The sequence below is a fragment of the Mesocricetus auratus genome, unplaced genomic scaffold (genome assembly GCF_017639785.1).
Source record: "Mesocricetus auratus isolate SY011 unplaced genomic scaffold, BCM_Maur_2.0 Super-Scaffold_100008, whole genome shotgun sequence".
Lineage (NCBI taxonomy): Eukaryota > Metazoa > Chordata > Mammalia > Rodentia > Cricetidae > Mesocricetus > Mesocricetus auratus.
This window is the reverse complement of record NW_024429192.1, coordinates 43589831-43661919: the sequence shown is the minus strand read 5'-3', so window position 1 is coordinate 43661919 and position 72089 is coordinate 43589831. Positions and strand designations below refer to the sequence as shown.

At 39.7% G+C, this 72089-nt stretch overlaps 1 protein-coding gene and 1 pseudogene across 1 annotated transcript; both read right to left on the bottom strand.

Annotated features, from left to right (window-relative positions):
* Positions 1–17835: 17835 nt before the first annotated feature.
* LOC101834639 lies at positions 17836–19029 on the bottom strand (annotated as a pseudogene).
* Positions 19030–39385: 20356 nt separating this feature from the next.
* LOC101822392 (resistin-like beta) lies at positions 39386–41360 on the bottom strand. Its single transcript, XM_021229875.2, has 4 exons — positions 41253–41360; positions 40911–41075; positions 40213–40275; positions 39386–39661 (listed from the first exon to the last, which is right to left on the bottom strand). The coding sequence occupies exons 2-4, from the start codon at positions 41047–41049 to the stop codon at positions 39534–39536; spliced, it is 330 nt and encodes a 109-aa protein (XP_021085534.1). The 5' UTR covers positions 41050–41075; positions 41253–41360; the 3' UTR covers positions 39386–39533.
* Positions 41361–72089: the final 30729 nt, after the last annotated feature.

Genomic DNA, 72089 nt, shown 5'->3' with positions numbered 1-72089 from the left:
GGATGGGAGTCCTAAGTCCATTTGTATACTCGGGATGAATACTGATCTACTGCCCAAGGCTCAGTAGATTATCTAGGCCTCCTCATTGGTCTACATTTCTACTTTTGCACCAGTACCATACTGGTTTTGTTACTATTGTTTTGGCATATAATTTGAGATCAAGAATTGTGAGTTTCAGCATTTCTCTTTCTACTTAGCATTTCTGTCACTATTCGTTTTTTTCATGGTTCCATATAAATTATGGGATTGTTTCTTCTAGCTCTGTGAAGAATTTCATTAGAATTTTGGTAAGATTTTATTGAGATAAATTAAAAAGAGGAATATTCAAATATAGATAAAAGGTAACTTCAGTTAACATAATGATTGTAATTTAAGGAAAGCTGCATATGAGAGAAAGATGCCATGTGACAGGATTCAAGCAGAAGGGTTTTTTTTATTAGGAGAAGGATCATAAAAAGGGGAAAGGGAAGGGGAGAGACCAGCCTCTGGAGACAGGAGCAGCAGAAGAGAGGAGAAAAGAAAGGGGGAGAGAGATGGAGAGGGAGAGAGAGAGGAACAGATAGAGAGGGAGAGAAAGAGAGAGAGAAGAATGGGAGGTGGACAGGGGCCTTTTAAAAGGGAACATAGTTAATGTGCACAGGTGGTGCTCTTTATTTTTAGGAGTCATAATGTTTTATTGGGTATTACCACATTCCTTACACCTTTAAGCCACTATCTGATATAAATAGCCACAATAGCCCTGTAAAGGCTATTATAATTGTCATGTATTACAAATATATCAAGAAAGTAAAAATAGCTGCTTGTCCAAGCTCTCAAACATGATAAGGGTGGGAGCCCTTGTGTGATATGTGCAGAGTTCCTGACATTTCTTTCTTCTTTCATTCATTCATTCTTTCTTTCTTTCTTCCTTTCTCCCTTCCTTCCTATCTTTCTTCCTTTCTTTCCACCCTCCCTCCCTTCCTTCCTTTTTTAATTTAAATTATAAACAAGCTTGTTTTACGTGTCAATCCCTCCCCTCCTTCCCTGCCATCCTCTACCAGCCCCTATCCCATCCTCTTTCTGTTCCTCAGGGAGGGTGAGCTTTCCATGGAGTATCTTCAAAGTCTATCATATTATTTTGAGCAGGGACTAAGCCCTCCCTCATGTGTCTAGGCTGAGAGAGTATACCTCTATGTGGAATGGGCTCCCAAAGTCCATTCATATACTAGGGATAAATACTGATCCACTACCAGATTACCCAAGCCTCCTAACTGACTCCTATTTTCAGGGTGTCTGGATCAGTCCTCTGTTGGTTTCTCAGCTATCAGCAGGTGGTGCCGCAACGCAGCTGAGGGCATATCCTGTCAGAACGCCAAGGACAGGACAGGATGCCTGAATACTAATAATAACTACTTTCATGACATTAATTCTGCTCATCCATGAGCATGGGATATCATTCCATCCTCTGGCGTCTTCTTTGGTTTCATTATTCAGAGTCTTACAGTAGTCATTTAAAAATTTTTCTCCTCTTTGTTTAGTTCTAGGTATTTCATTTATTTTCTTATTTTATTTTATTGTGTTTCATTTGGAAGCTATTGTAACTAAAGATTGTTGCCTCTGTTTTGTTTTTCACTTTTTAAAATCCATTTAGCCAGTCTGCATCTCTTTATCGTGAATTGAAGCTGTTTGCATTTAAAGTTAATATTGACAGATATTTGTAATTCTTACAATTTACTTGGTTTTTTGATAGCTGGTTAATTGTGTGCTCTTTGCTTTCTCCCCTATAATGTCATGTGTTTCCTGCTTTACTATGATTCCTTCCTGACTCCTTTGTTCAGCCATTATCATAAAGCTCACTCTTTCCTGTGCTCTCGGGATTGGGGCCATCAACCTTCCTCCTCTGTGTATTCCTTTGAGTATTTTCAGTAGTACTAGCTTGTTGATAATCAACTGCCTTAGTTTGTGCTTCTGAAGAATGTCTTATGAGGTTAAAATTTATTTAGGGTAAGTATGGAAATAGTAAATTGTTGTGCCCAAATTCTGAACCCCAAAATCACCAAGAGGCCCATTTCAATGTAAAAGCAAAGAGACTTTTATTGTAGATGTTTAACGAGCTAACCCTATTAGCTTGGGCCCTTCACCCCACCACCATGGTGAATGGCTGGAGAAAAACCCTGAGCAACCTCAAGGTAGGGATCTTAAAGGGCAGTGTAAGGGAAGTGTCTAGGGGTATGAAATAGTCTCAGGATTGGTGTGCTTCTTAGTTTGGATGACCTGTCCTGTGTTGATTGGTCAACTGGTTGTTATGGCCCATAGACCCTCCCAGGAAATTCCCACATTGTTTATAAATCTTTGTTTTCATTTGAATGGGGTTGCTTATAATTGGTTAATGATCACAACCAATCTCCTTTTAATAGTAAAAAATGGGATTATGGTATGGAAATGAATACTTTGTATTGGTATGGTTTTTCATTTATTGATACAAATTCAAGGTCAATTTTGTGATGTATACATTTCTCCTCTTGATTAAGTATTATGCTTATACTGATCTTTTAAAATGTAATGCATAATTAAATACAGATTATAGATAGTTACTTATAATAGTCAGAACTTATAGCTAGGTTAATTAGGTTTTCTAGATACAAAGATATATTTGAGATAGACCGTCTTCAAGCCTTTCAAAGACCTTCAGAAAACAACATTTAAAATGGTTTAGGGTTTTCCTTGAAAATGAGAAATGTCTGCTCCTGGCACATCAGTCACATCTGAGAGGAAGATGGGCATCGAAGAAACTCGTTACGGAGTTTGCTTTCAACATGGCAAGATTAGCCACTTGGGCAAAAAACTGCTCTTGCCTGGACTGCTTGACTGTTGCTGTATAAACTAGACATGTAGGACCCACAGGAAAGTGACTGATAAACTGAAATAGTCCTTCTGGGTTCCTGCTTCATGGAAGAGTCTACGAGACTTTCTGCAGGACACAGAGAAATGAATGCCAGACTGCCAATGCAGACGGACAGTTTGAAATTTCTTGCTTTGCTGAGAAGTCTTCTGGACACATTGTGGCCTATGGGCTGAAGATGGATGCCCCAACATTACGGAGAAATGTATGAAGCAAAGGGGGAAAATAAACTAAAACCTATACAAATAAGTACTGTCCCAAACTAGAAAAATGCATAAATTTTTTATGAATTTATAAAAAAGAATAACAAATAAAACATACTTTTAAAAGTATAACCCAGTAAAGACTTGCTAATTGTCTATAAGAAAGTGATTATCACAGTGGTTATGTCTACAAGAAAGTGATTATCATAGTAGTTAAAGAGCTTTCTGAGTCCAAGAATTGGAATCAGCTGCTTGGATGCATGGAGGGAGGAGGGACAGTTGAATTTACAGACTCCTTGCTTCCTGTAGTTCGTGTTGTTTCTGCATCTCTTTGGAACAGTGCCTGATGTCTTCACAGGATCTATTTTTCTCCTTTGTCTGATCTTTGCTAGTCACATAGCTTTGTACTCTGTGATCTATCCATACTTTTTCAACCTCTAAAGATTCCCCACATTGTGCTCCACGAGTTGGTTAATACTTTAGCAGAGGGGTGTCTCTCAGGTCTGTTAGGACTATGGGAACAAACTACCACAATGGTAATCCAAGAGGACCTGTTTACATACTTTCAAGATAACCAAATGTGAACCACCCCACCAGAGTGATGCCTCTGTATCATGTACATACTGGGGATATCAGAGGTCTTAGGTTCCATAGTCATCAATGAATGAGATTGGTGGCCCCAGACTTGTGTCTGTTCACTGGCCTTGGGTTCAGAACTATCAAAGTCCAGAGTAACTCTTTCTTGATGAGGCATGCGCCCAGCAACTGAGGCCAGGGCTATCTCTTTTGTGTACATCCTAGCCTGAGCCAGTCTCCTGCCCCTGCCTACATGGCTACTTAGTGTCTAATCTTCATACTCTTCACAATTGTCTCTCTGAGACTTTCCTCACATAAGCACAAACTGAGGCAGGGCAAAGGGAGATGATTTTACTTGTTGACGTTCCCTGATCTCAGGCCTGTAGATTCTTCTCTCAAGTTGCCCCACCTGCTGGAGGAATCACAATCTCACTTGGGCTTGTCCTAAAGCCAGTTTCATCTGGACTACCCTTGGTGGTGGATTTGGTTTCCCCTTCCCTGCTAGGGAACTGCTGAGACTGTGTTCTGATTTCTTCCCTACCTTGTCCATCTGGCCTTTTCTGAGACCCTTTCACTCCCTTCATGAATCTCTGAAGCCCTTCCTCTTTTTGAGACACATTCTTCATCCTTCTCCTTGTTCTTTGTCTTACTCTGATCTACAACTTGACAGGCTTATATATAGACAGCCATTAGTCCACCGTCTTATCCAGCACTCCCATTTTGAGGATCGTCTTTCTTATGTGCCTCATATTTAACTGCAATAACTGTTTTTGGCAGGGTCTCACTATGCAGCTCTGGCATTCTTAGAACTTCCTTGTAGACCCCACTGGCCTCAAACCTACAGAGATATGCCTGTCTCTGAATCCCAACTAACATTAACGGTGTGTGACATCTAGCTAATAATTCTTTATTTAAACTAATGTAAAATTCCAAACCAATTTCAGAACTAAAATAAAAGAGGAATATGCTTTGAGTACATTTTACTTCCTAGTCTATCTTCATAGCAGTTGGGTTTTCTATAAGAGAAGAAATGGATATGTGCATGCACAAGTCTAAGAGGTTCAATGAAGATAAGGACTCAGCATCTGTGGAAGGCAAAGAAGGACAAGCTAGGAAGAGGGAGAAGCCAAGCTACAGTGTTATCTTAGCAGAAGCTCCCGCTGCCCACCAGGACAGTTGAGGCATGACTCCTCAGCACTATGCTGTCATATTTTGTATGTCAGTGAGGAAGGTTGTAAAAGGAAGAGAATGGTGAGAGTGGACATGATGGTGAAGAAAAAAGAGATATCAGGCCTTTACAATTCCAAGCTGGCATAGATGGCCTTAGGGAATGGTCCACAAGACCATTTTCCACAGAGAACTGGAAATTCAAAGCCTGACTTCAATCAACCTTGAATTGGGAATGTTATTTCCAGATTCCCCGAAGCCTCCCTCTGTCCTCCCACCCTGCATAATAGTTGAATGTGACCCATATAGTCTGATTCCATATAAAAAGGTCCAAGACAATATTTGCTATAAGGATTCTGGGAAACACTGTGCTTTTCTTACTATAAGGAACAGATAAAGATGACAGCCTCCTTACCTTTTCTGACTTTTCTATTCCTTCCTCATAAACAGGTGTGGTACTTACAGCTACAGCAGACTTTGAGCAACTAAGGGAAAAATGTCAACAGAAATTCTGATTCTTTTTTCTAATATTGTTGGGCAATTGTGTAAAGCCACAAATCTACCTTTTTGTTTCTTGCTTATAAAAGAAATAAGCCCCAATTGTTTAAGTAGCTAAACTTGGACATTCTGTTGCTTACAACCAAACATAATCCACATGGATCTCAGAGTTACCCAGTGGGATAATGACTCTACTGGAGATCATGTTGTAATGAGCATATGCTGTGTGCTGTACACATACGTGTATGTTTGTCAAATTGTCATAGTTTTCAATTAGTTTGAAAATACCCAAACTCTACTCTCTTGGGATTTCATATTGTATCTTGGCACCACTGGTGTTACTAGTTAGCCTTGGGATGTTCTGCCATAAATAAACCTAGTTAATCAAAATCCCTGCTTCAGAAAAGCAACTTCTTATTAAATAATTTTACCAGAAACTTTGCGCACTAACGAGGGATGTCCTGTGAAGCACTACTAAACTTGTGTCCTACTCTGTAGTTCACTAACTCACTTCCTATTGCTGTGATTGCTTTTGGAAGCAGTGTTCTAGGAACATCCACTTTCAGGTGAATCAAATAAAAAGAGCAATGGTTTCTGTTTTCTCATGCCAAAGAGAGATTACTCCAGCAAGGAAGTGAGCTCTGGAAAAATTGACACGGTGTTATGTGTTTTAGGATGTGGTCAAAGCCCAGCTAGAGAAACTTGCATTGCATGTGTTTGCAGCATTGTCTGCTGGTCACAATTGGCATCCTGTCTCTCTCCGATAGCTATTTTTATCTGCATGAAACCTCTCCCCCTGTACTGTCATGATCACTTGCAAGTACACATACACAGATATACTGTCAGAGACACATGACACAGACATACTGTTTCCTACACTGAAGAGGGAGAAAGTGATGTGCATGGTTAATTTAAGAAGTCCCCAGTGGCCTGTGAGATGTGGCATCTGTAGAACACAATCTTTTAAGAGCATCCCCTCCAAGTTTATTCATCATGAATTAATCACGTCTTACTTCAATATTTCTTCTGCTTCTTTTTAAATGTGTCCCACTTTTACTTGTGCTTATTTTATCAGGTATTATCACAGGACATCTTACGGACTTGAAAAAATAAAATCTCTCAGAAAGTGAACTTTTGGTTACTTCTCTATCTTCCATGTCTTGATAACTGTGCTATTACCTGTTGCTCAAATGCAATCTAAAACCCATCTTGCTTCTTTGGCAAATCTCTCAAATCCATGTCTTAACATAGAAGATCTGAGTTACCAGTGCCCTACTATCACATCTCTGCTGCCCACTCCAGACCAAGAATCATTGTTTATTCACCAGCTTACTTAAAATAGCCTCTCTACTTCTAACACTGGTAGGATGGGCCTTACGATCCTTTCCCCACACAGTCTCCAACATCATGCTTTCTCAACAAAATTATACTGTCACATATCTTCTTAGTAGATATTTCACATTAGATGTACATGGTTAAGTTATAAATAAAAGACCAAATTCTCACTTACATTAAGGATCCATATGATTGAATTGTATACAAATTTTCAATCTTAATACTGCTCCCTTTCCTTTTATTCTTTACCCCAGAACAAGAGTTACCAAACCAGAGCCCATAGACCAAATCCACCTCATCATTTGTTTTTGCAAGTCAGCTTTATTGAAACATAGTTGCACTTACCAATTTACATATAATTTTTGGCAGGCTTCATGCCTGGGATATGACTGAAGAGTATTCAGTCATTTAGTTTCTTTTACAGTATAAAATTTCCCCAGAAAATACAATGTTCTCTCTTTAAAACAGTCCACAGTACATAAAAAGGAACAAGTCTATGTCTGTAACTCTGCTCCAGAGGAAGTCACATTGCTATTGGTTTTCATTTATTCATGTATTCATGTCTTCATCCACATAGGGACTTCACCCTCTAGAAAACATGGACTAGGCCATGATTTGATAGGACCAACCATTTGTCAGAAGTGTGACAGATACTATCACCATATGACTATGAGATCTCAGAATTAAAAGGCTATCTCTCATCCTGAGATTTCCTCTAGCTCACCACTATAGTCTCCCAGAACCACACCTCAGTGAAGCACCAAGGCTTTTGCTTATAATCTTATGTATAAAACTCTCAACACTATCTTCTCAGCTCCAACAGACACTATAGATCAGCACTGCATGCTTAGATAGACTTAACTGAGGTATTCTAAAGGAGAGATAAAGTAGAAAATGCCTGATTAGTGACTGTGAGCGGGCCATCCATGAGAGGAGAGGTTGGCAATGGAGGGCCTTTTTGGAGAGTGGTGATACTGGGCTGAAATGCAATTATGTGATGGAAAAATTGAACAAGGCAATCACTGAGATGTTATGGAATAAAAATAAAGAGCAACTGGGTGCTAAAAGATAAGGACTCATTACAAAGTCATGAAAAGCTGTACATGTAATCGGAACTGGCGGGGTCATTTCAGGCCAGCCTGGGACACATAGCAAGAACTTGTCTCAAATAAACAAATAACTAAAGTAGAGAAAGTGCAAACACATAATGGTTCCTACCTTGCGTATAGACAATTCTATCCACCATGCTAACCTATTTAATCAGTTCTCTTAGCTCTAGTGCTTTATCTTGCTGGGCCCTAACTTATTTGCCTCCATTGCATAACTGTCTAACTCATAAATAAGGCTTTCATGTGGTATTTTCTGAAATATTGTTGAAATGAACCGAAAGAATAATTTGCAGGATAGAATTCCCGTGGTTATTTCATCTTCAGCGAATGTAGCAAAAGTTCTTCAGTGGTTTTGGCCCAAATCAGGTGATTGTGCTATTAAACGCATTGAGCCCATTTGTCTAGAAACATTTTTTCCTTGCATACACATTGGTTGAGTTGCAAGGTAGAACTATTCTTGGTACTATGGCGATGAAACTGCTTGGTAATTACCACCTTGTTTGGAAATGAACTGGGGAGGGGGGTTCAGGATGTTAAGCAAACTGTCACCTCATTAAGTTGTTCTTGAAGTCAGTTTAACTACATGATGGATTTCCTGTGGGAAACCACCATGTACCTCAAAAACTTACCCTCTTCCCACCACTGAGTGCTAACTGCTACTGTTTCCAAGGATGCTCTGCAGTTTGCAGGTTTTTTTAAGTGAAAAATTGTAAGCACCCACATTTAGCAGGGGGAGAGTGGGGAGGAGAGGAACAGATGGGCACCTGCTGCTGCTGCTTAGTTCTTACTGAATGACTGTGCACACTGGATCAAACCCTTTCAGCTTGAGTGTACTGCACAAAAAATCTTACCTAGTTTGCTTTTTATACTAGAGAATCTTCCTTGCTAACCTGACCTAACAAGCATTGATATGACTTGCTCTTACTTGCCTCTATCAGTCAAGTTTGTGTTTGTTTCCATCAGTGAAATAGCAAAACCAATCATTAGCTCTCTGTGCACAGAGAGCTCAGTTACTAGAAAAAAGGGAACCACGCAGACAAAATCACAGCAAAGAGACTTTCCTTGAGAATCCAGGTACTGTCTGACACACACACAAAACCTGCCAGACTGAAGCATTGAAAACTGTCCAGGCACGATAAAAGGTCAAAAAATCATCATGAGATCTGTGACAAGGATAAAAATTAGTGTTTTACAGCTTATTTAGGAACTGCTGTGTGTTGAAATACATAATTTGCTTAATTATAACCAAAGGAAACATGAGCAGGTAAAAAATGTAGATATGTTTTATAAGTCTTTTAAAATATCTTTCGTTCGTTCGTTTGTTCGTTCGTTCCTTCCTTCCTTCCTTCCTTTCTTTTGAGTTGCCTGGTTCCCACAGGAGCCAGAAAAGGGAATCCATCAAATCCCTAAGAATGGCATTACCAACAGCTGTGAGCCAACATAAAGGTGCTGAGAACTGAATGTAGGTCCTCTGGTAGAGCAGCCGGTGTTCTTTACCACTGAGCCATCTCTTTAACCTCAATTCTGTAAATCGTAAAAACAAAATCATTAGCCCAATGCCTAGTGATCAATTACACAGTGGATAAGAAGCCAAGGCTCTTAATAAATAAATTACAAAAATTTGCTACTCGATGAAACCCCAGGTGGCAAAAGTCTAACTGATTCATGCTATTGAGATTTTAAAACATCTGAATTTACAGGAAAGGATAAAATCATAGAAATTTCATGGAAAGGTTTTGGAACCAAATTATAAGAGCAAAAACTACAGCTTATGATTTTGACACTTTTCAATAATACAGAGAAAATTCTTCTGCAATCAGCAGGATGCAGAATTTGTTGAATTCTAAACCACAGATTTTTAAAGCACAAGAATAAATGAATTTATTTCTCAATGGCAAAAATGTGTTGATTGTAATGGTTCCCATTTTGATTAATAAAGATATACTTGAGCCTAGTTAAAAAGTTCATGATTTAAATTCATGGTCTTCATGGTGTGAAAGTGCAATTTTTCCCACCAACCTAATATTTTTCCATAAAGGAAGGTGGTGTTCAGGGTGGCTTGACTTCCAAATTAAAACTAGCTAGCTTGTTTCCTGGAACCATGGTTGCCTTGACCATGGAACTCTCAACCAAGCGCTGTTTGGATTGCTCTTGCCTCAGCACAGCTGTTTTGGTCACTTCAAAACTGCTTGAGGAAGCTACATGGCAACCACAGCTACTTATCTCAGGAGCACAGCTCCAGCTCCAGAAGGAACAGTCATGGCTACAAAGTTTAAAGCAGCTGGCACCAGGTTGGCTTGCTACCTCCAGCATCTATGAACTTTAACCCCGTATCATATTCACCCAGCTAGACTGGTAAGCAGTTCCTCACATGGCCCAACAAAAGGTCTAGACCAGTGATTCTTAATCTGTGGGTCATGACCCGTGGGGGGGTCAAAAGACCCTTTCACAGGGGTCACAGATCAGAAATCCCAAATATCAGATATTTACATTATGATTCAAAACAGTAACACAATTACAGTTCTGAAGAGGCAATGAAAATAATTTTATGGTTGGGGGTCACCACCTAAGGGACTGTATTAAGGGTCACAGCATTGGAAGGTTGAGAGTCTCTGGTCTATATGGTACTTAGTGGAAGGGCAGCCTTGGATTTGCAGGAAGAACTGATTGATTGGTGTATAGACCCTTGTCACACCCCCTTCTGGCTATAGAAGCAAGCTATTCAGATCATTTTCTGAGTCAGCTGCCTCCTGGCATTGCAACATCACTCCCAATAGGATTTTTTTTAGGTAGGACACTTATTTGTTTTGCTTTTGATTTCCCGATACCTGATCTTTATCATTTGTAGAGTGGGCCAAGTTGGTAATACCAAGAAGAGGTAGCAGAAGCAACAGCAGTGGGGTAGCGGTAGCAAAAGTGGCAACAGAATTGGAGGTGTGGCCTCAGTAAAAGTGATAAGGCACAGGAGCAGGGACAGTGAGAAATAGTCAAAGAAGAAAGAAAATGAGAGTGGGAACAGATGTCTGAATAAGAGACAAAAGATAGACACTATAAACCTCAGCCACCAAAAGAGCTTCCGGAAGCTGCCAACTCCTAAGGGCCAAGGGTTTACTCTAAAGCTGTGATAGTAGCCTAAGAGATGTGACAGTAGACATTATCAAGGCCTAAGAATTTCTACATTAGGCACAACAGCTGTAGCTCCAGGTGCTGAAAAGAGTTGAAGTTCCCAGCACTCACGGCAGGTTCAGGAGCTGTAATCCTATCAGGTCCTGGCCACTGCTGCTACTGTTCATCACTGGAGATTACCATAGAAGCAACTGGTTGTTAAAGTCCAAAGAAAGAGACTTGAGTATCCACAGCTTGGAGCACGAGACCCACAGCTCTCAGGGCTTGGAGCTCTAAAGCCCTGCAGGCGTCTGTCCAGCCAGTGGGTCCTGGGCTGCTCCTATCTGAGTAGAGCAAAAGAACACCAACCATCTGCTTGTGTAATATCCTCTGTGATCTTGGTTGAATGTTTGCTTCTTCTATTCCTTTCCCTCTACTTCTGAAACTGTCTTTATGGTTCTTAGATGTTCTGTTCCCTTTATATTTTTTCTACCTCTATATTTCACTCTGTATTGGTCTGTCTTTGAACACAGCGATTCTTTGTTTAATCATGCAAAATCTTTCTAGAATTTTCTGTGGAGTTCTCCTTAGGACATCTGTTTCCTTTGTTTATGTGTTTCTGTATATTACCTCCTTTCTCCATTAAACCTCTTACTGTGTTAGTCCTAATTATTTTAAACTTTCTGTTTGGTAATTCCTATATTTTATGTCACATCTGTATCTGAGTTTGATGATTTCTCTCTTCGAAAATTCTTCTTTCCTTTTGTTATACATTGTTGAAAACCAGATGTGCTGTTGAAAGGTAATACAATGGACCTCTAGAATAAGAATTTTGTTATGGCTAAAGTTGAGCTCACTTTAATGTTTGGTGTATTTATTAAGAACAAAGTCATCCAGTTCTTCTGGTGTTATTTTCATCTTCCATTACACTTCAAGCTCATTGGCACTGTTTGTCAACGAGTCTATGTGTCTTGCAAGACCTCCAGATGTTATCTACTAATAGCTTACTGGAATATGCTTGATGTGGTAGGACAGTACAGATAGCAGAGAGGGATTACTGTTTTTCAAATTTAAATATCCATCTCTTAGGGGGCTTGTGTCTCTGAAACAATTTTTCAAGTAGTTCAAGTATTTCTAGTTGTATGGTATTTCCCACCTTGGTGAAGCAGAAAGTCAAGGTAGATGCATAGAGACACCTTTCCACCACTGGTGTGGAATGAGGTCAGAAAAAATATCTGTTCCCATGAGAACTGAGCTTCCTTGTTGACAACACTCCGGGCACAATTTACCTTCCATTCTCCTCACCAGAATCATAAGGAAAATCTCTCAGATCTTCATAGCTTACTGTATTTCCTAGAGGTAGAACTAATACATGTACGAAGTATCCTTTAAAATTATGGACCCCATGAGTAATTTCCTTGCTTGTCCAGATTCAGCCTTCAGAATCCATCAAAATCATGGTGTAAGTATTCCCATTGGTTCTTCATATATTCAGTGGCTCCAGTGTCAGGTGAGCAATCTCAATCGACTTGCCTGCTTTCCCCATTCATGATGATGCTGTCCTTGCCCTAAAAAATCTCAGTTCTGTGGTGGGTTAAAGAAAACATGTTGCTTTTCAATTTGCACATTTTTTAAGGATAAGAGTGATGAGCTCTAGGCTCCTTAAATGCCAGAGCTAAAACCCTCATTTAACTTTCATTGTTCGTGACCTGCACATCAAAGTTTCATATTTAAGTCTTAAGAATGTTTGTGCCTTTCTTCTTGGCAATATATCAACTGCTGCTGATGTAAAATTTTATAACTAGCAATAAAAAGGCCACAGACCATTTTATATATCATGCATCCGTTTCAAATCTGTGACACTTCTTTTGCTTGCTGTGACTGGTTTTGTATCCATCAGTCACAAATCTGAATTGTACAACTGAACATAAATGACGTCAAATGAATCTTTTAAATATATGTATGCATCTTCATATTATAGAGCTGGTTTTACCATTACATTATGAAACATATTCAAAAGTGTGCACAAAACACACATAAAATTTAGTTGATAATTATTAAAACATTTCCTGTATAAACACCCACACAAAGAAGCATAATGTTACCGTTTAGAAGCCTAATATATGCCATTAGGTAGCAATGAAAATAGTACCAACTCTTGATTTTTTGGGACAATCTTCCAGTTTATCCACTAAGTACCAAAACATGTATACGTGATCTGTATTTGTAATTTTCCAAGAATAGATGTTCAACTTTATCCAAGAAATTTGTGCATGAATGGAGATATGCAAAAATTTCCCCATTAAACCTATTTATATGATAAATTAGTACATTCTCTGATATTAACTAATATTTATATTTTTGAAATAATTCCTACTTGGCCATAATGTTACATTTATCACTATGCTAATGAATGAAGCTTGCTAATATTTCTCCAACATTTACTTCAACATTCAAATGTATTGGCATATACTATTCATTTTTGTGTTAGCTTTATGAAGTTTATACTTTATACTCTGAAGTATAAAACCTAGATATTGGAATTATACTTGGTTCATGATAAGAATATGTAAAGTTGCTTTTTTGTTTTATTTCTTTTTTCTATTTTTGGGGAATAGTTTTTAAATTGTTGAAATTACTTGCTATCTGGAACCTGGTACACTCCCCTTGTGAAACTACTTGGTTCTGATCAGAAATTAAGGATTAATTCATTGAAAACTCTTTTCTGTTTAAGAAAATTGTTCTGCTTAAGCTTTTCTTTTTAGTGAGTCAATATTGGAAAGTTGTAATTTCCTAGAAATCATTGGTGGTAGAAATGTAAACTTGGGCAGCCACTATCAAAATCATTATTTCCTAAATATGCAATCAAACCACCTTATGAGCCAGCTCTACACCTCTTGATTATATACCCAAAGAAATCAACATACCATAGAGAAACTTGAATGCCAGTTTATAATTGCATTGTTCATGATATATAAGAAATGGAATCTACCTGGATGACCACTAACAGACTAGTGGATGGGGAGGATATGGTACATCTGTCTACTGGAATTTTATGTGGCCACAAAAAATAAAATTATGACAAATGAATGACACCAGAAATCATTATGCTAAATGAATAAACTGGTACAATTTCTCTGTATACATTTGTAAGAAAGTATCCTTAAAATGAGACATTATTCTCTGATTTCTGGCTGACATGTCTTCTATTGAGTGCCATACTTAGGGCTTTCTCCTTTTAGAAATTTCTACACTTTTGTAGCCTTTCTTAAAATGGAGAGTTTCAAGATTCCTATTTGGAAGAGAATGTTTTTTTAAAAATTTTCAGAGTTTTTTGTTGTTGTTTTTAGTCTTTATGAAACCGAGTCTTATGTAGTTCAAGCTTGCCTCAAATGTATTATGTATCTGAGAATGACCTTCAACTTCTGGTCCTCTTGCCTCTAAAGTTCTGGGATTGCAGAAGTATGCCACCACACCCACCCAAACTTTTCTAATTTAGTTGCACTGTAATCAGAGAGTGCTGACTGGTTTAATCTTCCTCCTTGAAATGGATAGTTTCCTATGTTAGTTGCTATCTGATCAATTTTCATTAAGATCGGTATGTGCTCAAAAGACAGTGCAATCTGTACAGTTGAAATGTAAGTCTGCATGAATAAATGCATATGCAAACAAGCTCTGACTTATTTACTTGCTTCCCCTGTCATTGCTTATATATTTGCCCTGCAATCTGCCATAGCTTTACAATGATGCACTCTAGTCTACTGCATGTAGTTGCTGCCTCTTGAAAGTGGGCAGTACGCTACTGTGCATGTACATTTAGCTAGAGCTTTGCTGTGAGTTTGTTCTTTTCTTTCCTGTTCAGTGTCTTGTTTTGTTTTTTCATCTCATTTCAAGTTAAGGATATGAACTATACTTTTTCTGGTATGACATTTCCAGCTTCATTTCCTTTTTCTTTTTTCTGTGTAACTTTTCATCCTCCTCTATTTCCAGTATTTCCTGCTCATGTTGTTTAAGAAATGTCTCTTAAACATGCCATGGAGTTCTGCTAGCAGCCAGTAATGTGAGTTTTCCTTTTTGAATAAAAAGTTGAAACATTTTTATTGATATAATTTGTGTGACTTATCTGCACTCATTCTGTGTGTGTGTGTGTGTGTTTTTTTTTTTTTTTTTTTTTACGAGACAGGGTTTCTCTGTATTGTTTTGGAGGCTGTCGGTCCAGCCTGGCCTCGAACTCACAGAGATCCACCTGCCCCTGCTAGGATTAAAGGCATGTGCCACCACCGCCCGGCTCTGTGTTTTTTTTTTTTTAATTATTTATCGCATACAATGTATTTGCTGTGGGCTTTTCATATGTGATCATTCTTTGTTCCTTTATAAATGACTTCTAGGTTTAGGAAGCTTTTTACTTAGTAGTTGCTTTTGTACTAATGCCTTCTATAAGTCCTTACCTCTTTCACCCCCAGCTTGTGCTTGTAATATTTTGACTTATTACTTTTAGATGATATTGTTTGCTTTTTATTATATTTTGAGTAGCTGAGCCACAAAACCCCAGCATTAACAGTTCCCACTCAGGAAAACAAGGGCAGTGGTTTAGATGATGCTTTCAGCTGTTTTAGAAGCTTGCACTTCGAGCATCATCTAAAGAGCTCAAGCCATCTCTAGATGGACACTCTTAAGACAAATACTTTTGGCTGGGATGCAGAAACAGAGAGAGTCAGTAAAATCACAGAGACTGTGCCTCAACTCTGATTCTGGTGAGATCCTGGAAAGACATTGAAACAAGCTTCCTTATTGCCAAGGGTGACATGTGCTAAGCCATACCCTGTTCGCATTTGTTCCTACAAAACAGGACCATTGTGTGACAATCTACACTATGTGATCTGGAAAATGTGTTGGAAAGGAGTCAGTCACCCATCGAAGAGTCAGCAGGCTGATCTAAGGAGGTTCTGATCAGTAAAGTTTGAAATTCAGAGAGCTCCTTTAGCTCAGCTGGAAACTCTTCCCTGTGTTCTGGAACAGGGAAGCCAAGACAGCTATTGCCAGCTCTGTTCCCAACGCTTCCAGCCATGTGGTCACCAAGTAGAATGAGGCCCTTCTCTTTCCCAGTCACATGGCTGAACACGGATATCTTTCATTTTAGAAGAGGGCAGTTAGCACTTTTGGTTTGCTTTGATTTCTGGGAATTGTATTGTTTTGGTAGCTGTTTTAGAAAAGCAGTTCCTATAAACTGATTTTGTGGTTTGTATTCTGAAAGAATAAAACAAAACAAAACAATACCAGGTAGTGGTTCCCTTTAATCATAGCACTCAGGAGGCAGAGGCAAAGTTTGAGCTTGGTCTACAGAGTGAGTTCTATTCTAGCCAGGGCTACACAGAGAAACCCTCTCTCAAGGGAAAAATAAAACAAAATATCTTTTTAGTAGCTTTGCACAGTGTGTGGCCTTTGGCAGGGTCATGCCCATTTATGAAGACAATGCTGAAGGACTTTGCTGAGGTTTCCCCTTCACATGTTAAAACTCGCTTTGTTGTATGCTTGATGCTGTCTGCTCTAGACAGCCTACTAACACATTTGCTCCCGAGTTGTACATTTTTTAAATGTGAGAAAAGCTTGACATAGCTTAGGTTCTCTACGCTTTGTTTATTAACATGCCCTCTCTGGGAAGCATGTGTATATATTACATGTCATGTCCGTTAACACGGCCATCCCACCTCATCACGTGGTAAGAGTGGCAGACAGGTCTAAGTCTAAGGACGGTTTCCATTTGCAGAATTTGTTTACTTTTTTTCCTTTAAATTTTGAACTTGGAACACAGAAAAACTGTTCCCTAGCTCTGAAATTTACGTGTGACGCTGACGGGTAAAACAGTGCCGGCATCATAGCTTCCTGCCACTGTGTAAAATTGCTTTATTTTGGTTTCTGCATTATATTCTGAAGGTTTTAAACAACTTAACCTAAAGCTGTGTGGGAGGGGAGGGAGTCACCAGGAAGTGGTGGTTCCTTGCTTCATTCTGCTCTGTTGACAGGATTCTGTGCCCTTGTCCTTGTTGCCAGCTGTACATTAAGAGGTGTGCCGTGCCCCATATGAAGGACATGTATATGCTACAAGTCATTTCCATTTAACATATGCACCCCACAGCAGGACACAGAGCTATGCCATCTGAGGAGCGGGATGTTCTTTGATGTACTATGAACAGAGTAGCCCACAGTTTCTCATAACCAACAGTACAGTTTTTTTGTTGTTGTTGTTTGTTTTTGTTTTTTGTGTTTTTTTTTTTTTTGGTTTTTCGAGACAGGGTTTCTCTGTGGCTTTGGAGGCTATACTGTAATTAGCTCTTGTAGACCAAGCTGGTCTCAAACTCACAGAGATCCACCTGCCTCTGCTTCCTGAGTGCTGGGATTAAAGGCATGCGCCACTACCACCAGGCCCAACAGCAACATTTTTGAAGAGGTTCCCAAGGGTAAGGAGTGCAAGTTATAGCTGTGGAATTGGAAGTTCATCACCCTACAGTGGCATCAAACTCAACGCTTGTGCCTTAATTAACACTGTACGCTAACCAAAGGATTCTGGCTAAAGCCTGGCTGTAGCTTGCATTCTCATCTGCACATACAATATGCACAGGTGCATATTTACCCCAGCTGGCTAGAGAAGCATTTATAAATGCTGCCTAGATTCGTTTCTCCTTTCTTTACACATCCTGGTCTGTGGTTTTTCTTACAAATTCACGCTCTTCTCTCAAGTATGAAAAGAATCTTGTGCAGTCTGAGCTTCCGTCCCCTGTGGTGGCCCGTGCCTTCACAGGACACAGGAAAGTGGCATCGCTGCTGCAGTCTCATTGAATGTATACTGCCCCCAGGTGGTTGTGGGGTTTTTCGTTTGTTTGTTTTTTGATTATCAAATTTTCATTCACCTTAGAGTGTGTTTAGTTTACAGACACAAGAGGAGAACTTCAGTCCTCCGGATCTCCAGTTAGAGAAGGTTGAGTGTCACCCATGTATGATGAGATCTGAAATCATGAACTGCTCCTCTGTAGTAACTGTTGCTTTGGCCAACTGAGTCAATCCTCCAGTCCACACATAACAGAGTTAGGAGAGAAAAGCTATCTTCTTTCTCTTCCTTGTCTCTTGTAAGCACACATTCATGTTTGTTTTCTCCTTTGCTCTAAATCCTTGACCATATGCTCTGCTCAGTCTAATCTAGTCAGGATCCATCAAACAAATGCTTTTGGGGTGTTCTTGGGGGCAACAACCCAACTGAATGCCCAGTATCCAACTCGCTGTAGAGAAAGCAAAGCATTGCAGCAATTGCATGGTATCCTAGAATACAGTGCTCTCCCTACACCAAACCTATATTCAGCTACAATCCAGGGTTATTATAGGCCTACGCCCGCATGCTTCCTTTCCACAGATTCTCTGAAAAGTCTACAATGGCCCCAGTCTACCCAGGAGTCCTGGGTAACAATGCTGGCTGCTGCCTCTGGAGTACACCTGTAGATCAGAACTGGGAGGATTCTAAGATTGCTTCAGGAGTTTGGGAGGCGGCTCCAGTAAAGAGCAGTGAGCAGAAGCCAGGGAGCTGTATGCTTCAGGCACCAAGTGGGGGTATGAGCCCACCATTGTCCTCCAGCTTGAGGTCTCAGAGATCTCAGAAGCATGAGCTGTAATGAAATCCAGTGCCTGGGTTTTCATCTGCTCTGCACTGTGTAGGTAAGCCAGGATGAGTGTTTGGGCAGCCTTATTTACTTAGAGGTCCATCCAGAGGGCATCCTCACACATGACCTTCAAACATTCCAGGCCATACTTGTCAGCAGCTGCAAGAAGAGCAACTGCCAAGCTTTTGCAGGTCTGGTGCCTTCCCAGTGTAAATGAAGCCCATCATTGCCTTGAAGCCTCGTGGCTCCACATCATGGATCTCAATGTGTTTTTTTCTGTTCTCTTCCAGGTCATGTTCAAACATGGCTCTGAAAACTGGAGAGCGAGCTGCTAAGATGGCCTTGTGAGCCCGGAATTCCTGGCCAGCTACCACCAGGCAGCAGTCTGTGAAGAGGGGATTCTCCCATAGCTCTCCTAGCTCATCTGCCAGAGTGCACCTTGGAACCTGGATCCCTGGCATCGTGCTCTCACCAGAGATGCAGAAGTCATCTTGGACCACATTCATCTTGCACATGAGAATGAGCTTGTAGTCTGGGAGAAGCCAAGGCTCCCGGGACAAATGAGAAACAAGCTTGCTTCACATGTCAATCCCAGTTCCCTCTCTCTTCCCTCCTCCCGCCCCACTCCCATCAGTCCCCCAGGCCCCCTCCCAATCCCTACTCCATTCCCCAGAGAGGGTGAGGCCTTCCATGGGGGGGATCTCCAGTTTTTCTGATTTTTTGCTTTTTTTCCCCCAGGGTTTAGGGAGTTGCTTCATTTGTTTGTTTCTTTTCTGGAATGTGAGAAATCTACCCAGGCAGAAAGGCCTTAACTTTCCAATTAACGTGAAACACTTATCCTCCTATGCCATTTAGTGTGTATCCTGCCAAGCTGCATTGTGTTCTGCACTGTGAACAGTAAGGAATTTGAATAGACATGCAAATGGCTAATTGATGTATGAAAAAGTATGTACAGCCTCAATAGAAGCACCAGAGAAATGCTAGTCAGAACCACAATAAGATACACCTCATACAGTGGCTATGATCCCCAAATAAGAAGATTAAAAAGTGTCAGTGAATACAGGGAAGAATGGAGTCTTGTACTTGTGGAGAGAAATGGGAGACCAAGTGATCACTGTGGAACATTAGAAATGTTGTCACCTCCCTGGGGGTTGGTGGCACACGCCTTTGATCCCAGCACTTAGCACTTGGGAGGCAGAGGCAGGTGGCTCTCCATGAGTTCGAGACTAATCTGGTCTACAAAGTGAGTCCCAGGAAAGTTATGGTGGCATGATGGTTACACAGAGAAACCCTGTATCAAGAAACTGAAAAAAAGGAAAGAAAAGAAAAGAAATGCTGTCACCTCATTATCTGATGATCCTTATAGACACAGATCTAAAGGAATTAGAATAGCAAAGAAACTATAGCACTTGAGCTCACTGCATCATTATTTATAGGAACCAAGATATGGAAATGACTTACATGAATGTCCATGAAGGAGAAGATAAGAAAATCCATACAATATATACAGTGGAATCTTAATTAGCCTTTAGAATAAAATTGTGTCATGTGTGAAACCAGGCCTGAACCTGGAGGACAGTATGCTAAATAAATGTCAGACTTGGGAAAACAAATTCTGTACAAGACCACTTACAGGAGGCTCTGAGTTGGTAAAACTCATAGAACAGGGAGCAGTTTTTGGTAGGGACTTGGGGAGAAAGAAACAGGTTTCCATCAACAGTTTTAAAGCTTCAGGCACCTATGTGAGCAGATTCTAGAGTCTGCTAGCCAACCTGCTATCTGTAGTTAACGTTATTATATTGTGTTCCTGAAATTTTGCTTAAAATGTAGATCTCATGTTGTGGTCTCATTGTAACAAGGAATCCTTAAAAATTGCTGTATTTTACTTTTAGTAGTTCATTAAGTGACTGACTAAAATATTAATTATGTTAAATTGCTTTTTGTGCTGTCAAAACCAGAATGTGTAGGTTCTGGGATTAGAACAATTTATACCTGACTGACTTTTGAAGGTTACTTCAAGAGTGATTGGTTCAGTAATTACTGTTCGGGGCTTTTTCCGCACCAGCACCACAATTTAGTGTTGCTTGCGTTTCCCAAAGAGTCAACTTGTGTTTTAAGATGGGAATATAAATCACTTTGCTGCCTGGTAGATGGGCTGTTTCTGCTTCAGTGTTTGAGTTCCAAGGTAGCCTGTCCATTTCTTCCTGCTCATACTCACAGTGGCCCCCTTCAACCTCTGCATGCCATGTTCCTCCAATCATTAATGACTCTTGCTAGTGCTAAATTCACATCGTGTTGCTTATTTTTGTTGGTTTTAACATTGCTCAGCAAATGTGGCAGGGACATCTCCTCAAAGGGAAGACCTCTAACAGTCATCTTCCCCAGTGAGAAGAGTATAAAATCCCTTGCCTCATGGTTTGGCTTTTTCGAGACACCCATAGGAACTGCAGATCCTCGAGATTTTTCCTGAAGTTTCCTGGTCAGTTTGGGATCTATGTCCTGCAGCCAAAATGTGTGATGTCCAACAACAGAGTTTTACCACGTAGTTGTGGTGGGTAACCATGGGCAGTGGCAAGAATGTGCATTAGTCTGGAGATCTCTGGGGCCTGCCTAACCATTAACTCTTTGAGAGTTCCATTCCTTGTATTGCAATATAATTTACTAGTCCATCTGGGTGTGGTCACAGGCAAGGACATGATAGGGAGTGAGTTTAGGTCTGGGATCCGGGCAGGTGGCTCTCTTTTGTACCGGGTCACAGGGAGCAGCCTGTACGGATCCTTAGAGCAGGAACCTCCAGCAGCCATCTACTTCTTGTGTAAATGACTTCTCCCCGAAATAAATTATATTTAATATTTGAACCTAGTCCCGTGAATCCTCATATGTGCCTTCACAAACTACATTCTCTGCCCCCATTCCCACATGACCCTCCCTAATTAGTCATTTCACCCTCAGTATTGCAATATAGTATGGTTTCAATATAAGCTCAAGGGTGGAAAAACATGGCTTCTGGAAGATAGCCTAAATCTTAATGCTACACTGCATTTGGAATTGTTTCACTGAAAAGGAAGAAAATAGAGTAAGCTCTCATATGCTCAACACCCTTATGTTAGTTATAACACCATCCTTTAAATACATCTGGTCTACAGATGAAATGGCAAATGGGAAGAGGTTGACTACATCAGGGTTTCCTTTTCTTTCCAGGATAACCCAGAATTCTGTGAAAACTGCAAATTGGCTCCCAATTCAGAGGATTCATTCACTAGTATTTGACATTTACTTAAAATGCTATGGGGAATAAAGATAAGTACAACCAACTATTAAGCAATTTTGAAATTCTAAACTGCAGAGGGCAGTCCTCTGAAACAAAGTGCTTCCATTCTGGTATCTTCTTCTTGTTTCTGAGTAAAAGGGATCGACACTCCAAGAGCATAAATGACTATTTCCCGTTTCTGGATCCGCATGCCCAGTACACAGCACAACTGGCAGTGCAACCTGTATGGACAGATCCATGATGCTATGAAGAGAACACGTGCTTGGGTTCAGCTTGCCATCACTGGGCTCAACAAGCAGTCTCCTGTCCAGTATGGACTAAAGGATTCCTTCTCTCCCTTCCTTTGGTCCTCTAGTGGAAAGTGATCACTTGTTTATGGAAGGGGGAGACGGAAAAAACAGGGTGAGGGGTATTAGTTGATTGGGGGGGGATACAAAAGTAGATGTCCAGTTGCCTAAACAAGACATGTACAAGAACATCAATAGACATGCTAATACAGAAAGGACAAATCTCAAAGGGCCTCACCCTTACACAAAGAACTATAGGAAATTAATGGATGCTGAGAGCAGGAGTAGTCTTCCTCAGGGATGAGCCCCTTAATTGACAATCCAATAACAAGTAATAAGCTTCAAAAGCATATATATTTAAGCTATAAACAGACCCAGTAGATTGTATTTATATGCTTATGGATATGTATATGCATACACACATATGAGACAACAACAAAGAAAAAGAAACAATGAATTTGAGAGAGGAACATAGAAGAGATTGGAAAAAGGGGAAACATGCAAATATTGTAATTATATTTTAATTTTAAAATATGTAAAACAAAATAAGTAATCACTTGTTATGTCCACCAGTTCTTCAGGAGAACTGATGCCATTTATATCCAAAACTACAGTGACAGGGTTAACATACCAAGACACTATGATCTCTGTGCACTTTCTTTTCTGCCTTTTTGAAGTTTACGAGATTGTTTGCTGTCCAAGATTATAGAATTGTTGTTTTCTTGGCCAGGTCTTACTGAAATGTAACATCATGTAAGCCTCTCAGGTCATGGAATGGATCTTTTCTTCATTAATCTAGAAACCACCTTTTTATTCTAAGTCTCATCATTTCTGTCATGCATGTCCTGTTCTTATTCTTCATTTTATAACAGATGCTTTATGAAAATTCCCATCCATGACCATGACAAAACATAATTAATCATGGGGTGAGTGGAGGTGCCCACATCCAAGGGATGAGTTAGACAGTGAGAGACTATCTCCCCTCCCACTCATAGTACAAATTTTGCTTCTCAGAAAACCTTCTGAAGCCAGGGTGACAATGGAGACTAGTGAGTCTTTGGGAGATTTTGCCCCAGCCATAACCCATCTTCTTTTTAAATGTTTTTATTAACGTATGCTACCCTGGTACTCTAGTGAAGGGGCAGAATTAAGCCTAAGATGTGTGCCACCAACCACCCAGCTTAATTTCCATGTGGGTAGAAATGAGATGAGCTCAGTTTACTCTCGGCCACACTACTAGGAAGTGGTTGTGGGAGGGTACACCTCAAACCACACTGGTATATGAAGCCAATGTCTATACCTCTGTCTGGGGGACTCCGCTGTATGCTTCCTTTAGTCAAGAGGAGGAAGAGAAGGACAACAATTAGATTGTTGTTGGGCTTCTCTCACCTTTTCTTAGACAACTTGGTCTTTAGTTATCCTGAACCCATTGCAGTCACCACCTGACTTCCTTTGACTTTGTGTCTGATGCTGCTGTTACTGCTATTAATGGGAAATGATAGTCAGCTTATGTCAGTGCTATGGTTTTAAGGAGGAATTAAGTCACTTCATTGCAAACATGTCCACTGTTAATGGACTATCTGTTGGGGAGACTGTGGATTTTAAGTCTAACTTTTAAAAATGAGCATTACCAGAAGACACTCTTTCATGACAGTCCCTGCTTTACTCTGACAAAGGGGTTGTGACCTCATCATCATTTACTCATAGCCGTATTTGGGCACGCTATGTTTAGGGGATAAGAAAATGGAAAAGTGAGTGTTGTCTTACAGTCTCCCAGAAAGGAAACATGAGAACGACATAGACTGTGGAAAAATTAAATAGAAATCCAGATGCAAACATAGTAAGATGCCATTGTTTGTAGAGGGCAAATATTTAGTAGTGAGAAAAGACTTTCTTTTTCAATGTTTAAATTAGTACCTATCAATTATATGCGCTACTGAGCTTCTTCATTATGACATTTCATGCATACACAATGTATTTTGATTTTATTCACACACATCACCTTGTTACCTTCTCTTACTATCTCCCCTCTCCTGCTGATCCTGTCTCCTTCCCAGTTAGCTCCTACTAGGACTTCCTAAACTAAGAGACATCACAGAAAACATAGAAGCATTGAAGATACGGCATCTAAATTTTGTCTTTATGGCTATTAGGTCTTTTAAGGTTAATTGCTCTCAAAACCTATCATATAATAAAAATTATAATTTTAAATGCCAAATTCTGATAGAAATGGTTTTAATCTGCTTTGTTTGCATTTCTCCTTTTATTTGTATTCATCATTTAGTTTTATGTATTTATGTTGTGTTAGTTAGGTATCTAAGTGGTTATCATTGTTTGATCTTCATGATGAATTGTGTATTTTATGAATACAAGTTGTTTTTGGCTTAGTATTTTTGGCTTAAATTCCACAGTTTGCATATTTAAAATTACCTGAATTAAAGTAATAATTGAATCTATAACAATAATGTCCAGTCTTCGACTTAGATCTTGACAAAAAATGGCAATGGGAAATGAGCTGATTCTCTTATCAACTCTGTTTTTATGGTTCAGAGTCCAGAAAACTGGGCAAATAAGACAGAGGCAAACAGGGAAAGAAAGGAGATGTGCAGACAGACAGACACACACACACACACAGGCTAGATGGGCTAAAATGGCATTTATTACTTTTGCATAATGCTTTAAAACTCAAAGTCACCCCTCTCTGCCTTCCAGAGTAATGAGCGTTAGTCCCTGCAGTGTTGAGTTGTGGTCCAACACAAACTAAAACATCACAGATGTGCAGTAAATTCCTTGCTCTATCAAGGGAAAGAGTGTTCTTCTAGTGGAAGTGTTCCACCTGGCACCAGAGATGGGGAAAAGGAAGATAATTGGTTATACTTTCTCTTTGGTCACACAGAGTAAGTGTCTTTACCTTTTTTTTTTTTTTTTTGGTTAAACTATCGTTGGGCTGGCAGGAAAGACACAAGTTGCGTATTATTTGATTGATCTGGGTCAGAAAAACACTTATATTTTCATTCTATGCTGGCCAGAAGGCAATGATAAAGCAACAGAATGAGTCATGCAAGACAGGACAGGCATAAGATCTGTAGTCAGAGGGACCCAGAGGGAAAGACTGAGGACTCAATGGCATGGCACAAGAAGGCAGCATTTAGTGTTTATCAGGCCTCATAAGTGATGTCAGCATTCTAGCTCCATTTCTTCTGTGACATCACCCTTATAGAGATTAGACAAGGAGTGAAGACCTTATGCTTGCTGAGTCACTAAGCTAAATCTGCCATGTGAAATGAACGGGACAGGTAGTATCTTCCAGATAGGGATGTGAGAAAATTTGCTTTTCAAGCTTTTAATCAAGCACTCAGGAGGCAGAGGTAGGAGGATCTCAAAATAAACCAAAAATTTGCTGTTCATTGCAGGTTTGTCCTTTCCCATCACTTCCTTGCTGTGTGGCTCCAGTGTGATCTTAACGGCTCACTTCACTAATTAGAGGCAGTAATAGTGATAGCTTCATATTTTGAAGAGTGGGCCATTTCTAGCTTCCATCCTTATCTCTAAAATGTGTGTTCTTTGAGTCTATATCAGATCCATTGTTTTAGGAAGACATTTTCCTTGGAGTCACCCACCACATCTGGCTCTTGTATCTTTTTACCTCCTCTTACAAATAGACCCCTGAGCCTTGAGTGGAATGGTTTGATAAAGACATCCCATTTAGGGCCGGGAGCTCCAAAGTTTCTCACTTTCTACACACTGTCTTTGTGTTAATTACCTTATACTACAAGAAGAATCTTCTCTGATGAGGAATGTGAGCAATGCACTGATCTATGGGTATAGCAATATGTCACTAAAAGTTGTCTTATTGCTCTGTTTATTTAAAAACATAGGTGTGGTATGTTTTCCCCTTGGGCCCATCTAGTCTAGACACATTTAGCCTCAGGTTCATGCCCACTTTAACAGGGTCAGGTACTGGTTTCAGTTCATAGAGTGGGTCTTAAACCTGATTAAAAGGTGGTTGGTTATTGCAACATTTGTGCTGCTATTGCATTAGTACATCTTTCAGAAAGGTTGATGTTGTAGTTTGCAGGGTACGTATCTGGGTAGTATTGATGATTACTTTTCTCTGGTAGCATGCAGATTACCTTTCAGAACCATGGATGCTAGATAGGGTTGAAGCTTCTAGCCAAATGTCAGCTCAATTTCTTCATGTTCAATGACATAGTATTCAGCAGTAGGTTACTGATAGGCTGTGGAGGGTAACCAATAACCTTTGTAATAGCCTGTGATGTTTGAAGGGGGCTGCATAAAGGACTGCTTTGGCCAACAATTCATCAAGACATAATCCATTCCTGGTACTGAGGGTTTTCCTAGGTGGAATAAGGTATCTAGTTGGGGCATTGCCCCCCGAAACTATATGGTAAACTTTAAATTTCTTTCATGTATGTACATATACTGTAAGCTTCTATTGTGGTAGGTTTTAGACAAAATGCCAGCATAGAAAAGGGAAGTGGATACAATGTCCCACCCCTAAACCAAGAAGCTATTTGCAATTGATACTTGGTAGAAAAGAGAAAGTCAGTTTTCTCCAATTCAGTGACCCTGGGTATACTAGCCACACAACCAAGGCAGGCCTCATGCCCAGGAGTAGTTGGCCAATACAAAACAGAGACTGTTTACTACTCTAGTCGGCAGCTTGATTGTGGGAGAGCAGGGCTTAAAAATGAAGACGACTAAAGTCTTGTGCAATAGCCAACTTTATTCAGAGCATGAGACAATTTATTCTGTGAGGGTCACCTGAATAAAGTATACAATCACAAAGATAGGTTGCATGTGACAAAACCATATTTCTCCACAGAGGCATAGAAACAGATAACAAGAGCCAGTGTAATGAATGCTCTAACGAGAACTCACTCCTATACGCTAAACCTGGGAGAGGAATGGAAGCGCATTCCAAGAACAATTCCATGTTTCCGAGTTTTTGAAGAAACTGAGAACACAAGACTCTTGACTTGTTTTCTTGGACTTTCTTCACAAGCACTCAGAATTCTCCTCACACCTCCATTCTTGGCCTGTGTTCCAATAAGACTTCATATTTTTGAGTGACTTTTGCTGTTTCTGTTTGGTAGTTTTTGTCTTTTTGGGTTTAGTTTCTTTGTTTTGATTTTTAGTTGCTGTTTTTTTGAGAGAGGGAGAGATGAGAGAGAGAGAGAGAGAGAGAGAGAGAGAGAGAGAGAGAGAGAGAGAGAGAGAGAGAGAAATTGAGTTGGTAAGGAGGTTGGGAGGACCTTGGAGGGGTTGGTGGAGTGAAAAGAATATGATGAAAATATGATGTATAAAATGTTTTAAAACAACAGTAAAAAACAAAATAAAAATGACAACAACAACAAAAAATGCTTGTTCAAATAGTAAGACATCAGGCTGATGGATGCTCATGATCATGATAATATGGCAAATAAAGCTCCATTCAAAATCCATGTCCTAATCTCCATCCCCTGCCAGCAATGTTGAGTGATCCATTTTGAAAACTCTGACCAGCTGAGCTTTTAGATGCTCACATTTCACTGAAGCTGCATGAGAAACTTCTGTCTGAGACCATGTCATGGGTTAAACCACAAGTGATAGTCATATTACGTAGTATTCTTACATAATTCAGATAAGCTGCTGAGTTTTTAACATCAAGATAAGGATGCCATTACAAATTTCATCTTCTTCCCTCTTCCTTCCTGACATTAGAAGTATACACCTGCTTGTTCTCTTTCTATCTTTGCTAGTTACATCTTGGCTTCCTAGAAACACTGAATATCTACCATTCAGAGACTGGGTTCACTGTCTGTGGTTTGTGTTTACATTTGATTCTTGCTCTTGTTATTCTATTTTTAAGAAATCGTTGGAGAAAAGTGTCTGGTTCAATAGACTTTTGTGTCATATAGTTTTGCAAACTCAAAAATTGAGGCCCAAAACTTGTAAGCGTCTTAAAGCAACAAAACTAAGGAGGAACAGTAAAGTACAGTAAAAGTGAATTTATCATTAAACGTTATTCAATAACATTTATTCTCAGGAAGAGAATAAATCTAATTCATAAACATATGTGAACACATTTGCGCAAGTACTGGATGTCAGTACAGGGAGAGTTCATTCGGCACTTGTTCCTGAAAGCATCTTCTGTTCTGCTTTAGACTTCTAGTAAATGTGTGCTCATGCATAGATATTTGGTGAGAATTCAGTTCATTCTCAGAATTTTGTGTAACATGTTATTATACACAGAGAGAGAAAGCTTGATAAGAAAGATGCTTCCCAAGCAAACATATCAATGAACTCAACATTTCTCTCATTTCTTAAAAAAGAATCAGTGGTGGCACACGCCTTTAATCCCAGCACTTGGGAGGCAGAGGCAGGCAGATCTCCGTGAGTTGGAGACTAGTGTGGTCTACAAGAGCTAGTTCCAGGACAGGCTCCAAAGCTACACAGAGAAACCCTGTCTCAAAATAATAAAAAAAATAAAAAAGAATCATGTAGAGCAGTATGTTGCATGATGTATGAGTAGATGCTTAGGTGACTGACAGAAAAACTGGAAAAATCACTTAGGGCAGGCATGACTAGAGACTAAGGTACAATCACAAAAGTAAATGTCATCTTTCAAGGAAATACAGGAAAAACTTGGGAGCTTCTGCTTCCCAGGAAGTATCCTGTTAGGATAAATCCTGTAAATTGAAGAGTACTTCCTACTCTGAGACACTTAACTTGTAAGCCCCACCCTCATGGAATGCTAGGAGTTATGTAGTTCTTAAAAAATAGCAGCCAAGCCACATGGGGGAAATGAAGTGACCATATGGGTTTGTTCTTAAATCGTTCTGCAACACATGCGTCAGGACCATTCAGATGAGAATCCCAGGGAGTGGTCCTGACCAAAGACCATCTTGGTCAGTATTTAATATTAGAATATTTGACAAAGTGCACTGGTTGCCTTTTTTGTGCCCTGCTTGTCCATTTAGACAGCATACTATCAGCTGTTGAGGCAAGGGCATTTTCTTGCCCAGTGGCTAACTTTACCACAGTGAAAGCAAAGTCCATATCCTTTCTGAAGTAGATTGATCCAGCAGTTACTCTAGGTTCTGGACTGTAGCCATTACTTGTATTTCCAAGAAAGCCTAGCCTCATGCCCACTGGTATGGGTCCAGATGCCTTGTTTTCATGCCTAGCTCTGGGAAATTGGTGGGCTGGCACAGGAGGACCTCTTAAAGGAGCCACAACTCTGTATGTTGTGAGCATCAGGTCTACCTGGGAGACTGTGGTCTCTAAGAAACCATATCTGGTTCCATGTTCAGAATTCCTTTCTTTAAGCTTTCTTGGTCCCTATATGGCTATACAAGTGCAGATATTAGGCACCATATGTACCAAATCTTTCTTTGAGCTGCCAGCTCCCAAATAATGACACAGAGACTCATTATTAATTATGAAAGCTTGGCCTCAGCTTAAGCTTGTTTTCAACTAGCTCTTATAACTTAAATTAACCCATTTATATTAATTTACATTTTACCATGTGGTGTGTTACCTCTCCTACACACTGCACATCCTGCTTCCTCCGTGTCTCACTGGCAAATTGTGCATTCTGAGATACACTACCTGAGTTCCTCTCTCTGCCCATAACTCCTGCCTAACCTCTCCTTCCTAGTTATTGGCCATTCATCTTTTTATTAAGCCAACCAGAAAGTGCTTTAGCAGAGACCCATCATCTTCACAGTGTACCAAAGGATTATCCCACAACAATAATTGCTCCCTGTTTCTTCAGCTGAATCAGCTAATCAGATGTTTCTGATAAGTGCCCTGTTGCCCAGTGGTTGACTAGCCTTTCAGCCTTCTTTGGCCCTGACAATGATGCTGGAAGCAGTTACAGATGAGAGTACATTGTCTTTTGCACCCTCCCTAAAAGGCTGAAATGTTAAGTCAAAAAGAAACTCTTTGACAGAGGAAACAAAATGGCTATCTATAATGCCAGTTGGCATATCAGGAAAGTGGGCCCAGATTTATCAACTGGTAGATTCATTAGCTGAAATAGTTCTACAACCTGATGGGGGACTTGAGCTGCTTTACGCAGAACAAATAGGTATCATATTTTTTAAATTGTTTTTTTCTATACAAGTCATTTGGGACTATAATCTTTTTGTATTCAAGGAAGTATTACCAAAAGGAGACCTAGAATGGAATAAATGACTGGTGCCCCATCCATTTCCCGGATCCTTCTAGATAATAACTACAATGTCAGTCATCATAGGTCTTTTGGCTCTTCTGCTTCTCCTAATTACTTATGGCTCTTAAAGCATTGTCTTAGGGTTTCTATTGCTGTGAAGACATATCATGATCATGGCAACTCTTATAAAGAAAAACACTTAATTGGTATAGTTACAGTTCAGAGGTTTAGTCCATTATCATCATGCTGGGACATGGCAACATGCAGGCTTCATCCACAAGCAACAGAAAGTAAATTGAGTCCCATTGAGTGTAGCTTGAGCAAAGGGACCTCAAAGTCCACCTCCACAGTGACATGCTTCCTCCAATAAAGCTACATCTACTCTAACAAAGCCACACCTCTAATAGTGCCACTCTCTATGAGCTTATTGGGGCCAACTACCACAAACATTGATAAAAAATAACAAAATGATAATTTCTATCTGGGTACCACCATTAAACTGATAGTTATTAGACCCAAATATAAACCAGCACACATCACAAAGTTAAGGATTTGACCCAGGATACAACTCAAGGGGGGAATGAATGATCCAAAGTTAACCTATAAGCTCCATCCTCCCAAGGACCAGGTAATTTCCTGGAATTCTGGAAGTTGTAATTCTTAAACAATAGCAATCAAGTCACATAGGAAAATATGGTGTTTGTATGGGTTTGTTCTTAAGCAATTCTGCAACACATGTCTGATCCAAGTCTATTTTGGTCAGTATTTAAATTTTGAGTAAAACTTGCTTCAATTTTGGCTCCAAATGGTAGAATTGATTTTTCTATGGTTAATCTCAGGATTAGCATTAGTATGATTGAAATATCAGAATGTTATGATCTGCTTTATATTTTAAAATGTTCTCTCAAGTTGGTGTGTGTGTGTGTGGTGAATTATATCAAAGTTAGGATTTCTGTTGCTGCAATAAAAAAACACTATGAACAAAAGGAAGGGGTTATTTCATCTTAAAGACTGTAATCTGTCATCTAGGGAAATAAGGGCAGGAATTCAAGGAAAGACAGGAACTGATGCACAGGCCATGAAAGTCTGCTTTCTCTTCATGGCGTACTCAGCCTGATTTCTTATACTTATACCATCCAGGACAACTTCTGTAGAAGTGGCCCTGTCTCCAGTGAGCTAGCCCACCCACATCAATCATTAATCTGGAAAATACCACACGCACTTGCTTAAAGGCCAGTCTGCTGGGGACATTTTCTTAATTGTGATTCAACTTTCCAGAATGACTCTAGCTTGTATTGCGTTAACAAAGCAATAGACAGCCCAGGTAAACAGGCCGGCTTCCCGGACTGTGTTCCAGTGCCTGCAGATCACCTGGAAACTGCACAGAGCTCCCAATCCCGGTGGGAGCCAAGCACCCCAGACTCCAGATCTTCTCTCCCACCAACGAGACCAGGAAAAGAGAGGAGGCTGGGAGTCCAGGGAAGCAGCTGTTCCTCTGGCAGCATCAGGTAACCAGGCCGGCTTCCTGGCCTGTGTTCTAGTGCCTGCAAATCACCTGGGAACTGCACAGAGCTCCCAATCCCGGCGGGAGCCAAGCACCCCAGACTCCAGATCTTCTCTCCCACCAACAAAACCAGGAAACCAGAGGAGGCAGGGAGACCAGGGGAGTAGCTGTTCCAGATCAGGTACAACAGGACCCAGCATAGGGTCCAGGGGACCAGGTAGGAGGCTAAGCGCCCCAGATTCCTGTTCTTCTTCTCCGCCCACGGGACCAGCATTTGGACAAGGAATAGAAGAACCACCAGATTATAGGACTTGCTAGCACCCACCAAAAGGGAACTCTGGTCCCCAGACCAGTAAGGGGCTCTTTCTGCACCCACTAGAAGAAGAGATGGGAAAGAGACAATACAAAAACACAGTCAGCAACAGGAAAACAAATATGACACCGCCAGATTCTAGAGACTCCACACCAGCAAGACCCCAACATTCCAATGCGAACGAAGCAGAAGAGAACGACCTTAAAAGCACTTTCATGAAAATGATAGAGGCCCTAAAAGAGGATATAGGAAAATCCCTCAAAGAAATGGAAGAAAAAACAAACCAAAAAATGCAAGAAATGGAAGAAAAAACAAACCAAAAAATGCAAGAATTGGAAGAAAAAACAAACCAAAAAAGGCAGGAAATGGAAGAAGAAATGAAGCAAAAAATGCAAGAAATGGTAGAAAAAGCAAAGCAACAAATGAAAAAAATTGAAGAAGAAACAAACCAAAAAAAGGCAGGAAATGGAAGAAGAAACAAAGCACAAAATGCGAGAAATGGAACAAAAAGCAAACCAAAAAATGCAAGAAATGGAAGAAAGAACAAACCAAAAAATTCATAAAAGGCAACAAGCAGATGAAAAGATAAACAGAAAATTGCAAGAAGCAATGCAAACACTGCAAGGGTTGAAAACTGAAATAGAGACATTAAAAAAACACAATTTGAAGAAAGGCAGAAAATAGAAAAGCTGGACAAACAGTCAGGCACTACCAATACAAGCATTACCAACAGAATAGAAGAGATGGAAGAGAGAATCTCAAGTGTTGAAGATACACTAGGAGAAATGGATTTATCAACCAAAGAAAACCTTAAATCCAACAAATCCTTAACACAAAACATCCAGGAAATATGGGACACCATGAAAAGACCAAACCTAAGAATAATAGGTATAGAAGGAGAAGAAATCCACCTCAAAGGGGCAGAAGGCATATTCAACAAAATCATAGAAGAAAACTTTCCCAACCTTAAGAAAGGCATGCCAATGAAGGTACAAGAAGCCTACAGAACACCAAATAGAGTGGACCACAAAAAAATCCCTCGCCACATAATAATCAAGACCCCAAACATACAGAATAAAGAAAGAATATTAAGAGCAGCTAAGGAAAAAGGTCAAGTAACATATAAAGGCAGACCTATCAGAATTACACCTGATTTCTCCATGGAAACTCTGAAAGCCAGAAGGTCCTGGATAGATATTCTACCTACACTAAGAGACCACGGATGCCAGCCCAGACTACTATACCCGGCAAAGCTCTCAATCACTATAGACGGAGAAAACAAGATATTCCATGACAAAACTAGATTCAAGCAATATGTGTCCACTAACCCAGCCCTAAAGAAAATTTTGGAAGGAAAACTCCAACCCAAGGAAGCTAACTACAACCAGAAAAACATAAGCATTAGAGAATCCCTCTCTACCAACAGCCAAAAGAACAAAGGGGTGAAATTCCACACATAATTCCACCAACAACAACCATCGCAAATCGAAGAAGGATGAGCAATCAATGGTAATTAATATCCGTCAATATTAATGGCCTTAACTCACCCATAAAAAGACACAGACTAGCAGAATGCATTCGAAGACAGAACCCTTCCTTCTGCTGCATACAAGAAACACACCTCACCCTCAAAGACAGACATTATCTGAGAGTTAAAGGTTGGGAAAAAATTTTTCAATCAAATGGACCCAAGAAACAAGCAGGGGTAGCAATCCTAATATCTAACAAACTAGACTTTAAAATAAAATCAATCAAAAGAGATGAAGGAGGTCATTACATACTCATCACAGGTGAAACCCACCAAGATGAAGTGTCTATCCTGAACACCTATGCCCCAAATACAAAGGCATCCACATTCGTTAAAGAAACATTATTAGAACTTAAATCTCATCTAAAGCCCCACACAGTTATAGTGGGAGATTTCAACACACCACTCTCACCACTAGACAGGAATACCAGACAGAAACTCAACAAAGAAGCAAGGGGTCTAATAGAAGTAATGACCCAACTGGGATTAACAGATATCTATAGAACATTTCATCCACATAAAAAAGAATATACCTTCTTCTCACCACCACATGGAACCTTCTCAAAAATCGACCACATACTTGGCAACATATCAAACCTCAGCAGCTACAAAAAAATTGGAATAACTCCATGCATCTTATCAGACCACCATGCTTTAAAATTAGAATTCAACAACAACACAAATTGCAGAAAACCTACAAACTCATGGAAATTGAATAATGCTCAACTGCACCATCCCTGGGCCAAAGAGGAAATAAAAAAAGAAATTAAAGACTTCCTCGAATTCAATGAGAATGAAGACACAAACCTATGGGACACTTTGAAAGCAGTGCTACGGGGGAAGTTCATAGCACTAAGTGCTCACATGAAGAAACAGGAGAACAGTTATACCAGAGAATTACCATCACAGCTGAAAGCTCTAGAACACAAAGAAGCAAACTCCCCCAGGAGGAGTAGACGCCAGGAAATAATCAAATTGAGGGCTGAAATCAGTAAAGTAGATACCAGGAAAACAATACAAAGAATCAATACAACGAAGAGTTGGTTCTTTGAGAAAATCAACAAGATAGACAAACCTTTGTCCAAACTTGCCAAACAGCAGAGAGTGAACACGCAAATTAACAAAATTAGAAATGAAAAGGGGGACATAACAACAGACTCTGAGGAAATCCTGAGAATCATTAGGTCATACTTTGAAAACTTGTACTCCACAAAATTCTAAAATTTAAAGGAAATGGATGACTTCCTGGACAGCTATCATTTGCCAAAACTAAATCAAGAACAGATAAGCAATTTAAATAGACCTACAACCCCTATGGAAATAGAAGCTGTCATCAAAAGTCTCCCAACCAAAAAAAGTCCAGGTCCAGATGGCCTCAGTGCAGAATTATACCAGAAATTCAAAGAACAGCTTATACCAATTCTTCTCAAAGTGTTCCACACAATAGAAGCAGAAGGGTCTTTGCCAAACTCTTTCTATGAGGCTTCAATAACCTTGATCCCCAAGCCACACAAAGATACAACTAAGAAAGAGAACTTCAGACCAATATCCCTCATGAACATTGATGCAAAAATACTCAATAAAATACTGGCAAATCGGATCCACGAACACATCAAAACAATCATTCACCACGATCAAGTAGGTTTCATCCCAGGGATGCAGGGATGGTTCAACATACGAAAATCCATCAACGTAATCCACCATATAAACAAGCTGAAAAACAAAAATCACATGATCATCTCACTAGACGCTGAAAAAGCCTTTGACAAAATCCAACACACCTTCATGATAAAGGTCTTGGAGAGATCTGGGATAACAGGGACATACTTAAACATAATAAAAGCTATATACAGTAAACCAACAGCCAACATCAAACTAAATGGACAGAAACTCAACGCAATTCCTCTAAAATCAGGAACAAAACAAGGCTGTCCACTCTCCCCATACCTTTTCAACATGGTACTTGAAGTTCTAGCTATTGCCATACGACAACAAAGGGGGATCAAGGGGATACAAATTGGGAAGGAAGAGGTCAAACTTTCACTGTTTGCAGATTGTTTACATCAATGACCCAAAGAACTCTACCAGGGAACTCTTACAGCTGATTAACACCTCCAGCAAAATGGCAGGCTACAAGATCAACTCAAGAAAATCAGTAGCCCTACTATATACAGATGATAAAAGGGCTGAAAGAGAAATCAGAGAAACATCACCCTTTACAATTGCCACAAACAACATAAAATACCTTGGGGTAACGATAACCAAACAAGTGAAAGACCTGTATTGTAAGAACTTTGAATCTTTAAAGAAAGAAATTAAAGAAGCCCTCAGAAAATGGAAAGATCTCCCATGCTCTTGGATAGGTAGGATCAATGTAGTAAAAATGGCAATCCTGCCAAAAGCAATCTACAGATTCAATGCAATCCCCAATAAAATCCCAGCACAATTCTTCACAGACCTTGAAAGAACAATAATCAATTTTGTATGGAAAATCAAAAGACCCAGGATAGCCAAAACAACCCTGCTCAACAAGGCAACGTCTAGAGGCATCACCATCCCTGACCTCAAGCTCTATTACAGAGCTATAGTCCTGAAAACAGCTTGGTATTGGCACAAAAATAGACAGGTAGACCAATGGAATCAAATTGAAAACCCGGGTATTAACCCACACATGTACGAACATCTGATCTTTGACAAAGAAGCTAAAAATATGCAATGGAATAAAGAAAGCATCTTCAACAAATGGTGCTGGCATAATTGGAGACTGGCATGTAGAAGAATGCGGATCGATCCATGTTTATCGCCATGCACAAAACTTAAGTCCAAATGGATCAAAGACCTCAACATAAATCCAGCCACACTGAACCTCTTAGAAGAGAAAGTGGGTGGTACCCTTGAACGAATTGGTACAGGAGACAGCTTCCTGAACATAACACCAGTAGCACAGACACTGAGATCAACAATTAATAAATGGGACCTCCTGAAACTGAGAAGCTTCTGTAAGGCAAAGGACACAGTCAGCAAGACAAAAGAGCAGCCCACAGAATGGGAAAAAATATTCACTAATCCCACATCTGACAGAGGGTTGATCTCCAAAATTTACAAGGAACTCAAGAAGCAAGTCTCCAAAACACCAAAGGACCCTATTAAAAAGTGGGCTGCAGAACTAAATAGAGAGTCTTCAATAGAGGAGTCTAAAATGGCTGAGAGGCACTTGAGAAAGTGCTCAACATCCTTAGCCATCCGGGAAATGCAAATCAAAACAACTCTGAGATACTATCTCACTCCTGTCAGAATGGCTAAAATCAAAACCACCAATGACAATTTATGCTGGAGAGGATGTGGTGAAAGGGGGACACTCCTCCATTGCTTGTGGGAGTGCCAACTGGTTCAGCCACTTTGGAAAGCAGTATGGAGATTCCTCAGAAAAATGGGAATAAATCTACCACAAGACCCAGCAACTCCACTCTTAGGCATATATCCAAAAGATGCCCATTCATACAACAAAGATGTCTGTTCCACTATGTTCATAGCAGCTTTATTTGTAATAGCCAGAACTTGGAAGCAACCTAGATGTCCCTCAACCGAAGAGTGGATAGAGAAAATGTGGTACATTTACACAATGGAGTACTATTCAGCAGAAAAAGACAATGGAATCATGAAATTTGCAGGCAAATGGATGACACTAGAAGAAACCATCCTGAGTAAGGTAACCCAGTCACAAAAAGAGAAACATGGCATGTACTCTCTCATATATGGATTTTAGACATAGATCTGGGGAATGCCAGCCTACAACCCTATGGCCAGAGGGTCTGGGAAACAGAAACTTCATTTAGTGGCTGATCGAAGAAGAGGCAGACTCCCTCGGTTAAGTACTGAGCTGAACTCAAGAAAGCCAGTAACAGAGAGGGAGGACTGATGATCAACGGGATTAAGACTGGGCTGGTTTAACCCCCAGAAACAGCTGACCAGACAAAGGTTAACTCTTGAATCCCAGGGATCAGCCTGGGAATCCAGCATGGGACTGATCAAGACCCCCTGAATCTGGGTGTCAGTGAGGAGGCCTAGGTAATCTATTGAGCCTTGGGCAGCAGATCAGTACCCATCCCAAGTATACACACGGACTTTGGACTCCCATAGAACAATGTGAGGTACACTCTCACCCTGAACTCTCGGGGAAGGGTCTAGGCCCTGCCCTATATGAAATGACAGACTATGGACACCCCCATGGAGGGCCTCACCCTCCCTGGGGAAATGAGGGGATAACAGGGGGGGTTGGGGGGAGGGCACGGGAGGAGGGGAGGGAATGGGAGAGGGACCTGGAACTGACTTGTGAAGCAACCTCGTTTCTTATCTAAATTTAAACTGGAAAATAAAATATATATATATATATATATATTAAAAAAAAGGTGTTCTACTTACTGTGCCTGAGTGTTTTGTCTGCATGAATGTATGTTCACCATGTGTGTGCCTGGTGCTCATGGAGATCAGAAGAGGGATCAAATCCCTTGGAACTGGAGTTACATGTGGGTGCTGGGAACTAAATCAGAATCCTCTACAAGAACGTGTACTCTTACTCACCAAGCAATCTCTCCATCCTCTAGAAATGTGCTTTTTTTTAAAATGAGAAATATGACAATTTTTCTGTAAATAGCCTATATATCTACAGATAAATAACTATGTTTCAATTTCATTTCTATATTTAATTCATGGTTGTTAGCTTTGAGAAATCTATTCACTAAATAGGTAGGAAAAGAAGTTTTTTTAACTATAGTGATAGTTAATATCCTTAAATTCCTATTAAGTTTCCAATAATCATACCAATTTTTTAAAAAATTAGTTTTGATGGTCTAAGAGTTGAAAACTGATTTATTTCCTATTTAAAACCATGAAGGTCTGTTTTTCCTACCTTCCTCCTCCCTCCCCCCACGTTCCCAATTTGCTCAGGAGTTCTTGTTCCTTTCCCCTTCTTCGGGGGACCATGTATTTCTCTCTTATGGTCCTCCTTGTTTCCTAGTTTCTCTTCAGGTGTGGATTGTAGACTGGTAGTCCTTGGACTTTGGGAGCCCATTGGGATACTATTTCAGCCCAGATACACGGAGGAGGGCCTAGGCCCTCCTCCAAATGATGTGACAGACTTTGATGATCCCCCATGGAAAGCTTCTCTATTCTTGAGGAGTGGGTAGGGGTGGGTTGGGAGGAACTGTGAGGGGCATGGGAGGATGAGAGGGAGAGGGCATGGGGGGATTGATATGTAAAACAAGATTGTTTCTAAATAAAAAGAAATTATAAAAAAATGAAGCTCCAAAGTTGGCAGTCTCTCAACTTATAACACACTTGCTACCAAGCCACTGAGTCATTCATTTACTTAATATCAGTAGCAATATTTAAAATTTCTCCTTAGTTTGGAATTCTGTACATTTTATAAAAAGGGAGATGCATTGTATTAACACTCTATGATAGGTGAGGGCCATGGTGTCCTATAGCCATCTAGAAGACAGGGAATGGGAAAGAGGTTACCTTGATGAAAGTCATCTTGGGCATGTAAATTGAAACTTAAACACATACATACTGAGAAGTTAGAAACTCTTTTAAATTTCCCTTTCAGTCTGTGAGAAGTTAGAAATTGTTTTAAATTTCCCCTTCTGCCTGTACCTTGCAAAGTCTTTCTGCACATTGCTTGGAATTCACAAGCTGTATTGAGATATAATCACTGAAATACTGAAAATATTTTCTGGAAACAGACACGAAGCTAAAAGTAATAACATTAAACATAAACATGCACAGGTACATCTCTGTCTTTATTGCCCAGGAAGAATTATAGGGTAATATGTATTCATTATGAAGACAGTGAGTCAGGTTTCCTGGTTGAGACCATGGTTTCAATATGGTCATAATTTAAAAACTGGATTGTCAGTCTCCTCATTCTCAGGCCAGTTGGCAGCAGCGGGCGGTGGTCCAGTCCATGACCGAGCATTGGCAGTGGCAAGTATTTCCATTCTGGACATCCCATGATCCACAACCATAGCCACAAGCACAACCAGTGACAGCCATCCCTGAATAGTCATGTGAGACACATACATCAGAGCTCTTGTACTGTAAGAGATGGTGAGTCCCCAACTGTTTTCCCAAGGAAGCTCATGGGTAAATCTAGGCTTAACTAAAACTATTCAATTTGGGGAATTATCTTCAAGAAAAAAGTTACTTAAACTTCTAAAACAAAAATCACTTAACCTAAAGGACTTGGAGTTTCAGTGTCATTCAATTGATGACAAATTCACCTCTGTGTTGTCTCCCTGCCAAGCAATGCAAGGGAATAGACTGGGAAAGAAATGAGGACCATATCCATGGCCAGATAATTGATGACACAAAAGGCTGGCATCCAAGAGAACAACAAAAAGACATGAAAGGAGACCAGAAACCAAAGTTCTTTCAGTAGCAACTTTAAAGGAACTGAAAATCAGTAAGTGGTGACTGGGCACCCAGGATTAGGGCTAGCCTCTATGGTAGTAAAAACTTGATCTAGGTAAATAATTCACTATTAGATGCTTAATGGAGAAGAATATAAGACATCTTGCTCACAAATTCTTCTTGTGAAGTTACTTACCCTCAGGACAGGAAGCCCATCTGCCTGATTTTTGGACACTAAGGCAGGAGAGTTTCTTAGGCCCTGTCAAGAGAGGATACTCTGAGTAGTATGTGACAAGAGGTATTGCCCATGTTCTCTGTTTCCCACAACCTCCTTCAAAGTCCTCTTGTGTCTCAGAGATGCCTTTGTTCTATAATCACCTGCTCACTAACTTTTAAGGTTTAATTCATTTTTTAAAAAAACATTTTTCTTTCATGAGTGTTTTGCCTACATGTATGTCTGTGCATCAAATGCATGTCTTAGCCAAAACTTCTGGGGCAGGAGCTACAAATGTGTGTGAGCCACCATGTGGGTGCTAGGAAATCAAGCTGGATCCTCTAAACTGCCTAGTCATCTCTCCAGACCCCCAAGTTAATTTCTTAGCTTATGAAGTGAAAGTAATAGTTATTCTTGGCTCATAAAAAATAAAATAACTAACCAAAATCTTTGAATTATACTTGATTCATAATGTGTTCATACAATTCACCTACCACCCTCTTTATTCTTCATCATCATTTTTACCAAGAGCTCAAATGGGAGTAGGATAAAAAAAGGAATCCCTGAACAGGAAAGTAGGGCGTCAGTAGACTAATCAGAGGTAGGGTTCTCAGGATGGGAGACAGATTAAGTAAAGTTTTAGGTGGCTTAAGTAAGGATTAGACTCAGATTTTCCTTACCCCAGTGGTGACCTTTACCACTGAGAGCTTTCCGGATCTTTATATTCCCTGATGAGTCTTTGGAGGACTGAGTGTTCACTGAGGTCATCAGATGGAGAAGGGAGATGAAGATGAGGAGGAAACATATTGTAGGCTTCATGCTTGTAGAAAGTCAGCCTCCTGGGGCTAGAAGAAAATGGGAAAGAAGGGGAATTTCTGAGCTCTTGCAGGACCATGAAGGAAGAGAGAAGACAATGTCTAATGTCAAGGGAGTAAGTAGGTAAGTACACTGTTATCCATACTGCACTTCTTCTTGCTTTTTGGAGTATCAGAGAAGGTTCCCAAAAGAGCAGTTTCACTCACCAGAAAGCTCAGGAAAGGTGTTGGTTGGGAAGGATGCTTTCCTCCTGTGGGATTGTAGACCTGGACACCCTTAATATATATAAGTGCACAGACACATCAAAATACTTTCAGTATCTTGTTAGTGTGGTGACACATCGTCTTTAGTGTGTCCTTGATAAGCAACAGCTGCCTTAGCTATGGTTCCCTGCCAAGGGGAGTCATTCTGCCTGCTTGCTCACTCCACTCCCTTCTTGGTCACCTGATAAGGATAACACCTGTTCCTTCAGTTGCCAGTCCTATAGTAGAGCCCTCTTGCTTGATCCTTCACCAGGAAGTAGGGCCTCTGTGATCTTCTGAGTGAAGGCTTACTTAGCACCTGTTCAGACACCGTTTTATTGTTGTGAGATAATTCCATCTATATAAAAGTAATAAATAACTTGTTATCCCTCATGTAGAAATAAGGAAGGAACGGCATGGTGCATTTGATTTTTCAGAGTACTTTCAGAGTCTCAACAAAGTTGTCATTAGATTGGTCTGTTTGCATTTATTTCCATCATTCTCTAATCATCTGATGGTATATTCTCATAGTCACAAGTGGTTGAGTCCAGAATCTGAGCAAAAAGGAAAGATTGAAAGAACCCCATTGTTTTTGGAGGCTTTGCTTTTTCTTCTCACTTTGAAGACTTCTCGTCTCTACTGTTAAGTTCTGGGTCATACTATTTACCCTTTATGCCACATATGTCTGGTATGATGATTAACAGTCTCAACTTGGTGAGGCTTAGAACCACCATGGAAAAAAAAACCTTTGTACACGTTTATGAGGATGTTTCTACATTAGGCTCGTTGAAGTGAAACGACATACCCTCTACATGGAGGGCACCATTCTGTAAGATCAGGTCTCAGACTGAATAAAAAGGAGAAATGGTACTGAGCACTGGTATTTACCTCTTCCAGCTCCCTATTTGCATATATAGTATTACCAGCTTCTTCATATACTTTTGCCACCAAATATTAGTTGCCCTGATGGACCACATTTTTTACAAGACAAAATATACCTTTCCTTCCTCAAATTACTTGTGAGAAAAGCTACTAACATAGAACATTGGGCACTGAAGTAGGTTTGCAGTTGAATAAACTTGACCATGTGATTCATAAACCTTTGGAATTAGTTTGCAGAAGGACCGTAGGAGGTATTGGTATTTGAGGCTAGAAAAATTCCATATTGCTGTACACAGAGCATTATTGGCTATTCTGAAGGGAGCTTAGAAGACAAGAATTTCAAGAGAAACATAAACATTGATAGCTTCTCTCATGTTACAGAGGGGGAGAAAGTACTCCCCTGCGAACTGGGCTAGAGACAATTAGTGTTAGACTTCAGGAAAGAACATGGCCGCATTTCCTATGCCTTGAGAACTTTATTATAGCTGAATTGAAAAGTGATGAACTAATTTGTTTAATAGTGGAAATTTCAAATTGGGATTCCATTCTGACTGTGGCATGGCTACTGCTTACTATTCTCCGGTTCTGCAGTGGGAGAACACAATATAAAGCCAAAAGCTACTAAAAGTGTGCAGAGTGTGAGTGAGTTTAAATTACAGACAAGTCCTGATCAGGTGAGGACACCCACATACCCACCTGGTGCCACTTGACCTGCAGGGGTAGAAGGCAGCCATGGGCCTGCTTGGCGTCACTAGGCCCAGGTGGTCAGGTGCCATTATGTTGAGTGAATATACGGTGGGGAAATGGTCTCCCATTTATATAGTTCATGTGCTGTGTAGAGTTAGATCTGAAGAGGTGAAGGTGGTGGGGAATAGGCTACTGTGGGATTTGGGTGTATGATGTAAAATTTCCAAAGAATGAATAAAGATTATGTTAAAAATAAATAAACAAAACACAGTTACAGACAAGGCAGGCTAGAAAACAGCTCAAATGGTTCAAGATTAGGATCATCAAAGGAAAACCAGGAACTTCCCACTTGGACAACAGGAAAAGCCCCCCAAAGGCAAGATCCCACCCACTGAAGGCTCCATCTTGTAAAAATACAAACTCATTTGAAAGGAGAGAACCTAAACTGTGAATGCAAATGAAGGGGTTTCCTGCTCAAAAGCAACATCCTAGGGAGATGTTTCTTCATAGTCAGAACACAGAGACTGATGCAACTGTGTTCCATGTGGGCCAACCTCCATGTATTTGCAATAACCAAATTTGGCCGCATGGTCCGTGTGGTACTGGTTTTGTAGGCATGAACCATGCAAGACTGAGAGGGTCATTTAGCTTTGTGTCATAGTTTCAGAGACACACTGAGGCCAGGATTTAGACTTACCATTAAAAATATTATGGAGGGGGATTTCTATTATTAAATTAATTGAGGTGGGAGAATCCATTCTAAGAGTTGGTAGAGACATTTCATGAGTTGGGTTCTTGAACTGAATGAAAAGGAGAAACAATTGACTTACTCTGCTTCCTTATAGTATGACAGTTACTTCATGGTCCTGTCACTATATGATCCCCATCATGATGGATTGTAGTTTTGAACTGTAAGTCAAATATACATTTCTTTTCTCCAGTTATTTATGATAGCAATTGTGTCACTAGGAAAGACATTACTAATACAGTTGGAAAAATAAAATAATAGGACTCTATATTACATTTCCACTGATGTGCAAAAATGCCAGGGAAAAGCAACTTCCAAAAAGAAAACTTAATTTTGGCTCAAGGTTTGTTGTTGTTTGTTTGTTTATGGGCTAAGAGACCAGCTCCAGCCCCTATCCAGGGGTCGAAAGGTGAAATGCTTCTCAGGAGTGAATGAGGGCATACAAGATTTTTATAGTAACCTCACACATAATCTGAGGGTCATGCTCTTTATTTCATGTGCTCTTTATTGTTCTGTTTCTACTCTAAAAACCCTGCCCTACTTCTAATTTCTCCAAGCTTCTTCTAGCTTCTTTTTCTATCCCCAAAACTCTTCTCCTTCAGGAGCCTTGAAGTGATAAAGAAATTTCTCTCATTGGTCAAAAGCACATTCCTAGAGCAAGCAATAAGGGGTTGAGCTGTTTACCATGACAACACAATGGTCAAAGGCCATGGGAGCAAAACTGTGACCAGACAGGGAGGGCACAGTGCTCAATGACAAGTTTAATACAGACCTATTTTCAGTAGAGTGACAAGTGAAAAATTGGCATGCTTTTCTTAGTAATCTTGGTTGGACATCTGTGACTCTGACCTTGTACATAGCTGTAAGGTTTCAAACTTATTATCTATTTTTAAAAGGATTTTAGTGCAGTTTGAACTTGCTCTGAGGTGAAAATGAGCTAATTGTGTGCAGTTAGTCTGAGCAACAGAACAAGGCAGACTGTTAAGAGTCCACAGTTCTTGTTATATAGCTAAATGAAAAGTCATCTTCTAGCCCAGCCAGGTATATGTACCCAGAAGATGAAATGTTTTCATGAGATAAACACACAAGCAGTAGGAAATAGCAGGGAAGAAAAGAGTTTCTTAGGGAAGAAAGTAATTAGGGAAGAATTAGGTGACTCATGAGAGCAGCAGGACAGGAGCAAATGGTTTCCACAGCCAGTAACCCCATGGCTTCTGGTGGGTCGCCCTGTTAAAGACTAGTTAACACGTGCTCTATCTCTCATGACCTTTGAAACCTGCCCCTTTTTGCTTAAAAGGTATGTAATATGGGTAATTAAAAGTCTGAAGATGACTTGAAGAATGATCATGATTTCAAAATTAATAATCAATAATTTATATTGATATTTAATCAGTATTTGTATTAATATATGTATAATCAATAATCTATATGATTAATAATCAACTAATCTATATTTATGACAAATTGAGAACTACTTTAAACACCTTGTTGATGTAATTATAAATGATTTTATAGTATATGGGAGGAGTCATCCAATGTACCAATGAACAGGGGAAACCGTACTGGTAAACAATTAACAAACTGTTGGGCTGTGGGAAAAATCCCCAGATTGTAATGTGAGGGAAAGAGCTCTTCACACAAGACATCTGCAGTTAGGACAGATAGCACATTCAGAAGGCAGTATTCTTATCATTTTGCAGATAAGGTTAATGAGATGTGCATTTCTGGTGACAATATTCCTCATCACCTTGCTAAATGAGGTATGTCCTTCAAGAGATAAACAATCTCTGATGGACTGACCCCTGAAGTATGCACTGAATTCTCATTGCATAATTCTGCAGTCCATAAGATGTTTGTTTGTTTTCCTTAGTATTTCATGCTAGAGTATTATATTTACATCATTTCTACCCTTATCTCTCACCTTCTAACTCTTCCTGTGTTCATCCCCTTACAACTCCCTTTCAAACTCATGACCTCCACAAACTCTTCTTTTTTATTTTATTATTTTAATTTTAAATAGCTTGCTTCACATGTCAATCCCAGTTCCCTCTCCCTCCCCTCCTCCCACACACCCCCATCCCCCCCCCAGCCTCCCACACTATGGCCACTTCCTTCCACATAGGAGATATCTAGAGTCTGCCATTTCACTCAGGGCAGAGTCCAGGCATTCCCCCTAAGAGTCCAGGCTGAGAGAGCATCCTTCTTTGTGTTATGGACACGAAGTCCTTTTGTATGCCAGGGATAAACACTGATCTACTGCCCAGGGCCCCATAGGTTGCCCAGGCCTCCTCACTGACTCTCACACTCAGGGGGTTGGGTTCAGTCCCATGCTGGCCTCCCAGTTGTCGGTCTGGGGTCCAAGAGCTCTCCCCTGTTCAGATCAGCTGTTTCTGCTGGTTTTGCCAGCACATTCTTTGCCAATTTGCTTATTGCTCCTCTCTCTCTGTCACTGGGTTCCATGCAAACTCTTCTTTTTAAAATTATTATTGCTAAACACACACACACACACACACACACACGTGCACATACACACAATTTAATGTATTGTGTGCCCTTAGTTGAATACTGATACTTGTAAGGCATATAACTGAGTTTGGAATTCTTTCTGATATTGGCCATAAAATCAGAGCAGATACAATTTGAGAGGTTCTGGATCATATATTTAATATATGTTATATATTATAGTCTACAATAAATTAAATAGAAATTTTATAATATATTTTAAAATTTCAGTACATTTTTATGCGTGTGTGTGTGTGTGTGTGTGTGTGTGTGTGTGTGTGTAAGAGTACAAATGCCGATGCCAGGACTTGCATGTGGAAGTCAGAGGACAACTTGCAGGAGTCAGTTTTCCCTTTTACATTCTGTGTCCCATGAATCCAAAACAAGCAATCAGGTTTGGTGATAGTAACCTTTACTCATTCAGCCATTGCACTAGCTATTACAAAAGACAACAAACTGAAGACTGAGGGGATCACTGTGGTTTATCAAAGGCCAAAATAAGCACTATTTGAAGACCCTGACTTGGGAGTAGAACCCAGGTCTCTCTGTTACACTGAATAATCCTTTGTATATTCTGGAATTAAATGAAATCTAAAGGACAGAATGAAACATTGTCTTTGCTAAGCTTTAGGTATACTTTATAGTTCAATGAGCCTCTTGTCATAAAAGAGCAAAGTCATATAAATTATACAACAAAAATTTTGTATGTCATTATTATAAAATACAATAGCAAAATTATTTTTTTCTAGATGCCAGACTGAGACCACAAAATAATGGAGACACTGACACTCAGTTTTGCAGATTGTATTCCCCTTAGCAAAGCTATTTTCAAATCCAGATGTCTGGTGAGAAATGTTATCTCTGATCGCTACCAGTGTGTAATTGATATTTATTTAAAAACTAAACAATAGCATGCAGTAGTTGGGAAAAAGAATTCTGACAACAGCTAGTTTCAATATTCAGTGTTTTGTAGACCTCTTCTGCAAAGCTTAATTTTCATGGATATGTTCAGTAGCATGTTTCTTTGCAATCAGTCTTGGTTGTTATTATTATAAATTGTTATTATTATAACTTCCATGTCAAACCCTGGTAAACAAATTTGAGTTGGGTCTGAGACTTCAGAGCTACCTTGCCAATCAGATGGTCCTTATCTACTGTCACTTGCACAGACATGGGTGTTGTGCCATAGATTAGCACCTAGTTCTGCTCTGAAGACATCTGCTGTTCTCTGCTGCACTTCCTCTCTGGAGTTTAAAAGTTCAAGTGTAGAATTCAGGAACAATTTAAACCACTAGTTCTTATTGAAGTGGCTGATGCTAACTGACACATCTGGGTTATGACCTCAGCATTTTCTCTTGACATCAAGTTTGGCACAAGGCTCCATAATTTCTGAGCATTCTATTCATGACAGCTCCAAGTTTTGTTGGTTCTCTTTTGCCAGTAAAATAGTAGGCTGTATTTATACAGCTGGAGAGGACCAAGTTCATTTGGGGGATGTCACTGTGCGTTGGCATGGAGCCTGACTGACCTCTTTGTGAAATGTGGTCTGGAAGTCTGGTACTGGGATTGGAGGTCTGGGCAGTAGGTGGTATAAGAGACAGAAAAACTGGAGAATGGCAACAACCCTGGTTCAGGGAAAGATTTTTATTTAGTTTTTAGTTCAGGTCAAGTTCCAAACATGCCAGTTGGACTTGGAGAGACCCTGGGCCAAAAATAAACATAAAAGCAAATTTAAAAGTTTTTAAATTTGATTACAAAGCTATGGATTCATAGTATCTGAAACAAGTTAACTTGTCATTTAAACATAATGTTTTCTTCCCCACTCAAGAGAGGAGCCATAGTCTCTGTCTCTGTCTCTGTCTCTGTCTCTGTCTCTGTCTCTGTCTCTGTCTCTGTCTCTGTCTCTGTCTCTCTCTCTCTCTCTCTCTGTGTGTGTGTGTGTGTGTGTGTAAGCATGTGATAGCACCATTATCTGTGGCTATGTGGGTGCATGTCGGAGAATGTATGTGTGGAGGTCCAAGGTCAACTTCTGGGATAGTCCTCAGGTATTTCTCACCTTGATTTTGAAATAAGTTCTCTTTTTGGCTTGAAGCTTGCCAATTCAATTAGGATGGCTCACCAGCAAGCACCAAGGACCTGGTTGTGTCTGCTTCACCACCACAACTGAGTTTTTATGTGAGCCTTGGTTATTGAACTTAAGACTTATGCTTATGGGGCAAATACTTTTACCAATTGAGCTTGTCTCCCAGTCTTTAATTTCCATTATCCCCTTATCTTTCCATTTTCCCAGAAATAGTACAGAAATACATAGTACATTGATTCCTTTGTATTTTCTTCTAAAAATATAGTTTATTACTGAAATAATTTATTATTGATTCATGACCAATATAGAAATCTCTTTGGCATGTATCATTCTGCTTCTATCTCTACTATGCTCTCGATTTTAGTTTAGTTTTTGTTTTTTTGCCATGTCCTTCCTCCAAATCTTTGCTCTTGGAGGAGAAGTAAAATTGAAGGCCTATTTTTGGCTTCACAGTCACTATTTGAGTATGCTGCAATAGGTTTTTTGTTTTGCAGACTCATTTTTAACATATCTTATGCTTCCATGACAATTTTCATCTTTTATATCACCTATAATATACTTTATATCCATTTGTCAAAACAAGTATTTACTGAGTCACTATAGGGAACCAGACATTATTAGAGCATTCCATAAGCAAAGCCTCTGCTCCCATGGAGAGAACAGCACAGAGGAAGAAGACAATATTAAATATGCCATAACAGTTTACCGCACATGAATTTATCATTTGTTAAAAGTTAAGGTGAAAAGGAAGAAACCTTTCTATGGAGACCTGCAAGATGGGAGCCACATTGGATTGACAGGAAAGTGGCCCATGAGACAGGAGCAAGAACATATCTGGGGACATGCTGGGAGTGCTCAATGATCTTCATGAAAGATGCTGGACATGTAGAGCAAGTGATAGCAGGCTGGCTTAAAGAAATGCTGATGCTTGAGATAAAAGCATAAAACTCTAAAAACTGCTTGAGAATTTGGTCATGTTGCTAGCATGTTGTGTTTATTATACAAGTTCACAGACACATTTGAAAATCTTTAGTAAAACAGATGTCAGTCCTCTGAGCTACAGATGGCAGACGGGATTAATAAGACAAAGAAAGGAAACAGATAAAGGGCAGAAAAGGCAGAACAAGCTGTAACATAGCATGCAGGTCTGGCCTGGATTAAAGAAGAGAGCAAGAGATGCATGAGCCAGGCTGCAGTAGAGCCATTGAAGCGTCCTTGTGCCAAGGCCCATCTCCCTGGAATTTCTCTGCTTATCGTCCCTGCCACAGTCTGGTAGATAGAGTGATAAATTTCAGAACAGACCTGGGGTGCTTGGTTTATCACATTGCTTTATCTAGAGCTTTAGTTACCATGCCTTTAAACACATGCATTTTTAGCTATTTGGGCTACAGGTCAGTCCTGAGAATACTCTGTGGTGACGATAGGGTCTCCAGTAACTTGCTGTACCCTAGAGGTCTAACAAGACATCATGGTACTGTAATAGAAGGTTTATCTCATTTCTTTTGATATTGTCTCTCCCAGGTTTCTATGTGGTTGAAATTTCTACACCTTTTTTCCTCTTATGAATCTTCTCACTGCCAGAGAAGCAAACTCACAAGATTATTTAAATGAAGAAATAAGGTATTTTCTTAATGTTTTATTCCCTGAAATTCTTAGTGAAGTTAGTTATTTCTCACTGAAAAGTTTTATTTAGGTCAGCAAACAATCCTAAATTTCCTGCCTTTTATTTTAATCTCTATCTAACTTTTGAGTGTATCTCAGAAGATGTTGTCATTTCCTCCTATCATAGCTGTGAAGAAAGAGGCTACTTATCTTCTCAGGAAACCAGTTTCTTCATCTTGAGAATGGGCAAACAACACTTCCATTAAATGTTGTGTGTGTAAAATTACAGTAATAGCTTCTACATAGCATTTAATAAAGGTTAGTTATCATTATGGCTTTGAAACTTATTAGATTATCATCATCTTTCAAATCAATGTCAATAGGCTTGGCATTGGTTAACTGGTTATTGACATGAAAATGGATCATTGTATATGTGAAGAAATAATTGTTTGCATTGTCAAGGTGGTTGGTTTGTTTCAAAGTTGAAATCTCAAATTGTTACCTTAATCTGGTATGTTCCTAAGTCTGAGACTGTTAATAAATCATACCCCAAACTCTGAAATAAATAATGATTTCACAATTACATTCTTTTGTTCTGGCAAAATATAATGATTAGTGTTCGTGTATTATGAAGAGGAGAGTCTATTCATGTAGACTCTTGCTTTAACTCTGTTTTTCCTCCGCTGTGCTTGCATAATGTTCACTCTGAAGACTAAAAAGTAAACTTCATACTCCAGTCTTAAAAATCAGCATTTCCTTGATGGCTGGAGATGTTCTCATTCCATGAAAGTTAGGATTGCATATGATGTACAGGGAGATGCCTCTTGTATTGATTATTTTTGCTGCTGTCATAAAATACCATGACTAGAGGCAACTTGTATAAGAGTGTTTTGGCTTATGATTCCAGAGGGAAAGTTCATAATGGTGAGGGAGGCATGGCACAGGTGGACAGAGCAGGAAGGTGGCTGACCACTTTTCATCACACAAGAAGCCAAAAGAGCAAACTAAAAGTGGACAAGCCTATATGACTTTAGGACACAGATGTCACCCAAAGAGAAGCCATGCAAGATAGAAGGAGAATGTGGTCAATTAGATGTCAAAGCGAAATGTCTTACAAGACCACGAGTCCTTCTCTACCTTGGTCTCAATGTGCCAGCCTCCAACACTGTGAGATGCTAAATTTCTATTTGCTGCATTGCCCAGTGATAAACTGTTAGAGCGTGACCTCGGTGACATGCTTCCCTGAGCAAGGATCCACATTCTAAAGATTTCACACCGGGATCCACATTCTAAAGATTTCACACCGTCTCCAAACAGGGCTAGTGACCAGGAATCATGAGTTTAAATACATGAGCCTTTGGGGACATTCTCATTCAAACCACCACCCTTGTTAAAAAGCAGACTTCCCTCATTCATCTGTTTGTCTCTTTATGTCTCTCAGATGGATTTTCTTATACTTAAAGATATATCATTGTCAAAGGGAAGGGCAGCAGGCAAATACGAGAGAAAATATTATAGTTGAACTTGTTTACTGTTTTCAATCTGCCTCCAGATTTTGAACTGGCAATTAAAAACAGGCTCATGTGTTCAGTTCTGCTGTTGGTCTTGACTCTGAGTTGCAAATAGCCTCTGTTATAGTCTCCTTTATTCTTCACTGTTGTATTAAATTCTACATACTAAGAAATGTAAGCAACAGAGTAGCTCACAAGTCTGGAGTTGGAAGCATGAGACCAAGGTGTGATTGAACTATGGGTTTGTAAGAACTTCCTCTTGCAATTGGAGAAAACAAACGTAAATAATAAGATACCCGGGGAGGGATTCTGTGCAGAGAAAAGAAATGGAGTACATCTAGAGAATATTATATCATTAGGAATATTTGTTTTGTATCATGTCTTAAATGGGATAAATAATATCATGCTTTAAAGAAAAAAGCACTCCTCCTTGGCTTATAGCTGGCTGGTTTCTCCCTGTTAACGCTCTTCTGCTCTTCTGGTGATATCTGAGTCCTAACTCACCTTCTCAAGGACACCTGTATCATCTTGTCATCCACTTAGAACCTAATCTATTTACCCCAAATTACCACAACCACCTTTAAAATTTCCTGTCTCCAGTACAGTCATGTTCTGAATACTAAAGTTTCAACATGTTGGAAGGAAGGTGGCGCAATTCAGTCTATAGCACTATCATTGTAGGGAAATTGAAGGGAATCTAGCTATATTTAAAACAAAGAGTGGCTGTATATCAGATGGAGCAGCTAGACAAGTAGTTCAAAACATGTATTTGAGTGGAAAATACTTTTTACGACATATTATGAAAGTTTAATGAGATGATTCAATAAAAATATGAAAGGCTTGTTTTGAATGCAGCAGGACAGGGGAGAAAAGGCAATTTAAGGGTCAAAAGGAGACCAGCATCTCTTGGGAGGGGGACACAAAACAGAATACTTTATTTGCTGATGTAAACATCTTTCCCATCTTATCTCAATTCTGAGAAAATAAAATAATGGGATGTTTGTGCTGAATAAGTAGTGTGCTCTAAATGTCTGCTGGGCAGAGGATTTATGAGAAATGCAGGTTCCAACAGAGAAGTGGTAGTGGGAGCTTTCTTGTTCATGCAATGTCTCTATGTGTTTAGCTGTGGTAAATGTTTTTCTGGTGACTTAAAGGGAATTGATATTAAGAAGACACCTGGATATGAAGGCACATTCATATTCCCTTGCTTAGGAAAATATTTTGGTATCTCTTTACTTCATCTGAAATACTATCATCTTTGCATCTTCACTCTTAGGCAAATAACTGAAAAAGAAAATAGAGTATGTTTGTGTTACTTTTGCATCACTGTGTGTGACTAAGTGCCTGACAGAAACAATGATGGAAAGAATGAGTTCAGTCCCTCATGGTGGGGAAGGCATGCTGTGGAAGCGTGGTGCAGTAGCGTGCTCACATGGTTGTGTGCTAGAACAGAGAACCTGATAGGAATCAGTAGTGGTATAACCTTCAAAGTTCAACTCGCAGTGACTTGATTCTGGTATTCAGATTCCATCTCCCAAAGGCTCTAGTCTTCACAAGAATGCTGCAAGCTGGGAACCAAGCACCAAGCAATAAAAACATGAGCCTGTGGGGAACGTTTCAGACTCAAACTATAACACATGCACACACAGAGGGGAGGGTTAAAAGTTTTAGTTCTGCCTCTGTAATATAAAAATACAAACAAATAGAGTTTCTGGGTTGTTATCCACACATTTTCAAGAATATATGTGCCACAACTTAATTTGTTCTAGAACAGTGGTTCTCAATCTTCCTAATGCTATGACCCTTTAGTATAGTTCCTAACATTGCAGTTACCACCAACAATAAAAAATTATTGTTGTTGCTACTTCATAGCTATAATTTTGATACTGTTATGAATAGTAATGTAAATATCTGTGTTTTCAGATGGTCTCAGGTGTACCCTGTGAAAAGGTCATTGGAACCCCAAGGGGTTGCAACCCACAAGTTGAGAACCACTGTTATATTAAGTCTTCTTCACATTAGCATTTGCTTACCTAAGAAAATACTCTACTCAGCACCATAAAACAAATGTGTTATTGTTTCTTATGGCAAAGTTATAGAATCTGAAATAGCACAATTGCATTTAAGTATGTCACATAAAATGTTTGGGTAGCATTCCTGGAAGATAATTCTCACATGTTTCAAACTGGTTGCTGCAATGGTCTGCTTAATGTGGAATAGCTGTGTCCAATAGAATGGTGGGACATTTCTATGAGATCTATGCTATCTAAATGCACTATGCATTCATCAAACATTTGCTTAGATACCAATTTGGTGTGTTTAATATGTTGGATATTGGAAAGAAAATGGGAAAAAAGGGGAGACCTTTCTCTTAAGAAACAGAGGAACTGATTGTAATAGGAATACCAGAACATTAATCACGAGTTGCTCAGATAGCTAGCCAACCCAGGTGTGTGATGGAGGTCTGGGAAAAAGCTATTAATATACTATATGATAAAATTAACTTTTGTGGTAAACATACTGTTACACTTATTTTTTCAAATACAGAACTTACTCATCTATCATCTATCTATATATCTATTTATTTTTGTTTTCAACACACCCCAACTGCAGTTTCTCCTCCCTACATCCCTGCCATTCCCCCCTACCCCACCCTCTCCTCCAGATCCACTCCACCTCCATTTCCTTTCAGAAAAGAGTACGCCTCCCAGGAATACATAGCAAACATGACATAAAAGGATACAATAGACTAGGCTGGGCAAGGCAACCCAGTAAGAGGAAAAGGGTCCTAAGAGCAGATGAAAGAGTCAGAAGCAGCCCTACTCCCACTGTTGGGGTCACAATCTAACAATCATATCATATATACTGAGAACCTAGCACAAACCCATGTGGGGTCATGATTGCCATCTAAGTCTTTGTGAGCCCTCCTTAGTTGAAGTCTGTTGGCTGGGATCTTTGACCCCTCTTGCTCCTACATTTCTTCCTCATCTTCCATGGGGTTCCAGAGCTCCAAGGGAAGAGACTTGATGGAGATCTCCAATTTGGGCTCTGTCTTAGCTAGAGTTTCTATTCCTGTGAAGAGCCACTATGACCAAGGCAAATAAGGAAAATATTTAATTGGGGTGGCTAGCTTACAGTTTCAGAGGTTCAGTCCATTATCATCCTGGTAAAGAGCATGGTGGCATGCAGGCAGACATGGTACTGGCTACATCTTGATCAGAAGGCAACAGGACAATATCCTGAGCTTAGGAAACCTCAAAGCCTGCCCCCAGAGTGACACACTTCCTCCAATAAGATCATGCGTGCTCCAACAAAGCCACACATCCTAATAGTACCACTACCTATGAGTTTATGGGGGTCAGTTACATGCAAACTACCACAGGCCCTCTATCCCCACCTAATGTTTTGCTGTGGGTCTCTTCATCTGCTCTCATCAGCTACCAGTGGTAGCCTCTTTGGTGACAATTGGGCTAGGCATGGATCTATGAGTATATAAGGCTATCATTGGGAATCATTTTATTAATTTTTTTCCATCATAGGTCTTTGAGTATGGTAGTTTGAAAACAAATAGCCTCCTAAAGGGAGTAGCATTATTAGGAGGTGTGGCTTTTTTGGAAAAGGTGTGGTCTTGTTGGAAGAAGGATGTTGCTTTGGGGTCTGGCTTTGAGGTCTCATATATGCTCAAGCCATGTCCAGTGTCTCAGATCACTTCCTTTTTCCTGCTGTAAGATATATAATTCTCAGTTACCTCTCATCTTAAAGGTCAAAAAGGCATCCAGAGCCCCATGAAATCAACACAAATTGCTTAATTTGTAAAACTTAAGTGTTTTGTATTGTTTTCCCAAACTGCCAGTCAACATTTCCTTAAGAAATGTGTTTGGTAACCCCACATATGACAGAGGGCTGACCTCCAAAATTTACAAAGAACTCAAGAAGCAAGTCTCCAAAGCACCAAATGATCAAATTAAAAAGTGGGCTTCAGAACTAAATAGAGAAATCTCAATAGAGGAGGCTAAAATGGCTGAGAGGCACTTGAGAAAGTGCTCACCATCCTTAGCCATCAGGGAAATGTAAATCAAAACAACTCTGAGATACAATCTTACTTCTGTGAGAAGGCTAAAATAAAAAAAACACCAACGACAACTTATGCTGGAGAGGTTGTGGTGAAAGGGGAACATTCCTCCACTGCTGGTGGGAGTGCCAACTTGTACAGCCACTTTGGAAATCAGTATGGAGATTCCTCAGAAAAATGGGAATAAACCTACCACAAGACCCAGCAACTCCACTCTTAGGCATATATCCAAAAGATGCCCATTCATACAACAAGGATGTCTGTTCCACTATGTTCATAGCAGCATTATTTGTAATAGTCAGAACTTGGAAGCAACCTAGATGCCCCTCAACTGAAGAGTGGATAGAGAAAATGTGGTACATCTACACAATGGAGTACTATTCAGCAGAAAAAAATAATGGAATCATGAGATTCGCAGGCAAATGGATGGCACTAGAAGAAACCATCCTCAGCGAGGTAACTCAGTCACAAAAAGAGAAACATGGCATGTACTCCTCATATATGGATTTTAAACCTATATCTGGGGAGTACATTACACTCACCTTCCTATTTCCTATGCAGCACGAACTAATTAATTAGCAGACAAGTCCAACTCTCAGTCCAGGTTAACTTCTCTTACTTTCTGTGCCTCTTCCTCTACTCCAGTCCTGGCAACAGACATTCTTTTAACAGGTTCCTGGGTCCCAAAGCATCTATAAATAAAATACATGTTTGTCAGACAGTATCTCTGAGGAGGACAAAGATGGAGGCCAGAGAGCAGCGGCAGTAAAAGCAGAGGTCGAGTTTCTTAAATGAGGCTAAGAGTTAGCTGCCAACTTTGTGGCAAGTTTCCTTTCTTGTGATAACAGAATCCTGATTTCATTTCAAACTTGTTATGTGCCTTGCCTTAGAGAATAAGTGTTTGTATTTAATTCAATAATGGAACTCACACCTGTCTTGACCAAATATTCTGATTCCTAACCATCTCTGTGTAAGCTGAAGAAACTTTACCAAAATCAGATTATACAAAAATAATTTGCTTCAGTCATCTGAGAACATTTGCTTCTTAAATGAAACCAGAGGCTTAATTCATTCTTCCCACTAAGTTGGGGATCTGTTAAAGTGTATGTGACATATTTGCATGAAGATGTCTTTATGAAATTAATCACTATGAGCACTGAATTAAAAATCCAACCTCAACTGATGTGTTTACAATACTACTACACCTAAGGCTCAAGAAACATCATAAAAAAGGAGGTCAAATGATTGGAAGAGCCAGAGGATCAGGGTATCTGTTGGGTGATTGTGTCTTGTACACAAGACAGGGAAGCTACACCCATGAAATTTCAACAGTATGATTTCCTAAACAACGACAACACCAACTGACATGGCAATATAGAAAGGGGAAATCACAGGCTCCACCCATAAATGAGGAACTGCAGGTAATTATAGACTTCTTGAGAAAGGGAAAATCAGTCTTCCTTAGAAATGAGCTCCCAAATTGTTTATCCAATGTCAAGTGGTTAACCACAAATAGACAGACATACAAGCAACAATAAATGGACTCAGAAAGTTGTATTTATATATTTACTTATATATGTGTATGTACATGTGTGTGTAATAATAATAATTAAAAGAATATAGGCCATGAATTTGAGGGGGTAACACAGGAAGTGTTGAGAGAGGAGATGGAGGGGGAAGTGATGTAAGTACACATATAAGAATACATAATTTTTTTAAAAAATCAAAGAAAGGAAAATGGGCTTAAATTATTTAAGTTTTTGTGCTATTTATATGAGGAAGGGATGTCTGGAGCATGTTCATCTGCACTCACATCCCTGCAGCCATGTAAATGCCCAGCTGGCATGGTGACCCACTTGTAACCAGAGTTAAGGAGGCAGAGAACATGTACCCTAAGGGCTTGTTAGTTAATTACACTAGCTGAGTTAAAAAGGTCTGGGTTCATGTGGAAGATACTGAGTCAGTATACACGGTATAGATCAATGAAAAAACATACCTGATTGCATAATCTGGCCTCTACACACAGATGAAATTACACATGCTAGCACATACACATACCATGCATGTATATGAGCAAAATAAAAATTTCAAAGGTATATTAGGATTGGCAGGCTTGAATTGTTTCATTGCACTCTGGGAGAGAGGAGCTCTCCTAGGTGTCTGTTACCTCACCCTGTGGTGACTAGAACAGGTGGAGAGAACAGTAGCCAATAGTAAGTGCATGATAGAGGAGGCAGATGAGGTAGTGGGTTACATATAAAACCCATGGAAGCTGAGTTGTTCCATATCCCTAGGAATTGGTTACAGGAGCAAGCCCCACAGGATCAACAATGACCCAATATCAAAGCAAGGCAAGTTTACATATTTTAATGGGTCTTTAGATTTCTTTCTATCTTCTTTACTAAAGGAGCACTGTATCTAAACAACCTTTATGCTCTAAAAGGAAATTTCCTATGTAATCCTACAGATCTTTTCTGGGCCATAATCTCTGTCAGAGGTGAAACATTCAAGTCCTAAAGTAGATGGAGGAAAGACCATAGGCCTGAACCCTACACAAAGAACTACAGGCAACTAAGGAATGCTAGGAGTTGGATGAATAGTCTTCCCCAGGGAAGAGCACACTAATTGGTTAGTCAGTACCAAATGGTCAGTTCAGAAAACATATGTACAAGTAATATTATACAGACTTAGCGTGTTGTAAGACAGCATGGAGGGGTATACAGAAGGGTTGGAAGGGAAGAAAGGAATGTTAGGAATTATGTAATCATAACCTCAAATAGTAAAAAAAGTAAAATAATGGCTATTTATTTTGGAGACTTAAGTGAGAGCACATGTCTAGTGACAGATGCTGCAAATGTTCCTTTCTATAAGTGTTACCATATAGCTTAGCACAAAGCTGTCTTTTATTTCTGATAATGTTTATAGCAAAACATACTCCTACTGTTCTCGTCTTGACCTTTGAGAGAAATGGCAGAAATACTCTACAGTAAAAAAAACAAAAACAAAAAAAAAACAACCTGCCACATAGACACTGCCACTGCTTTATCTATACGGGGAAGTACCATGACTGGAAGATAATAAAGGGTACATTTTTAGAAATCAATACATGATTGTGCACTTGTTGATAATGCATTATTCATATAATAAGGTTATGATGGTGAAGCATTCATGAAAGGAAATAAGTAAGCATGTATTTACTTTTCTTTAATTATTACCTAATATGTTCCCCATGAGCTTCACATTTTCCCTTTTGGGTTTGAACATGGCTGCTCTGAGCCATTCCTCCAGTCCTGTTGTTATTATTACTTTTGTACAAATGCTCCTAAAGAAACAGCAAGGTGGAATGAGGGTTTGCTTTGGCCTAACTGATCTGGTCTATTAATAACTGGGTAGACCTCACAAACACAAGCAGAAAGATAACCCCCTAGGGCATGGTGCTGTATGGTGTTCATTTCCTGGGGGTTTCTGTGATATATTACCTTAAACTTAAAACAAAAGAAATTTATTATATGTATTATCTTAGCTATGGAAGCTAGAAACCCTAATCCCAGGTGTATCTGCAGGGTCATGCTTTCTCTGACAATTCCTGCATCTTTCCGTATCCTGTGCAGATTCTGGTCCTGGCCAATAGTCTTAGACTCTGTTTGGTTTGTAGATGGTTCATTCCAACTACTACCTGAGTACATGGCATGTCCAGGTCTTCTCTTTTAAGAATGCAGGGGACTAACAACCCTACTCAGGTATGACTTCACTGTAACTTAACAGTGTCTCAAAATACCCTGTTTCCATGTAAGGACAATTTTACCGGAACCAAGGGTTAGGACTGAAATGTATGCTTTGGGAAGGTAAAATACAGAAGATGATAAACAAAGATTTAAATGAAAGTTTATGGTGATGGGGAGATGAGAACAGGTGTTTTCAGGACACACCTTCTGCTTTCTCCTGTGTAACCTCAAATGTCTCGATTTAATAGTTACTAGCTGAGGCACTGTGTCAGCCTCTTCCACATACAATCTCAGAATACCTCCCTATCATGGGATGGATAGGACAAGGGTTCTGGCACTGGTACCTGGCCACTAAATTTTAGATTCCTTTAGATAGTTCTGGATTCCTTTTATATTTGGGGGAAGACTTACTGGGTTAAACTAAAAAATGGAAACCAGAAAAAGGGTGGAAGTGATAGCTTAGATACATTGAAAAAAATACATTGTTATCTCAAAGAAACAGTGCATTCAGAAGTTATGACCATGAAATTCTTGTGCAAATTTAAATGTCTGCATAGTTCCTTATTTGTTTAAATGTAAAACAAAACCCACACAAACCTTAGTACTGTATCTCTCCTCAGTACAATAACAAAAACAAACCAAAGAAAATGAAAGATCAGTAGTTGTCCTTAGATCTATCACAGTGGTCTATGGCCACTGGACCCTTAGATCTATCACAGTGGTCTATGGCCACTGGATGAACCAACACTCTGAAAACTGAAGAAGCTAGTGAATGTACCATCCACTTATTATCCACAGTGACTTATCCCAAAGCTTCACAAAACCACAGACAGTGTCACCCCTATGCATAGCATGTTGTCTGATATGCACACACCTTTGATTGGGGTTTAAACTAAGATAACTACTGAATGGTTTAGGGGCAGGATGCTTATATAGTCTTGGTACCCTGGACAAAAGGATGATTGCATCCCTGGTAGGGCAGAGTTTCATCCTGCTGCTCAAAGCAGTGTGCATGTTAAAACTCAAGAATTGTTCACTACTTATTTTTTTTCTGAGTAATGTAGCTAGAACATAGTTAACCCTGAATAATTTAAGATACAGATGTTAGGGAAACTAGTGGAGAATGTGGATCAGTTCACTCGAGGCAGAAGTCAGTAATAGGTAGAAGACTAACGGATATTTTTGATGAAATGTGAGTGGTTGCAGATAGACTAAGTTGAGAGTTTAAAAACTCCCTGAGGCATATTTGCTTGTTTTTTACTTTCAGGACCCCCATCATGTTCTCATGGTAAATGAAGAAGAAAAATCCTCTCATGTGTCTCGGCCTACTGGTATTCCTTGAGGAGAAAGCTTGAGAAACACTTGTGAAGTACACAGACCAGTGGGCAAGCTCACTCAGACTCTGAGATCCAGATTATAGCATTTGTCATGGGCTTACACCCAGCCAGACTTTATGTAAGGAATTCCTAGGCAATCTAAAAACTACCAAAGGATTTAGAACAGAGTTCTGAAACGGGGCGGAACAGGAACGAAAAACTATAGAGACACAGAAAGAAAGGGAGTCTCATCCCAGAAACTTACTGAAAGCTCTCTAATAAGACGAGAAACTGAATTCCAACAAGGACCAGCAGACAATTCAGTGGGTAAAGGGGTTAAAGGTGCTTGCTGACAAGCCAGATGACCTGAACTGCATTCCCAGACCACATAGAAGAGAAATAATTCCCACAAATTGTTCTCTGTCTTCCATACATGACTATGAGTACTGTGTGTGGGCATATACACATACACATGTTAACTAAGTGTATTTAAAAAAATTCCAACAATTAATATTTGCATAAGGCCTTTCTCCACTTCCAAACTGACAAGTTTCCAAGAATTTTACCCTAAACTCTGCTTACAGTAAAACACTGTCCTAAACATTTATGTAACCCTATTGATTCCTGATTCTACTTTATCAGATTGCAATCCCATCTAAGGCACTTCCTGAGTCACCCCATATATAACCTTTCCTTAAAAAAATAGAGAGAAATGGGGAAGAGATTTCTTAGCAATTGTATTAGTCAGAATTCACTAGAGGAACTTGTGTGTGTGTGTGTGTGTGTGTGTGTGTGATCATAGTGGCTTACAGGCTGTGGTCCAAGTATTCTAACAATGGCTGTCTCCCAGTGGAAAGTCTAAGGATCTGGTCGTTGTTGAGTCCATAAAACTGGACATCTCAGCAGTCCCGAGTTGGATGCTAGAGTCCCAGTGAGAGCTGCCAGTCTTCAGTGTATGCTGGAATCCTGAGTAAGTAAGTTCTAATACCAGAGAAGGAATGCCTAGGCAACAGGATCCATGCACCTGCCAGTGAGAGTGGGGCAAGTGAGCAAAAAGCCACTTTCTGAGTTTCTCGGATGGCATAATCTATCCTCTGTGTACACTGCAATAGATTCCTAGTCAGGGAGGTTGGAAATTTCTGGGGAAATGTTTGGTTGTTGTACCTAGCAAGAACAGGATGGTAATTATCTGCCAGTGAGTCTAGGCCATGAACACTGGGAAATATTCTACAATGCCCAGAGGCCTCACAGGAAGGAAATTACTCACAAGAGACATCAGTGGGGCCAAAGGATCTTTACTAGAATGTGCACTTCTATCCTGAGATAGATGTCAATTTCTTAACAGAAGAGAAGCTTTAGAAAAGGTGGAAAATCCTTTAAAAACTCAATTTTTAAGCTAATATACAGGCTTTTATGCTCCATATCTTATGAGTTCACAAACCAAATAAAGCAGAGGAGTGGCAGAGAACTTGTCACATGTCTGACATTAGTATGTGTTCTTGTGATACTGGCAATGAAAGCATATTCTTAGACTATTTCAATTGACTGAGAAAAACATACCAATTAAAATATAATTCAAAATATTTATTTATTTATTTATTTATTTTTATTTAACTTTTTACACCTGTTACTCTCAGGTCCCTCTCCCTCCCCTCCCCCAGCCCCCACTTCTCCCAATCCCCACCCCACTCCATCCCCCCTCCACTCCCCAGGGAGGGTAAGGGCTTCCATGAGGGATTTTCAGAGTCTGTCATATCATCCCAGGCAGGGCCTAAGTCCTCCCCCATGTGTCCTTTCATGAGGAATGGGCTCCCAGAGTCTATTTGTATACCAGGAATAAATGTTGCTCTACTCTCCAATGTCCCACAGATAGCTGAGGCCTCTTCTCTGACACCCAGATTCGGGGCGGAAAGAGGGGAGTGTCTGAATTACTCCCATGCCGGCCTCTCAATCATCAATCTGGGGTCCATACATTCCCCCTTGTTTAGGTCAGCTGCCTCTGTGGGTTTCACCATCCTGATTTTGATTCCTTTGCCCATCACTCCATTTTGCAACTGGGTTCCAGGAGTTCAGTTCGGTTTTTGGCTGTGGGTGTCTGCCTCTGCTTCTGTCAGCCACTGGATGAGGGTTCTAGGATGGCATATAAGGTAGTCATCAATCTCATTAGCATAAGAGGGCATTTAAGGTAGCCTTAATGCCAGTAGGTGTCATTCTTGTAGATCTGTGAAGATCTCACTAGTGGCAGATCTCTCCTCCAACTTATAATGGTTCCCTCTATTATGTTATCTCTCATCCTTCTCTCCTCTATTCTTACCCTGGCACAACCTTCCTGGTCTCCCATGTCCTCCCCACCTCTCCTTTTTTCCCCCTCTCTTCTTTCTCCCATCTCCTTCTATTTTTCTCCCCCCTCCCAATCCAATTAGGAGATCTCATCCCAAAACCCTGATCTGGGTTACCATGCATATCTCTCGTAGGGTCCTCCCTATTTCCCAGAATCTCTGGCGGTGAGATTGTAGGCTGGCAATGCCCTGCTCCATGTCTAAAATCCATATATGAGTGAGTTAGCTCATTCAGGATGGTTTCTTCTAGTGTCATCCATTTGCCTACAAATTTCAAGATTCCATTGTTTTTTTTTTCTGCTGAGTAGTACTCCATTGTTTAAATGTACCACATTTCTCTACCCACTCTTCAGTTGAGAGCCATCTAGGTTGCTTCCAGGTTCTGACTATTACAAATAATGCTGCTATGAATATAGTTGAGCAGATGTCATTATTGTATGAGTATATATCTTTTGGGTATATGCATAAGAGTGGAATTGTTGGATCTTGAGGGAGACTGATTTCCATTTTCCTGAGGAATCTCCATACTGATCTCCAAAGTGGCTGCATGAGTTGCAGCTTTCAAAGTATTCCAAAGATTTGGGTATGTTGTGCCTTCATTTTCATTAAATTCTAGGAAGTCTTTGATTTTTTCTTTATTTCTTCCTTTGCCCAGGGGTGATGCAATTGAGCATTGTTGAATTTCCAAGAGTTTGTGAGGTTTCTGCAATTTGTGTTGATGCTGAATTCTAATTTTAAGCTGCGGTGGTCCAACAAGATACAAAGGTTATTCCAATTTTTTTATATCTGTTGAGGTTTGATTTATTGCCAAGTATGTGGTTGATTTTAGAGAAGGTTCCATGTGGTGCTGAGAAGAAGGTATATTCTTTTTAGTTTGGGTGGAATGTTCTATAGATATCTGTTAAACCCAATTGTATCATAACTTCTGTTAGTTCCATTGTTTCTTTGTTAAGTTTCTGTCTGTTGGACCTGTCCAGTGGTGAGAGTGGGGTGTTGAAGTCTCGCACTATAAGTGTATGGGGTTTAATGTATAATTTGAGTTCTAGTAATGTTTCTTTTATGAACGTAGGTGTCTTTATATTTGGGGCATATATGTTCAGAATTGATACTTCTTCCTGATGGATTTTTCCTATGATGAATATGATAGGAATGACTTTATTCATCTCTTTTGATTAATTTTAGTTTGGATTCTATTTTGTTAGATATTAGGATAGCTACACCAGGTTTCTTCTTATGTACATTTGATTGGAAAGTCTTTTCCCAACCCTTAACCTTGAGGTAGTGTCTGTCTTTGAAATTGAGGTGTGTTCCTTGTATGCAACAGAAGAATGGATTCTGTCTTCATATCCATTCTGTTAACCTGTGTGTTTTTATAGGTAGGTTAAGACCATTGACATTCAGGGATATTAATTACCATTGATTGTTGATTCTTGTTTGCTTTGTATCCGTTTTTGGTGGTGGTTTTGTGTGTGTTTCCCCCTGTTTCTGACTTCTACTAAAGTAAGAATATCTACTGACCATGTTATTTTGAGTGTAGTTAACTTCCTTGGGTTGGAGTTTTCCTTCCAGAACTTTCTGTAGGGCTGGATTTGTGGATACATATTGCATAAATCTGGTTTTGTCATGGAATATCTTGTTATCTCCATCTATAGTGATTGAGAGTTTTGCTGGGAATAGTAGTATGGGCTGGAATCTATGGTCTCTTAGTGTTTGTAGAATATCTATCCAGGACCTTCTGGCTTTCGTAGTTTCCATGGAGAAGTCAGGTGTAATTCTGACAGGCTTGCCTTCATATGTTACTTGGCCCTTTTCATTTGCTGCTTTTTATATTCTTTCTTTATTATGTATGTTTGGTGTTTTGATTATTATATGGCGAGGGGACTTTTTCTTTTTTTTTTTTTTGTTTAGTCTGTGTGTTGTTCGGTAAGGTTCTTGTACTTTCAAATTCAAAATATTTACAGTGGCAAAATTCCACTTCCACAGAATCTATAAAATTGATCATGAAGGTTGACTTACCAGCATATCATGTTTTATTGGCCAATATGCCATTTAAATTTGCTTACTTTCTGCTCTCCATATGTCAGAGAGCAGAACTTAGGTATTTTCAGTTAAGTATTTTTGAAATGTTAAGTGTTGTTTTAGGTAAGTAAATCTTACTTAGAAGAAAAGACTTTCATTTTTCCTTCTGAAAAATCTCCAAATATATAATCTATATGTACCATATTTTCATTATCCACTCACCAGTTGATGGACATCTAAGTTATTCTAAATTTTGGGCTATTATGAATAGAGCAGCTGTGAACATGCATCAACAAGTATCTCTGTAGTAAGATGTAAAGAGGGTATTTGATCAAGAGTGGTATCACTGGATCTTGCAGTAGATTTCTTCCCAACTGCCTGAGGAACTACCACACTGATTTTCATAGTGGCTGTACAATTTGTCACTTCTACTAGCAGTGAATAAGTGTTTCCCTTCCCCACATCCTTGCCAGCATATGTTGTCATTCATTTTGCTGATTATGGCCACTCTGACTAGGTAGGGTAAAATGAAATTTCATAGTAGTTTTACTATTTTTCCTGGTGGTTAAAGGTCATGAACATTTCTTTAAGTATTGCCTAGTTATTTGTGTTTCATCTTTTGAGAATTTTCTGTTTAGATCCATACTCCATTTTAAGTTGGATTATTTGTTTTCCAGATGTTTAAAGTTTTTTTCTTATTTATATATTCTATACACTAACTCTCTATTAGACATATAAAATTTAGTAAGGATCTCTTCCAAGCCTGTAACCTGATGCTTTGTCTGATGATGTTATCTGTTACCATAGAGAAGCTTCTCAGTGTTATGAGGTCCTATTTACTAATTGTTGTTCTTAGTACATGCTCTATCAGTGTCTTGTTCAAAGTCTTTCCATATGTCAGGGAAGGGAGTTCAAGCTCATTCCCCACTTTGTCTTTTAGCACATTCACGTATCTGGCCTTACGCTGAGGTTCTGATCCATCTGAAGTTGAGTTGTGAACAGAATACAAGCCAACAAACTTTTCAGTGTTCCGTTGGTCATTTTTGAAGTTCAGCCTCAGACAGGGAGATAAAGGAGGTTGGGGGGAAAGTTGTCTTCTAATACTTAGAACTTACTGGGAAAGAATGTTACAGCTGTAGAGAAATTTTCAGAAACATCAGGCATGCGTGGTGTGTTTTAAGGGATGGAGAAAGAAGAAATGACAGAAAAGAAATTAAGGACACTGAAGAGGACTGAGAAAGTACTTAGATGAAAATGATAAGTTTCTTCCTACTACAGGCTGAGAGTTGATTCTCAACAAAATGAACTAAATGGGAAGTTTAGGCCCTTCCTAATAATGACAAATCCTGGGAAAAAAGTGTGGCCTTCCACTGGCATGCAGCTGGCAAGACTACAGAACTGAAGCAGGTTTCACAAGGAAAGGGCTCAGACAACATTTAATGGCATTGTTGAATTAATGGTAAGCATAAATCCATGAGAGGTTTAAAGTAATTAAGATAAGTGTAGGTGGGTAGTCACTTCACAGTTCCAGAGAAAAACATTTCTGACTCCAAATCAAGACTTAGAATGGAATGGACTTGAGAACCCATGTTGGTAAAAACCAAGAAATAGACTGAGGTCATTCAACAATTTCATCATTTTTTTTCTCATTGCTTGTATATATTTTCTGTCCTTCCATTGTGGCAGTGAGAAATCTGATGAAGAACTATACTTTGTTTTTTCTGGTTTGCATGCACAGACACTAGTAGGTTTTTCACATTCCAGTGGATGCGCCCATACAGGTAAAGGCACTCCAAATTCAACTCAATGAGGTATAAGATAACAGAAACAAAACCAACAACATTAAGTAGGGAGAACCCACCCATTTTGGGAAGTCTGAGGGGAAAATGAGCATGGATATTTTTGAGTTTCATACTGTATACAGGTATAAAAGTCTCAAGAATAAAAAAATAAAATATTAAACAAAAGATCACCAAAGATAAAGAAAGACTAGTTGCCTGAGAGAATAGGACACAACTGAATGAGGAAAGACTGGATCTAAGGAAGGAGGTACCAGGCCATGAGACACAATGCTCACTAAAACAGCACAAGAGCAATATCAGATAAACTCAAATAGCAATCAGTTTGTGGCTATTTCCAACACTCAAGAAAGAGACTAACTTTTTAAATTGCAAAGCAAGCCATGCATGCATAGAGAAAAGAACCAAATTAAATACATAGCACTTCCTATTTATACTAGATAAATGTGAAACATTATTGCATTGATGACAATATTTTCTGGAATGTTTGACTATGAAATTATTATTTGTTTCAGAGTTTGGGTGTGATTTATTAACTGCCTGAGACTTGGAAGCATACTACAAAAAAAGAGTATTTTTGAGACTATCTTCCAAACAAGCTTACCATTTTGATAAGGCAAAACCATGTTTCTTCACACTTAAAATGAGCCAATTTAACCTCAAAAGCCCATTAGCCAATATATGGCTGGCTTATTAGCATTTATATGGAAGAAGATAAAAACATAACAATTTGGTTTTTCTAAAAAATACAATAATATTTGTTAAATGTTAGGTAGAAGCTATCATTGTAATTTTACACACACAGCCTACTTAATCTTCATCATTGCTCTTGAAGTGTTGTTTGGACATTCTCAAGATGAGGAAGTTGGGATCCTGAGAAGGTAAACAACCTCTTTCTTCACAGCTAGGACAAGAGGAAATGATGCCATCTTTTGAGGTGCACTCAGCCATGTAGAGATTAAGGGATAAGACAGGGAATCTAAGATTGCTTGTTAAGTCCAGAAAAATAACTTGTCAAAAAAAGGACTGAATGATCCAAGAATGTCAGGCAATAGAAAGTTAAGATAACATGGTCTTTTTTCATAAAAAGGGGGATTTTGTGAATTTGTTTCTCTGACAGTGAGAATATTCATAAAGGGGTGAAAAGGTGTAGAAATGCCAGGCATATAAACCTGGGAGAGACAATATGAGAAAGAATGAGCTAAATCTATTCCACTATCACATCTTTGTGATACCCTCAGCTACAGCAAGTTATGGGAGATCCTACATTCACTGCAAGGGAGTCTCCAGAATGATCTGTAACTTGAATAGCTAAAATGTATGTATTTAAAGGCATGGTGGCCTTGAGAATGTAAGAACTCTAACTCCAGATTCTGTTCCTAAATTTATCACTTCATCAGACTGACAGTGGCAGGAACACTGAACAGACAAATTCCAGGGATATGGGGCCACTGTGTGGGTCAGCTGTAACACAAGGACTGTTCAAAGGCTCCACTGCATGGTGGCTCACAGTTGCTCATTTTTTCCTAACTTCTTCCTGCACTGCAATTCAGACCTGTATCACTGTGGTGTGCCTCCTTGTCTTCTCCCTGCTTCTTTTCAACAGTGGCCCCTCCTGAAACTCTTGCATTTGCCAGCTGTAGTTCAGAGGACCCACAGCTATTTCACTAATGATCTTCAACTGTGTAAGGGTTTTGCCTATTAAGCACATGCTAACACTATTACTAAACCCATTAGCAATCTTCACACTTGTATTCCTATCTCAAGTGCCTTCACGTCTTTTTAACTACCTTGCTCCTCATGTCCAGCATTTTTCATCAAGATTATTGATTGTTCCCTCAATCTCCCAAAATGTTTTCTTGTTTCTGTCTCATGAATGCTCTACATAGTGGCTGGATAATGTGTTCTGAGTATGTACCTTTAATCTAGAAATGACTGGATATGGTAGATTAGATAGGACCATAAGGCAATGTTACCCCATCTCCACGGACCTTGGCACCTCCATTTCTAGGCATTCTCCTTTTTCTGTTCCTGGCTGAAATCTCAGGCAAGTCTGTGAGTGCTCTGCACACCCTAGAAGATTTTTGTTGATTCTTTAACTCACCATGTGAAAACCTTGACCTTTACATTAGTGTAATGTTCAGTTATGCTGTATGTGGGCTACTTTCCTAACAACTCAGCGTGGCTGGCTACTCTCATTTGGAAGTTCTCATCAGAGAGGTTACATCCTGCTCTGGATCTTCGCCCCAGGCTGTTCTACTAGTCTTCAAGTTTCACCACGCTGTCTTCCACAGGGATGACTCTTTTCTACTTTTCACTCTGCTCTGACTGTTGTGACAGGTTTGCAGAATCTAGAGACTAACCCAAGGGGTCGACACTCTGATGCAAAAGGTTGCATTTATTGTTCAGCAGGCTAGCCGGATCTCTTTCCATGGTGGAGGAAATGAGATGTCCACCAGCCAAAAACAGAAGCTTGTAAAGGGGCAGACCATAAGGCTGAAGGTCACAAATTTCAGTTTCCATGGTTACCTAAGGTCATACAAAGAACAGAGTAAAGCAGTAACCATATATTTTAAGCAAGATACATTTGAGTAAGATAACACAGAGCATGGGCTTGCAGGGTTATGGGTGTCACAGGGTCTGTCAGCTATCCCCTGGGCCTGGGGATCTTTACAGCTGTCAGGGGATCTTTATGACCAGCAATTAGCAAAGAATGTTAGCAGGAGTGGTGGACAATTACCTACCCTTCTCTGAGAGCAGGGGCTCAGGCGCCAGCCATGGCACTCCTGATTTATTTTTTAGAGTTTTTTTTAAATTTGTATTTTTAAATTTAAATTTAAATTAGAAACAAGGTTACTTTACATGTCAATCCCAGGTCCCTCTCCCTTTCCCTCCCCTCCTCTCATGCCCTCCCACCAACCCTCCAATATCCCCTCCTGATTTAAATAGTTTCCTTTTCCATTAGAAGTTCCCTTTCTCTGTATAGATTTACGGCCCAGGTTTTTAAACTTTTATTAATTTTAATTTTTGGTCCCTCATGACTTTTACTAATGGTGAATCTGTAGTTATTTCTGTAAATTCTTGTCATGCTTAATGTTTTCTTTTTCGACTGTATTATAATCTTCATGGAAGCAGAGGCTTGGGTTTCATAATCTCATGCCTGTTTCTCTCATAGTAACTAAATATTCGCTTTGATTAGTAAATATAAACAAAGTATTGATGTATATAAAAATAAAATAGCTATCATGGAAGTTTAAGAGATGTTAAAAAGGAGTCAGTAAAACAAAAATTTTTTGGATCACGTGTTTGAGTTTTCTTAAGTTGAGATACTGATACAAGGGATGGGTATTCAAATGTTACTTCTCTCCAGAGAGCAGAGATTTGGATTCAGAGCCTGGCAAAGCAGAGATTGATGCTGAATCTGAAATATTTCAGATTTGATTTTGAAAATGAACCTTTTCTATAGAAGAAAACAGAGAAAGGGGTGGTGGTTTTGTACTCTTTCTGGGAAAATGGAAAATAAAGACTGGACAATAGCTTGTTCAGTAAAGAACTTGCAGCACAAGCATGAATTTGATATCCAAAAAGCCATCTACAAAGCCAGGTATGAGAAAGCTCAAAACACAAAGTAGATAGATCCTGAGGGCAACACCTAGTAATGACCTGGGGTCTGCACACATATTCACATAGATACGCTGCATACACCTGTTAGCCACTACCCCCAAGATACTCAAAACGGGAGATTAAGTTCCAGAATGCAAATCTGGAATGAATATTTTCCAGTAGGGTAGTGACGTTCTTAATAGGAAGTTCACGAGAGAACTACTTCCTTTGCCTGGGCTAAGAACACGAGGGTGCTTTAGGAGGAACTGTGGCTCTTCCTTTGATACTTCATGCTGAAATGACAGGTTAACTTTCTTAAATACTGTGCCCGCCTGGCTCTAAAACCACAGTTCGCAAATATTAAATTGTTAGACTTTCTTACTCAGTTCCCAGCATTACTTGTATGCTTACTTTGTCCCGGGGTCTGCATAGCTCTTGACATCTTGGTCCTGACACCTGGTCCAAAGGGGGAACACTTGGAAATTGAACTGAACTAAAATAAGCAAATAAAAACTAAATAAGCTCCCAAAGCTAACATTCCAGGCAGCCTTCTGATTTTTCTCTCTTGAACAACAGATTGCCCAGTCCTCCAGTCCTAGCAGCAGACTTGTAGGCCACACTTCACAAAGAGGTCAGGGTCCATGCCAAGAAGTAATGACAACCTCACAAATGACCTGGCTTCTTGAAAGATGTATTAATTACAGCCTATCATTTTACTGTGGAGCGAGCAAAGAGGATGAGAGCCCAGAGAATGAACAAACATTGGAGCTGTCAGAAAGAGACAACTAGGAGCCTTGTGCCATACTTGTTGTCAGAGGAAATGCTGAGATCGCATCCCAGATGCTGAAGTTGGCATCAGCCACCTTCAATAAGAACCAGTGGTTTAAACTGTTCCTTAATTCTACACTTGAACTTTTAAACCCCAGAGAGGAAGTGCAGCAGGGAACAGCAGATGTTTTCAGAGCAGAACTAGGTGCTAATCTATGGCACAACACCCAGGTTTGTGCAAGTGACAGCAGATAAGGACCATTGTGATTGGCAAGGTAGCTCTGAAGTCTCATGCCAAGCTCAAGGCTCCTACCTAGGGCTTGGTATAGAAAAGACAGAATAGGAATAATGGAAATTGCAGGGGACTTGAATAAGATGTGGTATAAAAATCCACTAATATTCCAGGAGTCCCAGTTAAATATTCAACTAATTTTTCATTACAGACATGAATATTGTAGGATTCAAAAAGTAACTCTGTCATGTACCACATGTGTCTTACAGGATCATAATACTCCTAAGGATTTAGTATCTCTCTGGTCCTTGTAACTTATTTGGGAGCCGAGATCCTGTTGTCAATCCTTTAGGTTCACCTGCATGCATATAATTTTGATGTATTTTAAAATATATAGAACACACATAATTTTAGTATCATTCTGTCTAGACAATGAAGCCTCTTCATAGAGGATGGTCAGGATAACAAAGCAAGGCCACCATCTTATTACAAATTGTGGAACTCTGAAGGTAATCTTCAAGTGCTCTGAAGATCCACTGCTGACCATCCCAAGTAAATGCAAATTGGCCTGGATATGCAACAGCTAAGGGAATTAAAACACACCTACAAATTAGTAAGGTTTAATTGATCATGAGAAAGCCCTATCATTTGTATCAACTGTTTGGCTTCTTCATCATGGAGGACCTCCATGGCATGGTGCTCCCCTAGAGCTCCCCAATCCGTATGGGTTTTTCCAAGCTAGGTCAAGCTGGTTACACCCTGCCTGGTTACACCCCACCCAGATTCTGGTAGACTGCTTGAACTGTAGCTCTGGCCACTCATATTCTCTCCCCTGCCTTCCTCTCATCTCCTGGCTCCCCGACCCTTCCTGCTATCTCTGTCATGTGTTGTTTCAGTGTAAACCCAAGACTAG

What these genes read in the sequence shown, in the direction of transcription:
- LOC101822392 (XM_021229875.2), bottom strand. Translation starts at nt 41,049, where the DNA reads ATGAAGCCTACAATATGTTTCCTCCTCATCTTCATCTCCCTTCTCCAT. An exon ending in TGGTAAAGGTCACCACTGGG is followed by an intron (nt 40,276 to 40,910) that starts GTAAGGAAAATC and finishes CTCTCTTGACAG; the next exon opens with GGCCTAAGAAACTCTCCTGC. An exon ending in ATGGGCTTCCTGTCCTGAGG is followed by an intron (nt 39,662 to 40,212) that starts GTAAGTAACTTC and finishes ATGACTATTCAG; the next exon opens with GGATGGCTGTCACTGGTTGT.